Consider the following 72,089-nt stretch of genomic DNA (forward strand, 5'->3'; position numbering starts at 1 on the left):
GAAAACAAATCACCCTCAAAAACCCATCACCAAATCCCCTGCTGCTACGCTATCAGCACCATAGCGGCGAAGGCACCTGCCTGAATTCCCTCCCCTCCCTCTCTTCCCTCCCCCTCCCCTCCCCTCCCTCCCCTCCCCTCCCTCCACTCCCCCCTCCCCTCCTTCCCCTCCCCCCTCCCCTCTCCCCTCCCTCCCCTCCCCTCCCTCCCCTCCCCCCTCCCCTCCCTCCCCTCCCCCCTCCCCTCCCTCCCCTCTCCCCTCCCTCTCTCCTTTTTTTTTAAACGATCAGACGAGAAAGATGCTCAGTCTTTCGGCACTTTACTTCGTTCATCATGTCGTTTGTTTGTATTTTTTTTAATCAAAGATTTAATGCGAGTTTCCCGTGTAACATTAGTCCCATTATGTGTTACGGTGTTCATTGACACCAATAAGAAAACAATTCACCCTCAAAATACCCATCACCAGATCCCCCGCTGCTGCGCTAGCAGCACCATAGCGGCGAAGGCACCTGCCTGACCTCCCTCCCCTCTCCCCTCCCTCCCCTCCCCTCCCTCCCTCTCTCCCTCCCTCCCTCACCCACAATGACTATTGTATTAACAGAAGCAATCCGGGAGATTTAAACACGGCAATTATGTATCACGACCTGCGGGAAACTGACAGGACCCTACCGAAAGCTGGTGTCATGAGACTCTATACTACTAACACATTTTTTTGGTTTATTTTACCAGGCAAGGCCCTCTGAGATATATATATAACTGGGTTTTTGTTGTTCAGAGGCGATCTGGCTATCACAAATGATAGCTCAAGGAAGTGGCTTATCATCGCGTGGAAATGTATAGCAAGCAAGTACTCTAAACGCGTGATGTTGATTATAAATGTGGAGGGAAAGTCCCGCAGGACCCGGGGGAAAACGACGCAACCACAGGGACAGAGAGAGAGACACGGAGACTCCAAATATACAGCAGCAGGCGTCAGGGTCAGGATCGAATCCACGACCTCCTGTATACCAGGCGAGGCAGTTAACATCTCCTAGCCACCGTGATGATGATGATGATGAGAGAGAGAAAGAGACACGGAGACTCCGAATATACAGCAGCAGGCGTCAAGGTCGGGATCGAATCCACGACCTCCTGTATACCAGGCGAGGTAGTTAACATTTCCTAGCCACCGTGATGATGATGATGAGAGAGAGAGAGACACGCAAACTCCGAATATACAGCAGCAGGCGTCAGGGTCGGGATCGAATCCACGACCTCCTGTATACCAGGCGAGGTAGTTAACATCTCCTAGCCACCATGATGATGATGATGAGAGAGAGAGACACACAAACTCCAAATATACAGCAGGTGTCAGGGTCGGGATCGAATCCACGACATCCTGTATACCAGGCGAGGTAGTCAACATTTCTTAGCCACCGTGATGATGATGATGAGAGAGAGAGAGAGACACGCAAACTCCGAATATACAGCAGCAGGCGTCAGGGTCGGGATCGAATCCACGACCTCCTGTATACCAGGCGAGGTAGTTAACATCTCCTAGCCACCATGATGATGATGACGAGAGAGAGAGACACACAAACTCCGAATATACAGCAGCAGGCGTCAGGGTCGGGATCGAATCCACGACCTCCTGTATACCAGGCGAGGTAGTTAACATCTCCTAGCCACCATGATGATGATGACGAGAGAGAGAGACACACAAACTCCAAATATACAGCAGGTGTCAGGGTCGGGATCGAATCCACGACCTCCTGTACACCAGGCGAACCCCTCCCCACTCCATGCTCGCTGTGAAAACAGTCGCCGCTCCTCTGACTCGCTCCTTCCTTCTAGATTCTCTCCCCTCTCATCATCATCGTCATCACTGCTCTCTCATCATCATCATCACCACCCTCTCATCATCATCATCACCACCCTCTCATCATCATCACAATCACCCTCTCATCATCATCATCACCACCCTCTCATCACCACCACCACTACCACCCTCTCGTCCTCATCACCACTACCACCCTCTCATCATCATCACCACCACCCTCTCATCATCATCATCACCACCACCCTTTCATCATCGTCATCACCGCTCTCTCATCATCATCACCACCACCATCTCATCACCATCATCATCACCGCCCTTTCATCATCGTCATCACCACCACCCTCTCATCATCATCACCACCACCCTCTCATCATCACCACCATCACCCTCTCATCATCACCACCACAATCTCATCATCTTCTTGGTTCACGTAGAAGGGAAGTAATAAAATAAAAATCCCTGCAGTCACGAAAGCTTTAAATCAAAAAAAATCTCATCATCACCACCACAATCTCACCACCACCACCACCACCCTCTCACCACCACCACCACCACCCTCTCGTCATCATCCCCAGAATCTTGGCCCGGTCATTCCTTCTCCCCCTCCACCCCCCTCCTCCTCCTCCTCCCTTCTCCTTGTTGCTGCTGCTGCTCATCTGGAGGCTTGCCCTCCTTTTTGTCCGTCTCGGGGCCTTTCCTTCCCTTTGCTGCCCGCTCCTGCTAACCCGTACGCGTAACTTTCCTTTACAGAAAAATAACAAAAGCCACTCGCAACTTTGCACGGTACAGTATTTGTATATGCCCCTTTGCCTTAACTTCCACACTCCACACCACAGACAAAGCTCCCCCGTGTAGCCTCAACACAGGCTGTTGGGGCAAGTGCCGTTAGCGAGCACCTATTACGGCACACACGAGGGGGTGGGTGGCCAACATCCACGACCGCCCTGCGGCCTTTGTCTCCCAAAGTGGCGATGTTTATTACACACCGCACCAAGTACTCATTTGACGCTGAGTCGACCTAGGGGAGGCCCAGGACCAGTTTAGATATGATCATCATTGTTGTTGGCCGCGAGGGGGAATCATAACCCGGGTCGCCGGGGTTTGAAACGCAGCGCGCTAACCGCTGCACCACCACTCCCCGCACGCACACGCGCACACAAACTTTTTTTTGCGCGAACGATTCTAATAACTTACGATGATGCCGTGAACACTTTGCTGAGCAAGCCCGACTCCGCCGATGAGACCCCGAAAGTCGAAACTGCTACGGAGTTTGCTCTGCTCGCTCAAGCGAATGCTCGCTGAATAACATTGGTCTGGAGAAACAGGAGGTCTATGTACTAACACGTGTGTCAGTTTGATGTTTGCATGATTCTATCTCAAAGATAAAGAGCCCGGGGCAGCCTGTGAAGCTGACCAACACGACGCCCGGCCGCCTTTGTCTCCCCGGGTACTCATTTGAGGCTGAGTAGACGTAGGGGAGGCCCAGAACCGGTTCAGATAATCGCCACCGGTTTGTTGGCGGCGGCTCGCGAGGTGCCGGGAATCAAACTGCGTGGCCGGGTTAGCAGCGCAGCGCGCTAACCGTTGTCCCACCGCTCATCAAACATTAGCTCGCTCACACACACACTGGCACACACACTAACACACACACACTAACACACACACACTAACACACACTAGCACACTAACACACACTAACACACACACTAACACACACTAACACACACACTAGCACACACACACACACTAACACATACACACTAACACACACACACTAACACACACACACACTAACACACACACTAACACACACTAACACACACACACACTAACACATACACACTAACACACACACACTAACACACACTAACACACTAGCACACTAATACACACACACTAACACACACACACTAACACACAAACTAACACACACACTAACACACACACTAACACACACACACACACACTAACACACACACACACTAACACACTAACACACACACACACTAACACACACACACTAACACACACACACGTCAACACTCACTGTGTGGCCCAGAGAGACGGGGAAAGAGATTCATTATTTGGATACAATGGGCGCCCATTCACCGGGCTACTCGTTTAGCATCTCAATGCATCCGCAGGCGTCGAGATTCCCTTTGGCAGTCAGCAGGGGTTGAGAGTGTTTGTTGGGAGTGGTTGAGTGGGTGGTGTGGGTGGTAGTGGTGGTGGCTGTGTGGTGGTGGAGTGGGTGAGTGAGTGGGTGAGTGGGTGGTGGTGGAGTGGTTGAGAGTGTTTGTTGGGAGTGGTTGAGTGGGTGGTGTGGGTGGTAGTGGTGGTGGCTGGGTGGTGGTGGAGTGGGTGAGTGAGTGGGTGGGTGGTGGTGGAGTGGGTGGTAGTGGTGGTGGAGTGGTTAAGTGAGTGGATGGGTGGTGGAGTGGGTGAGTGAGTGGGTGGGTGGTGGTGGAGTGGACGGTTGGGTGGTAGTGGTGGTGGAGTGGTTAAGTGAGTGGATGGTTGAGTGGGTGGGTGGTGGTGAAGTGGGTGGTTGGTTGGTAGTGGTGGTGGAGTGGTTAAGTGAGTGGATGGGTGGTGGAGTGGGTGAGTGAGTGAGTGAGTGGGTGGGTGGTGGTGGAGTGGATGGTGTGGGTGGTAGTGGTGGTGGAGTGGTTAAGTGAGTGGATGGGTGGTGGAGTGGGTGAGTGAGTGGGTGGTGTGGTGGTGGAGTGCTTGAGTGAGTGGTGGAGTGCTTGAGTGAGTGGTGTGGTGGTGGAGTGGATTAGTGAGTGGTTGGGTGAGTGGGTGAGTAGGTGGTGGTGGAGTGGTTGAGTGGGTGGTGGTGGATTGTATGAGTGAGTGGGTGGGTGGTGTGGTGGTAGTAGTGGTGGAGTGTATGAGTGAGTGGGTGGGTGAGTGGGTGGTGTGGTGGTAGTGGTGGTGGAGTGTATGAGTGAGTGGGTGGATGAGTGAGTGGTGTGGTGTGGTGGTAGTGGTGGTGGAGTGGATGAGTGAGTGGATGATGGTGGTGGTGATGGAGGTTGTGGTTGAGTGGTGGTGGCCGGATGAGCAATTTGTGGTGGAGTCACTCGTGGCGACGATACGATGGTGGTGGTGATGATGGTGGTGGTGATGATGATGATGGTGGTGATGATGGTGATGATGATGGTGGTGATGATGATGGTGGTGGTGATGATGATGGTGGTGGTGGTGATGGTTGTGGTGGTGGTGATGATGATGGTGGTGATGATGGTGATGATGATGGTGGTTGTGATGATGATGGTGGTGGTGATGATGATGATGGTGGTGGTGGTGATGATGGTGGTGGTGATGATGGTGGTGGTGATGATGATGATGGTGGTGATGATGGCGATGATGATGGTAGTGATGGTGGTGGTGATGATGATGATGGTGGTGATGATGATGGTGGTAATGATGATGATGGTGGTGGTGATGGTGGTGGTGATGATGATGGTGGTGGTGATGATGATGGTGGTGGTGGTGGCTGTGTAGTCGCAGGGCGCTAATTCTCAGCAGGTGGCGCGGTGACTTTCAAGTGACCACAGCTGTAGTAGCGGACGCTCAACTTGATGTGGTGTTCCGTGTGGTGTTCCTAGCACAGGCGACGCATTCAGCCTCATGCCTACCCGGACAAGCCCGGCTGAAAGCCCTCCCTGTTTGGCGGTGGTTGTTGGTGGTACGTGGAGATTGTTGCAGACAAAGGCGAGATGCTGTTGGCGAGCGACTCTTAAGACAGACCCAACAGACAAAGTTCCCCCGTATAGCCTCAACATGCTGTTTGGGGCAAGTGCTGCTCGCGAGAACCACCCACGAGGGGTTGGGTGGCCAGCAGCACCACGCCAGGCCTGCGTCATCGTCTAACTCCTGCCAATGTTCGCACATCGCACCTGATTACTCATTTGAGGCTGAGTCGACCTAGGGGGAATCGAACTCGGGTGGACGGATTTCGTAGCGCGCTGCGCTCTCAACGCTACGCCGCCGTTCCCTCGCAACAGAGGCAATACAAAGATCCCCCGTGTAGCCTGAACAGACTTTAGGGGCAAATGCCTACTCACACAACGCACTCACACACTCACACACTCACTCACACACTCACACACTCACACACTCACTCACACACTCACTCACTCACTCCTCACTCACTCACACACTCACTCACACACTCACACAACGCACTCACACACTCACACACTCACTCACACACTCACACACTCACTCACTCACTCACACACTCACTCACTCACTCACACACTCACACACTCACACACTCACTCACACACTCACTCACACACTCACTCACTCACTCACACACTCACTCACTCACTCACACACTCACTCACTCACTCACACACTCACTCACACACTCACTCACACACTCACACACTCACTCACTCACTCACACACTCACTCACACACTCACACACTCACACACTCACACACTCACTCACACACTCACTCACACACTCACACAACGCACTCACACACTCACACACTCACTCACTCACTCCTCACTCACTCACTCACACACTCACTCACTCACTCCTCACTCACTCACACACTCACTCACACACTCACACAACGCACTCACACACTCACTCACACACTCACACACTCACTCACACACTCACTCACACACTCACACACTCACTCACACACTCACTCACACACTCACTCACACACTCACTCACTCACTCACACACTCACTCACTCACTCACACACTCACTCACTCACTCACACACTCACTCACACACTCACTCACACACTCACACACTCACTCACTCACTCACACACTCACTCACACACTCACACACTCACACACTCACACACTCACTCACACACTCACTCACACACTCACACAACGCACTCACACACTCACACACTCACTCACTCACTCCTCACTCACTCACTCACACACTCACTCACTCACTCCTCACTCACTCACACACTCACTCACACACTCACACAACGCACTCACACACTCACTCACACACTCACACACTCACTCACACACTCACTCACACACTCACACACTCACTCACACACTCACACACTCACTCACTCACTCCTCACTCACTCACTCACTCACACACTCACTCACACACTCACACAACGCACTCACACACTCACTCACACACTCACTCACACACTCACACACTCACACACTCACTCACACACTCACACAACGCACTCACACACTCACTCACACACTCACACACTCACTCACACACTCACTCACTCACACACTCACTCACTCACTCACACTCACTCACTCACTCCTACTCACACAACGCACTCACTCCTCACTCCTCACTCACTCACACTCACTCTTCACTCACTCCTCACTCACATAACGCACTGACACAAACACACACCAAGGCAAAGATCCCCCCCCCCCCAGATAGCCTTAGCACACTCTCGGGGCAAGTGCTGTTTGCGAGTAGCACCTATGAAGGCCGGCACGGCACACGAGGGGGAGGGTGGCCAGCACCACGCCCGGCCGCCTTTGTCTCCCAAGTGGCGATGTTTACACAGCGCAGCGGGTGCTCATTTGATGCTGAGTCGACCACACAGAGACACACACACACACACGACTATCCCAAGCCAACCAGACACACACACTCTCCCAATTCTCCCAAGACCCCACGCATTCCACTTTCCCTCCCATGGAGACGCTCCCTTGGTGGTGATTGTAGTGGTGGTGGTCGTTGTGGTGGTGGTGGTGGTGGTTGTGGTGGTGGTTGTGGTGGCTTCTTTAACACGTCCCATTTCGACCCCAGTCTCATCCTGACCCGGTGCACTCTCTCCACTCTCTCCACTCTCTCTCCACTCTCTCTCCACTCTCTCCACTCTCTCTCCACTCTCTCTCCTCTCTCTCCACTCTCTCTCCACTCTCTCCACTCTCTCTCCACTCTCTCTCCACTCTCTCAACTCTCTCTCCACTCTCTCAACTCTCTCCACTCTCTCCACTTTCTCCTCTCTCTCCACGAACTCCACACTCTCTTCTCTCTCCTCTCTCTCTCTCTGGCGGCTCCGTGAGAGGCGAGTTGGAGAGCGCGACTGAGAGCAACGGAAGAGTGGGTGACTAATGCCGACTTCGTGTCCTCTTCATTCCAGGGTCATCATCAGCATCGTCATGTTCGCCACCATCATCATCATCACGATCATCACCAGCAGTATCATCATCATTATCATCAGCAGTATCATCATGATCAGCAGCAGCATCAGCAGCATCACAGTGAAGTTTTTTGGACGAGATAGCAAAGGAGCGCGTGTGGGGTGTGTGAACGCGCTCCTGCGGCCGTCTGGAACGCTCTTTGCTTCCGATATCAGGAATCCACCGGGAGATATGCGCCTTTAGATCATCTCGATTGAGAACTCGTTTCTTTAGAACTGCGTTCTGTGTTTCATTTCTCGTCCTCCCCGCGTACCTCCGAGTAGCGCGGTTGGCTACGTACGGTAAGAAAGAAGTTGAACAATCCTGCGTGCATATGTGTGAAAATGCCAGCATCTACATCGGTGTAATTATCACGATCGTGTCAGCCAACAACGTAATCATCATCATCAGTGTATAATCGACGTTTCTCAATGCAATAGCTAATGTGCGTAAATCTGCGTGTACGTGTGTGCAGTGCTGTGTGCGCGTAGGTCGACTCAGCATCAAATGAGTACCCGGTGCGGTGTGGAAACATCGACACAGGGGAGACAAAGGCGGTCGGGCGTGGTGCTGGCCACCCACCCCCTCGTGTGCCGTGCCGGCCTTCAGAGGTGCACGCTAACAGCACTTGCCCCTACAGTCCGTTACGGTCTATACGGGGGATCTTTGTCTTTGAGTGTGGATGTGTGCCGGCATCTTCATCAGGGTAACATCATCTCCATCATCGTCATCATCGTGTTGAGTCAACATTGTCATCATCAGCATCACCGAGACGTGTGGACAGCAGATCTAAAGAGCGCCCGCGTGTGTAGAGTGCGGAGCGGTGGCGCAGTGGTTAGCACACTGCGCTACGAACCGGGCAACCCGAGTTCCATGCCCCGCTTACGACCAATGATAGTGACGAATATCCGAACCGGTCTTGGGCCTCCCCTAGATCGACTCAGCGTGCAAACGAGTACCTGGTGCGTTGTGTAAATATCAGAACCGGGGAGACAAAGGCGGCCGGGCGTGATATTGACCAAACACCCCCCTCGTGTGCCGTTCCTGCCTTCATAGGTGCTGCTCGCTGAACAGAAATTCGTCCAACAAAGGTTCATATGAACCACGTGTGCGTGTCTGTGTGTGTCATCGTCATCGGCATCATCAGCAACAGCAGCCATGGTCAACCCACTGCTGGATGAAGGCCTCCCCGAAGCGTCTTCCATGTCGTGTTTCCACGTGTCGCCTACGGGGAGAGACAAAGGCGGCCCGGCCACCCACCCCCCTTCTCCCGCAAGCCCCTTCGCAGGTGCCGCTACTCGCGAACGGCACTTGCCCCAACAGTCTGTCGAGGCCTCGCGGGGGACCTTTGTCTTTGGTACATTACATATGGCGGGCGGCAACGTGAGCGGGATTCGTCAGTGCCCTCGCTGTGCGGGGTTTTTTGTGTTTGAGCGACGCCGAGATTCCCACTCGCGGATTTCTCCGGAATCGCGTCGGACCCCGTTCGTTCTCGATTTGTGTCGTGCTCTTCTTCCTAGACCCCCGGAGGTAGCTTGGCAGGTGATGTCCCACTCACCCCCCCCCTGTCTCCTCTCTCTCTCTCCACCTCCTCATTGTCTGTGATTGTATCGCGTCGCGCGTGCCGCATTCACGAGTATTGCTATCTTATATATTGCCCCATCGAAGGATTGCGTTTGTGCGTCTGTGTGTCTGTGTGCGTGTGGAGCGGTGGTGCAGCGGTTAGCGCAACGCTGCGCTACGAAACTGGCGACACGGGTTCGATTCCCGCTCACGGCCAAAATCGGTGACGATTATCGGAGCTGGTCCTGGGCCTCCCCTAGGTCGACTCAGCCTCAAACGAGTAACTGGTTGCGGTGTGCGGTAAACGTCGTCACTGGGGAGACAAAGGCGGCCGGGCGTGGTTGCTGGCCACCCCAACCCCCTCGTGTGTCGTGCCGACCTTCACAGGTGCTCGCTGACAGCACTTGCCCCAACAGTCTGTTACAGGCTACACGGGGGTCCTTTGCCTTTTGCGTTGTATTCGATTCAATTCGTGGGGAGCGGTGGCGCAGTGGGTTAGCGCACCGCGGCTCCGAACACGAAGCACCCGAGTTCGATCCCACTCGCTCCCGCCCTCTCCCCCCCCCAACGCGCTCACCACCAACGGAGTTGTGGATATCATATGGACCGGCTCCTCCCTTCGGGTCGACTCAGCCTGAAATGAGTTTACCACCTGGCCGCGGTATGTAGGCATGCGCACTGGGGAGACAAAGGCGGCCCGGGCGTGATGTTCGCCTCCTCAGTGCCCTTCGTGTGTCGCGCCGGACCTTAATAGGCGCTCGCTAACAGCGCTTGGCCCAACGGCCATGTTAAAGGCTATCCGGGGGATCTTTGCCTTTGCTATGTTATCAATGGATTGTCTCTCAAATACTATTAATTGTGTGCGTGGTGTTGTGCATTCTCAATAGCTTAATTGCATGCGCCCTAAATGCAATGTGTGTAATTGTGAGATTGTGTTCGTGTATATATAGATCAACTGTGTCATCCACGGCTTGCGTCCGTATCAGACACAATGCAATGTGTATTGTGTGATTGTCTTACCGCATTGTGTTACACGCGTATTTGTGTCTACGGTATGTGTGTACTCGAGTATACGATGTGTGTGTACGCGTGCGTTTTGATGTGCGCGCGTGTGCGTGTGTGCATTCTGCAATTATTTCCGTGATTGTGCTTAGGTACATACGATGGGCAGTTACGTGTGTAACGTGCGTTTCTATGTTGAGCTATTCTGCATCATAATTATGTTATTTCCCTTGTGTGTGTTACCCCGAAGCCGGTTGTGTGCGGCTGGCTGTGATGATTGTGTGTGTGCTTAAGAATGTATGATCTCTTCTCTTCCTGTAATTACACATTGTATGCAATCGTGTGCCTTCTGTAATTATATATATGTCTGCGTGTGTCTCTTTGTATTTGCAATTCACGATCCACGGATAAATTTCAGCCGTCGCTTGCCGCCGTGAAATACTGATCGATCCCGGCACACCGCATCCATCATACGTCCACGAAATCGCCTCCCTCTCTAGGCCTCCTGTGTCAGTGGAGCAGCCACAGGCCCAAGCGACACGTTTCAGTGCGGAATCACGCCAACAATATAATCAGTGGTCTTCATGTCCGTGCTGCGATGTGTATGATGTGTGGGGAGCGGTGGTGCAGCGGTTAGCGCCGCGCCGCGCTACGAACCCGGCGACCCGAGTTCGATTCGCCGCTCGCGGCCAACACCCGGTGACGATTATCTGAACCGGGCCTCCCCTAGGTCGACTCGGCGTCAAATGAGTAACCGTCGCCGCTGGGGAGACAAAGGCGGTCGGGCGTAGTGCTGGCCACCCACCCCCTCGTGTACCGTTGCGGCCTTCATTGGTGCTCGCCAACAGCACTTGCCCCTACAGTCCGTTAAGGCTATACGGGGGATCTTTGTTTTTGTTACGTATACGCGCTTGTGTGTGTGTGTGTCTGTGTGTGTATATAACAATCCGAATATGAATTTATCCCGGAGAAATCCGTTGAGCTAAGGAGCACATTTTTTTGTTTCATAAATGTGCAGTGCGTAGAGCCATATACCCCGTGTGTTTTATGCGATGTGTGTGTGTGTATACTGTGTGTGTATACTGTGTGTGTGTATATATATTTGTGTCGTGGGGAATGGTGGCGCAGTGGTTAGCGCCCTGGGCAGCGAACCCCCAAAACATCCCGAGTTCGATTCCCGCTCGCAGCCAAACACAACACCGGCGACGAATATCGGAACCGGTCCTGGGCCTCCTCTCCTAGGTCGACTCAGCCTTAACAAAAACAATTATACCTGGTGCAGTGTGGGCAAGCGTCAGGTCTCAGCGAGACAAAGGCGACCGGGCGTGGATTTGGCCACATATCTTCTTCGTTTGTACGGCCTTCATAGGTGCTGCTACTCGCTAGCAGCACTTGCCCCAACAGTCTGTTAAGGCTAGACGGGGGATCTGTGTTTGTATATGTGTGTATGTATATATATATGTGTGTGCACTCTGTAATGTTTTGCGTTTTGTTGTGCCGATGTTTCGTACTGCATTTAAATCTTGCGTGTGTTGTAAATGCAATGCATGTTGTACTGCACGCAATTATGCAGTCTTGTGTTACGTACCAGCTGTTTTGCGTTTGCGCGTTATGATCAATGCGGGGCACGTGTTAATGTGTTCATGCCCACGTAAGTATACAAACGCATGCGTGCATTATGCACACGTTTTGGTCATTTTACTTTGAATATCAATGCGTTTATTGAGCAGTATAGTACAATACTCTGATTCATTATTTATGTTTTTATTTTATTTCGTACGTTGCTCAGGATCAAATGCCTCTTTACACAACAGGTCATTGGACAAAAACATAGTTACAATGTCTATGTTTAAAATGTGCGCATTGATGTATAATTTATGTGTTTGTTTATATTATGTACGTGTGTCGGTGTGTGGAAGGGGAATTGTAGTGCAGCGGACAGCGCGTTCCGCTACGATCCCGGCGACCCTGGGTTCGATTCCCGCTCACGGCGTCCCAGGTCTAAATCAGTGCGTGAACCACTGCACCACCGCTGGAGGGGCAACTGCCCAGTAGCACGAGCCCTCCTCCATAGAGCCCCCCCCACCCTCCTCCCGAACAGACAACCACTAAACCCTCGCTTGCTGACTCCACAGGATCGCAGGCGGCCACCCAACAACCATCGCGACGATTCTTCAAGTTGCCTGGAAGCGCACTTTGGGGGGGGGCGTCCCTCTGCTGATTGTCCAAACGCAATTCTTGTCGAGAGCACAGCACGTGCTCCAACCTCCCTCCCTCTGGGTGGCCGAGATCAAAACTTCAAGAGTTGCGCCTGGACATCGGCAGCGGGCGTCCGATTGCACCGCTCGCCGCCCGAGAATGCGCACGCGCCGCCGGTCCTCGCCACGAACAAAACGTGGACATGTCACCTTGAGCTGTCCACCACTTGCCAGGCGAGGGAAAGAGATGGGACTGAAGGGGGAGGGAGGGGTTGAGGTTTGCTTTTAAAAACGGACTCGTGCATTTGTGATTTATTTTATTTTTCTACCCACGTGACTTTACCGAAAGAACCACAGAGTATGGATTCCTGCAGTCACGAAAGCTTCAAATCAAGATCAAAGTATAAAAGTTCGGGATTTTGTGATTCCATTTCTCCCTTCTCTTCCTCTTCCCTCCCCACCCCACCCATGCACCCCTCTGCCGTGACCAACTCCCCTCCCCTACCCTTGCCCTATCCCCTACGCACCCCTCTTATTCCCTTGCTCCGCCGGTGCTATTTAAATAATGACTTTGTTTATTCCGCTTAAAAATATGTAAAAAGAAGTTATATGAGTGTAAAATGACACCAGGTGCATAAGATACGTGGTGGTACACGCAACCACCGAGAGAGAAAGATAATCGATTGTGATTGTTTGATGATTCATCGAAGCGGTTGGAGGATAATGATGTGAAATCTGTGTTACGCCGCTGGGTACATGGGGTGGCACGGTGGCTAGGAGATGTTAACTACCTCGCCTGGTGTGCAGGAGGTCGTGGGTTAGATCCCGACCCTGACGCCTGCTGCTGTATATTTGGTGTTTGCGTGTCTCTCTCTCTCATCATCATCACGGTGGCTAGGAGATGTTAACTACCTCGCCTGGTATGCAAGAGGTTGTGGGTTCGATCCTTACCCTGACGCCTGCTGCTGTATATTTGGAGTTTGCGTGTTCTCCCCGTGGTCGCGTGGATTTTTCTCGACGGTTCTCCGGTTTTCCCCCTCCAAAATTTGATTCGTCACGCGTCTAGAGTATTTGGCTCCTGTACATTTGCACGCGATGATGAGCCCACTTCGTTGAGCTATCATTTGCTGATCGCCAGGTCGCTTCTAAAAAAATAACTACATAGCGGCTCAGTGGGGCCCTTACCTGGTAAAAATAATTTAAAAAAATGATCCTGCGAAACCTGTGCCGTAGAGCCCTCCCACTCCACCAGCCGACGAGATGGCGATTTTCTTTTCTTCAAATTGCCACGTCCCGATTGCGGTCGTTTCCGCAGACTCGCCGTGCTTGTACATGTTTGTACGTTGAACTTCTTTCGCACCGTACTTAGCCAACCGTGGCTAATCGGGTGGGTGGTGTGGGTGGTGAGAACAGCAAACATTAGAGTCATGGGATAATGCTCAGAGGCTGGGATGACCGTCAGTGAATGCCTCTTAGGAGGCTCATAATGGCTGCGTCGAAGGCATAGTGCGCGTGTGTGCGTTCAACTTCTTTCCCACCGTACGTAGCCAACGGTGGCTAATCGGGAGGTGCGGGGAGGGGGGGTGAGGACGAGGTGAGTTGAAGGGCGACTCTTCAATGTCAACCGCCACGCGAGCTCAAACGACGGCGACAACGACCGTCAGCGGTGTCGTCACGACTTCAATCGCTCGGCTGCGTTGGGTGGCGGAGGGTCTCGCGACACAGGCTCGGTCAGATCATCGCAGAGTGGCCTCACCCCAGCAAACATCCATCATGAATCGGAATGTTGTGCAGCAAAAACATCAATCGTGTTGAGAATCGAAAGCAATGTACACTGTTGGCGCACACTTTTACAAATCGGACGCAGTTTGCAATGGAGAACTCGGAGGCGCAGAGCCAGAAGTCAAAGTCCTTCGTGCAGGAACCTGAACAGAGAGCCTGAACCAGGTGAGAGATTGAACAGGTGAGAATCTGGACCAGGTGAGTGACTGAACAGTCGAGAGACTGAACCAGGTGAGAGACTGAACCAGGTGAGTGCCTGAACCAGGTGAGAGACTGAACAGGTGAGAGACTGAACCAGGTGAGAGCCTGAACCAGGTGAGAGCCTGAACAGGTGAGAGACTGAACCAGGTGAGAGATTGAACAGGTGAGAGACTGAACCAGGTGAGAGACTGAACAGGTGAGAGATTGAACCAGGTGAGAGCCTGAACCAGGTGAGAGAATGAACCAGGTGAGAGACTGAACAGGTGAGAGACTGAACCAGGTGAGAGTCTGGACCAGGTGAGAGGCTGAACAGGTGAGAGACTGAACCAGGTGAGAGATTGAACAGGTGAGAGACTGAACCAGGTGAGAGCCTGAACCAGGTGAGAGCCTGAACCAGGCGAGAGACTGGAAAGGTGAGTGCCTTGAGCTGCTGCTACTTGCTGCCGTTAGTGAGAGAACGCCGCTCAGCGCGGGCGGCCCTGGTTTTGGGTACGACGAGAAACGTCGTCGTCGTCATTCTGGACGCGCTCCGGAGGACGCGGCGGGTTTGCTGTGGCCAGTGGAGCGAGACGCATGCAACTTGCCGTCCAAATAAAGCAACTATCTTCACTAGCAACCTGCTTCCACCGTGCCTCCTGTTAACACAACCCCAGTCTCTCGTCCCCTACCCCATCATCATCATGCTACTCCCTGCTCCCAGATACGACCAGGGCTACCCCTACCACGATCACTACCTCAACCCCTATCACTACCCCTATCACTACCCCTACCACGATCACTACCTCAACCCCTATCACTACCCCTATCACTACCCCTACCACGATCACTACCTCAACCCCTATCACTACCTCAACCCCTATCACTACCCCTACCCCTATCACTACCCCTACCCCTATCACTACCCCAACCCCTATCACTACCCCAACCCGATCACTACCCCAACCCCTATCACTACCCCAACCCGATCACTACCCCAACCCCTATCACTACCCCTACCTCTATCACTACCCCAACTCCTATCACTACCCCAACCCCTATCACTACCCCAACCCCTATCACTACCCCAACCCGATCACTACCCCAACCCCTATCACTACCCCAACCCCTATCACTACCCCAACCCCTATCACTACCCCAACCCGATCACTACCCCAACCCGATCACTACCCCAACCCCTATCACTACCCCAACCCCTATCACTACCCCAACCCCTATCACTACCCCTATCACTACCCCAACCCCTATCACTACCCCGACCCCTATCACTACCCCAACCCCTATCACTACCCAACCCCTATCACTACCCAACCCCTATCACTACCCCTATCACTACCCCCAACCACTATCACTACCCCAACCACTATCACTACCCCAACCCCTATCACTACCCCAACCCCTATCACTACCCCTATCACTACCCCAACCACTATCACTACCCCAACCACTATCACTACCACAACCTCCATCACTACCCCTATCACTACCCCAACCCCTATCACTACCCCAACCCCTATCACTACCCCAACCCCTATCACTACCCCTACCTCTATCACTACCCCAACTCCTATCACTACCCCAACCCCTATCACTACCCCAACCCCTATCACTACCCCAACCCGATCACTACCCCAACCCGATCACTACCCCAACCCCTATCACTACCCCAACCCCTATCACTACCCCAACCCCTATCACTACCCCTATCACTACCCCAACCCCTATCACTACCCCGACCCCTATCACTACCCCAACCCCTATCACTACCCAACCCCTATCACTACCCAACCCCTATCACTACCCCTATCACTACCCCCAACCACTATCACTACCCCAACCACTATCACTACCCCAACCCCTATCACTACCCCAACCCCTATCACTACCCCTATCACTACCCCAACCACTATCACTACCCCAACCACTATCACTACCACAACCTCCATCACTACCCCTATCACTACCCCAACCCCTATCACTACCCCAACCCCTATCACTACCCCAACCCCTATCACTACCCCAACCCCTATCACTACCCCAACCCCTATCACTACCCCAAGCCCTATCACTACCCCAACCCCTATCACTACCCCAACCACTATCACTACCCTAACCCCTATCACTACCCCAACCACTATCACTACCCCAACCACTATCACTACCACAACCTCCATCACTACCCCTATCACTACCCCAACCCCTATCACTACCCCAACCACTATCACTACCCCAACCCCTATCACTACCCCAACCACTATCACTACCCCAACCACTATCACTACCACAACCTCCATCACTACCCCTATCACTACCCCAACCCCTATCACTACCCCAACCCCTATCACTACCCCAACCCCTATCACTACCCCAACCCCTATCACTACCCCAACCCCTATCACTACCCCAACCACTATCACTACCCCAACCCCTATCACTACCCCAACCCCTATCACTACCCCAGCCCCTATCACTACCCCAACCCCTATCACTACCCCAACCCCTATCACTACCCCAACCCGATCACTACCCCAACCCCTATCACTACCCCTATTACTACCCCAACCCACATCACTACCCAACCCCTTTCACCCCTATCACTACCCCTATCACTACCCCAACCCATATCACTACCCCAACCCCTATCACTACCCCAACCCATATCACTACTTCTAGATTTGAAGCTTTTGTGACTGCAAGGATTCATATTCTTAGGATTTTTCGGTAAAGTCACATAGGTAAAATAAAGTTAAATTAATGAAAGTAAAATTAAATAAAAATAATTTTCATTAATTTTAATTCTTTTTTTACCTACGTGACTTTACCGAAAAAACCTAAGAATACCATATCACTACCCCCACCCCTTTCACTACCCCAGCCCCTCCTTAGCCCCGAGTCCCTGCTGTCAACATAACTGCATCACCACCACTCTGAATATCAACCCAACTCATTATTATCTGAACTACTATCATCTTACGGACAATTTGTAGAATTGTTGTAAAGCGCCTTGGAATAAGGTGCTATATATAAAGTAGAACCCCTCTTGACAACGGTAATTGGTTACACAAAACCGCTCGTTAAGTGATTTGGTCGTTAAGCGAGTATAGAAAATAGACGTTAAGGGCCTAATTCGTTATTATGGCATCGAAAGTTTCCCCTTTTCACCCAAAACAACGCACTTTATAATAGTTAAACAATGCATATGAATACATAACGATAATAACAACATAATAAACACGTAACGTTCAAATAAACATGGTTAATCAATGCGTTCATTAATATTTGCTGTACCTACAACAGCCAGTCGTCAACAGGGGAATGGTCAGTAAGCAAACACGGGCTCTATACACTATACACTACTATACACTATACACTACTATACACTACTATACACTATACACTACTATACACTATACACTACTATACACTACTATACACTATACACTACTATACACTATACTGTACACTATACACTACTATACACTATACACTACTATACACTATACACTACTATACACTATACACTACTATACACTATACACTACTATACACTATACTGTACACTATACACTACTATACACTATACACTACTATACACTATACACTACTATACACTACTATACACTATACACTACTATACACTATACACTACTATACACTATACAATACTATACACTATACAATACTATACACTACTATACACTACTATACACTATACACTACTATACACTATACACTACTATACACTATACACTACTATACACTATACACTACTATACACTATACACTACTATACACTATACACTACTATACACTATACACTACTATACACTATACACTACTATACACTATACAATACTATACACTATACACTACTATACACTATACACTACTATACACTATACAATACTATACATTATACACTACTATACACTATACTGTACACTACTATACACTACTATACACTATACACTACTATACACTATACACTACTATACACTACTTTACACTACTATACACTATACACTGCTATACACTATACACTACTATACACTATACAATACTATACACTATACACTACTATACACTATACATTACTATACACTATACACTACTATACACTATACACTACTATACACTATACACTACTATACACTATACACTACTATACACTATACAATACTATACACTATACACTACTATACACTATACAATACTATACATTATACACTACTATACACTATACTGTACACTACTATACACTACTATACACTATACACTACTATACACTATACACTACTATACACTACTTTACACTACTATACACTATACACTGCTATACACTATACACTACTATACACTATACAATACTATACACTATACACTACTATACACTATACATTACTATACACTATACACTACTATACACTATACACTACTATACACTATACACTACTATACACTATACACTACTATACACTATACACTACTATACACCATACACTACTATACACTACTATACACTAGACACTACTATACACTACTATATACACCACTATACACTACACTACTATACACTACACATTGGGCTCTATGAAGACACATCGTTAAGCGATTAGTCGTTAACAGGAATGATCGTTAAGAGGGTGTCTACTCTATATTCATCGATATAAGATAAGAGAGAGAACGATTCTGCACCGTTATATAATCCACGCTGCACAATTGTACGACATCACAAGCGTGGCCATTGTGACGTCACCCGCGCGAGCGTTTCGTCACCATCGCCCCGCCCCCCCAGGCTCCTCCCCTCGAGCGCCGGTTCCGTTTCCGTGGAGCTTATTTTAGAAAGTGGGTCATGTTGCGCAATCACTACCCCCCCCCCGTCCTTCTCTAACTTTGTTGTGGCAAGTTGTTGTGGCGAGTTGGCCTCGAAATGTGATGACTCGTCGCTGTTTTGGGGGTGTGAGCGATTGCGTGCGAGTCTTTTGAGGATAATGGTGGTGGGGGTGGGGGGATCTTTGGCTTTGTGAGTGTGCGTCGTGTGTGTGTGTTGAATTCATGGAAGTTAAACTTATTTTTAAATCCTTTATATTAAGTTCACTTGCTTGCTTGCTTGCGCGCTTACGACCGTGCAAATCTTTCGGTCGGGTTAATTTTTTCGCACCCCACGTAGCCCAACGTGCTCATGTGCGCACTGCGTTAGGAAGCCGGTCGATTCCCGCTCACGGGGAATCTGAACCCGGTGTCGTGCCTCCCCTAGGTCGATTCAGCCATAAATGAGCAGCTGGTGCGGTGCGTAGTAAAACCTCAGCACTGTGGGGAGGCAAAGGCGGCCGGGCACAGTGCTGGCCATCAACGCCCTCGTGTGCTGTGCCTGCCTTCATAGGTGCTCGCTAACAGCACTTGCACCCAATAGCCAGGTGAAGGCTTTCGGAGTCTCTCTGTCCTTGTTTTGTGAGTGTGTGGAGTTTGTATGTTTTTTGTGTAACATTGATTTATGTTTTAGGAGTCATTTTGCAATTCCTTTGTTGTTTTTTTGCTCGTGGTTTTGTTACGCTGTTACTTGTGTGCACCGATTTCTCCCTCCTTTCAATGTAATTAGTTGTTTTGCCGTTTGTGTGACCCAGGTAAAGTCTTGCAAAAGTGAGACTACTCATCCTCGTCTCTTCGAGTTCTCTCACCTGTCTTGGTTCTTTCGGTAAAGTCACGTAGAAGGGAAATAATAAAATAATACAAATAAAACATAATAAAATACAATTCTCACGACGTTTCGGCCACAACGCAAGCAGCCGTCGTGAGAATTGTATTTTATTATGTTATATTTTAATTATTTTATTAATTCCCTTCTAAGTGACTTTACCGAAAGAACCAAGAAGAGGAATCCCTGCAGTCACGAAAGCTTTAAATCGAAATTTTTCTCACCTGGTCAAACAAAGTAAACGTGAAACTTTGCCCGGCGTTCCGTCATTTGCGTCAGCCACCTATCGCTACCCTCGTCACAGCATGTCCTGCCCAAGCCTGCTGATAACTTTAGATAAGATTTGCATTCAAGTGCGTATGCTTGATTTAAACCACGTGCTCCCCCCCTCTTTCTCGGTAGGATTTCAATCACGGACCTCTTCCACATACGTTGCACACTTCTCACACTTTTGTTCCATTATCCTCACCGCGTGCCTGATCAGTATGTCATGGCATGTTGATATATCACGTACACCTTTACGTAATGCATACCCTTTGACATACATTTAAGTTTCCGACTAAGATTTATTTAAATATATTTTTGGAAAAGTGGAAATGTGTGTGTTATGTGATTCACCCACACTCACACTGTTGACCCCATCATTCCATGACATCACTTCCTTGCGTCTGCCATGTAGCTGTTGCACACCCGGCCCAGTCATCCATTAAAAAAAAAACAATTGTCACGTATTTTATGCAACCATTGTTACACAACCGACACGCACTCCAGCATCTTGAGTGCCGCTCCGGGTGCTTGGCAAGGCCCAGACGGAGTTCGTTCGCCACCTGCTGCAGAGGTTCACGGTTTGGAACGCAGTGGCCGCCCTGATTATTACTGCGCTTGTGTCTGTAATAACCGTAAAACAAAAACGAAGTACACTCCGTGCTGTCTGCTTCATCACATTGTCAGAATAAGAATGATTTATTTATACGGGAGGAATCCGATGAGATTTAAAGCTACTTTTCATAGATGTCCAGTAGCCCGGCGTCAGCATCCAACTCTGCACATTTGAAAATATATATAAGGGGCACCACAGTAACTATCTCGCCTGATACGCAGGAGGGCATAGGTTCGATCCCGACCCTGACGCCTGCTGTATATTTGAGTTTGCATGCCTCTCTCTTTCTCATCATCATCACGGTGGCTAGGAAATGTTAACTACCTCGCCTGATATAGAGGAGGTCGTGGATTCGATCCTGACCCTGACGCCTGCTGTATAATTGGAGTCTGCGTCTCTCTCTCATCATCATCACGGTGGCTAGGAAATGTTAACTACCTCGCCTGGTATAGAGGAGGTCGTGGATTCGATCCTGACCCTGACACCTGCTGCATAATTGGAGTCTGCGTCTCTCTCTCTCTCTCTCATCATCATCATCACGGTGGCTAAGAGATGTTAACTACCTCGCCTGGTGTACAGGAGTTTGCATGTCTCTCTCTCTCCGTGGTCGCGTGGATTTTTCTCTCTCTCCGTGGTTTGTCCCTCCAAATAATAAATCAACGTGCGTTTAGCTTACTTGACCGCTGTAAATTTCCACATGATAAGCCACTTCGTTGCACTATCATTTGTGACCAGGTCGCTTCTGAAGAAGAGCTACATAGCTCAGTGGGCCCTACCTGGTAACATAAACATCGTTTATCTTCTTGGTTCTTTCGGAAAAGTCACGTAGAAGGGAAATTTTATTTTTTGAAATAAAATATAATATTACGTTTTATTTTTATTCTTTTATTAAAAAAATAAAACGTAATATTACGTTTTATATTAATTATTTTATTTTAAAAATAAAACGTAATATTACGTTTTATTTTTATGATTTTATTTAAAAAATTAAACGTAATATTACGTTTTATTTGTATTACTTTATTTTTTAAAATAAAACGTAATATTACGTTTTATTCATATTATTTTATTATTTCCCTTCTACGTGACTTTACCGAAAGAACCAAGAAGATGAATCCCTGCAGACACGAAAGCTTTAAATCGAAATGAAAATCGTTTAGTTTAGTTTACATCGCAAATCACTGAATTGGGATCTCACACACACCAGTGATCATCGCCCCCCCCCCCACTTACTGGTAGACTGACTCCCCCCCCCCCCCCCAACGTCTCTCTTGCAAATGAGACTATGCTGTTTGTTTTTTTCGGTAAAGTTACGTGGGTATAAAATAAAATAAATTATTTAACGTTTTATTTTAATTATTTTATTTTAAAAATTAAACGTAATATTATTTGATTCTTTCGGTAAAGTCACGTAGGTATAAAATTATTTATTTGATACCTACGTGACTTTACCGAAAGAACCAGAGAGTAAGGATCCCTGCAGTCACGCAAACTTCCAATCGAGATTGAGACTATGCTGATCACTCGCGTTATCACGCGGTTAATTGAACTAATCTTGAAAAAACTCCAATGCCTGTCGATCCGTCTCCATTAACCTGCCCTCCTCCATCCGAGCGCGCGCGTGTTCCAAATCGCCAGGCTGCAAGCAATGCTCCCCATGAGCGAAACCCGTCACAATCTTCCGCTACGGATTACATCATCGACGCTTTCCTATGCCCACGCTCGCTTTCCTCTTCTGAACGTACGAGTCGGTGCTTGATCCGACCCCGCCGTGAGATTATCGACATCCTGCACGAGGCGTGAATGAAAGCCTTCAGAGATATCGTTTTCTCTTTGCGCGAAAGAAAGCTTTGCGGTGGAACGGTGACGCGGTGGTTTTCTCACCGCTGCGCTGTGAACACCGAATCCGGTCTCTTATTTCCAAACCCACGGCAAACATCAGTGGCAAGTGATATCTGAATCGGTCCTGCCCAAATTGGGCCCCTCCAATCAGCAACCTGCATTGACTGCCTTGGTGAAGTATGGTCGAATGTAACCACACGACTGGCACTGCTTTGGGAAGAAGGCCTCCTTCCAGCGATTCAGAAAATATTAATGTTTTTTTTATCTTCTTGGTTCTTTCGGTAAAGTCACGTAGAAGGGAAGTAATAAAATAATAAAAATAAAACATAATAAAAGAATATAATATTATTATATTATTTTTAGATTTAAAGCTTTCGTGACTGCAGGGATCCATCTTCTTGGTTCTTTCGGTAAAGTCACGTAGAAGGGAAGTAATAAAATGATAAAAATAAAACATAATAAAATAATAGAATATTATAATATTATTATATTATTTTATTATGTTTTATTTTAATAATATAATATAATTATATTATTATATTATTTTATTATTTTTATTTTTATTATTGTATTACTTCCCTTCTACGTGACTTTACCGAAAGAACCAAGAAGATGAATCCCTGCAGTCACGAAAGCTTTAAATCGAAATGTTTTTTTATTTTATTTTATTGACGTTAATAGGTAAGAAGGTGCAGCAGACCCAACAAAGTGCTTCCAATATTACTTTCTAAATGACAAACATCACACTATTCTTGGTTCTTTCGGTAAAGTCACGTAGAATGGAAATAATAAAAAATAAAACATAATAAAATAATTCTCACGACGTTTCGGCCACAACGCAAGCAGCCGTCCTCAGGCGAAGAACAGGTCGACAGACCGTGACTTTACCGAAAGAACCAAAAAGATGAATCCCTGCAGTCACGAAAGCTTTAAATCGAAACATCACACTGTCAGTCACAGCACTTGAGTAATATTGCCGAGTGGACTAATGACTCATTTTGATCAGATGGAGCCACAGCCGTACGATATTGATGCTGACGTGTGTACCTTTGACCTACATGATGGAAACTTGCGACCGTGGGCTGTGTGTTTTCAAAGTGTATCGCAGTCATCTAAAGTTCCTTGCCCAGGACGTCACTGGATGGCCCACAGGTCGGAGCGTAGAGCCAGCACCTGGTGAGATGCTTACTTTGCAATAACGTGGGCATCGATTCATGCAGGAAAGCGAAAACTCACTTGGAGGCTCATCAACCTAGAAACCCACGGACTTGCAAAGAGATCCACCGATTAACATAGACACCCATAGACACACACACACATTGAGTTGTGTTTAGAGTGAGAACTCAACTTTAGCGAGTTGGTGATCTCAGCCCACTCACCAATGAACCGACACATTACATGTTGGCTTTGTACTCGATTTCAGCTGTGCAGTGATTCAGTGATAGACTCTGCACCGGTTTCATCCTCGCTGGAACTCATGACCAAAGTAGCCAGCGAACGTGTAAATTGCGGTGGAGGAAACTACTGCTCAATGTATCGTGCCATCAACGACCGTAGCGGAAAGCCCTCCCCCGTGACATGACAGAGGGAATTTCCAACCGACATCAATACATTTGATTTGTAAAATAAACTTGCCCTGCTGTAGCGTTTGCTCTATTTACAAGTGATGAATTTGTGTATTGTGTACATTGCAGATGGAATCGATAGCCCAAGCCGAACCATCGTGTAAATCAGGGGTGGGGAACCTTTTTTCTGCCAAGGGCCATTTGGAGATTTATAACATCATTCGCGGGCCAAACAAAATTATCAACTTAAAAATTTGCCCGTTATATTTGGTCAAACATTAAATTAACTCGCTCCTAATGTGATGGGCTGGAACTGCTTATCTTTGGTGAGGCGTGTGTGATGTTCGCTGGTATTGATGATGTTGCTACTCGCAACTGCTTTTCCAGGTTTGCTCCTAGATTTATTGAATTTCGAGTCCCGCCTGCGGTTGCCTTGGCAGGGCCAGACCCAAATCATTTCGCGGGCCTCATACGGCCCACGGGCCGGACGTTCCCCACCCCTTTTGTAAATGGTGAAACCGCTCCACTTCTAGAAAAATTCAGAGCTGGCACTGCACTGACATATCCACAACAGCAACAATCGCCATTCGTCACCAATGTGCCAGGCTGGGTGCACATTATGGCTGCCACGTGAAGTGTGGAAAGGCTCCGCTGGCTGGCAGGAGGACACGGGAAGAGACCCGGACGCAGAGATAGACTGAACTGAACTCGGGTTGCAAATGCAGTGGCGTGACTAGCGTGGCTGGCAGGTGGTGGTGGTGCATCCGTCAGTCATCTCACTCAACCCATTGGCACCAGTGGCGAAGTGACGAGGAGGTTATCGGCTCGGTCAGGTGGTGCCCCCACCAATATTTGATTCGTGTCGCACGGTTGTGAGCGAGGCTACGTGTATGTCGCGGCTACTAAATTGCCCAAATCACATCATGAAGCATTATCACGGCAACATAAATTCAAACCGCGTTTCTAAATAATGTTGTGCGTTCTTAAATCTTGACTTAAAGCTTTCGTGACTGCAGGAATTCATATGCTTTGGGTCTTTCGGTAAAGTCACGTAGATAGAGATAATTAGAACAATACAATCATTAAATTTCGATTAAAAGCTTTAGTGACTGCAGGGATTCATCTTATTGGTTCTTTCTTCAGACTCTGTCTCCTCGACAGACCTGTTCTCCATCTGACGACGGCTACTTGCGTTGTGGCCGAAACGTCGTGAGAATTATTTTATTATGTTTTATTTGTATTATTTTATTATTTCCATTCTACGTGACTTTACCGAAAGAACCAAGAAAAAAATACAATCATTTTAAAAAAAGTGAATGAAAAATAATATTTTTTAAAATAAAATTGTTCTTCTTCGTCTTTCTTACGCTGTTGGGGAAAAAACATCTCACGGTGGGTTGTCAAGGGGGCGCCTACAACTCGTAGCTGCGGCCACAAGGTGGGGGGGGGGGCAAGGCACACCTGGCCTACCCCCCACGACTTTTCCGAGGAGTCCGCTGCCTTGCTGATCGTTTTGGTGTCAGATCGTTTCCAGGGCGGGCGAGCGAGCGGGCATTCACTATCATAGCTCCCCAGTCTAGATAACGATTCTGGTAAATAAATGTACAAAACATAAATGTTGCTGGTGTCCGCGTTAGTTCATTCAAACCACGTGTCCATCTCGGTTCGGTCATCCGGGGCAAATGATTCTCCATTTTCTGCACCATTCGTCTGAAGGGGCCATCAATTCAGTAGGTGCGCAAAAATCCGTCAAAATTTGGACCCCTCTCCGCCTCCCTGTACGCACGCGAACTTTTTACACCGCCCCCCCCCACCTGTGTACGTTCGCTTGACGAACTCCCCCCCCCCCCCGCCGAATCCTATAGAACGGTCGATATTTAATCCACGAAGAAACGATCAAGAATGAATAATATTCAGGTGTTTAAGCAAACGGATAGTCCACCGCCGGATTATCTAACTCATTTTAATGCCAATGTAGACAAATTATTATCGAGGCTTCAACCCCCCCCCCCCCCCCGTTTCCTATGCGTACATTGTCAGTCGACCCCCCCCCCCATACGCAAGCTACGCATTTGGGTTAATCCCTCCCCTCCCCCCTCCATGCGTACGTACTAAATGGATGGCCCCTAAAGAAGCGCGCTCTCCCAAACACCTCCGATGAGCGCGGTTGGCTACGCACAATGAAGAGCAAAGGGCGCCACGGTGGCTAGGAGATGTTAACTACCTCGCCTGGTGTGCAGGAGGTCGTGGGTTCAATCCCGACTCTGACGCCTGCTGCTGTATATTTGGAGTTCGCGGTGTCTCTCTCCCCGTGTTCGCCTGGATTTTTCTCCGGGTCCTCCCGGTTTTCCCTCCACATTTAGAATCAACGTCACGCGTTTAGAGTATTTGGCTGCTGCTGCTATGAATGTCCACACAAGAAGACACTTTCGATGCGCTATCAGTGGTGGCCAGGTCGCTTCTGAAAAAGAGCTACACAGCTCAGTGAGGCCATACCTGGTAAAATAAAAATAATTCAGTGAAAAAAAGTTGCATAGTTTAAAAAAATAAGTTATAACTTTTAATATATAGGTGGGTTACAAAAATAGTTGAGTTTAAAATAGTTTCGTTTTAACTTAAAAAAAATTGTTTAGTTAAAAAAAGTTTAATCTTGATTTGAAGCGTTCGTGACTGCAGGAATCCATACTTTTTGGTTCTTTACCGAAAAAAAAGTTTAGTTTGTTTAAAATATTTTCTAAGTTTTAACGTTTAAAAATCGTTCAGCAAAAAAGTTGTTTAATTAAAAAAAAATTGTTTAAACTTTCAAATAAGAGTTCAGTAAAAAAAACATTGCTTAGTTTTAACGTTTCAAAGTCATTCAGTAAAAAAAATATTGTTTGTTTAAATAAATGTTTAGTGTAAGCTTTTACAAAAAAATCACAAACAAATGTTGAGTTTTAACGTTTACAAATCGTTCAGTAATGAAATGGTTTAGTTTTAAAAACATTTTTTTGTTAAACTTAAAAAAAATTGTTAAGAAAAAAAGCTTAGTTTTAACGTTTAAAAATTGTTCAGTAAGAAAATTGTTGAGTTAAAAAAATTATTGTTTAGTTTAACAAAAATTGTTTAGTTTAAACTTTTAGAAAATTTCGATGCAAAGCTTTCGTGACTGCAGGGATTCATATTCTTCGTTCTTTCGGTAAAGTCACGTAGAAGGGAAATAATAAAATTATAAAAATAAAACAATAATTGTTTCGTTAAATGCTTTTCTTAGTTTTAACTTGAAAATATTTTTAGTAAAATGTTTTTTCTTAATTTTAACTTTAAAAAATGTTTATTAAACAAAATGTTAGTTTTAACTTTTATAAAAAAAAATAACTTCCAGCTTTCGTGGCTGCAGGAATTCAATTATTTGGGTCTTTTGCTAAAGCCACGGCTTTACCGAAATAATAAAAAAAATTGTTAGGTAAAAAAAATTGCTTAGTCTTAACTTTTACAAAATTAAACAGTAACAAAAAAAGCTTAGTTTAAACTTTTTTTAAATTATTAAGTAAAAAAAATTCTTAGTTTTTCCGTTTAAAAATCTTTAGTTGAAACCACGGCCTCGTGACGTCACTCCACAGCGCTCTGCCCATGAAACGCCGAGCGTCCGGGGGGCGCTCCGAGCGGATGACGTTACGCAAAGAGCTTCCGGGGTCAGAGTGCGGCGCGGTCGCGAGCTTCCGGGTGAGAGGTCGCGGAGGAGGCGGAGCCATGGCCGCCACCGCAGCAGCGGAGCTGAAGAGCGTGGAGGAGCGACGTCTTGGTCGGTGTCTCTCTGTCTCTGTCTCTCTGTGTGTGTGTCTGTGTGTCTGTCTCTCTGTCTCTGTGTGTGTCTCTCTGTGTGTGTCTGTCTGTGTGTGTCTGTGTGTGTCTCTCTGTCTCTGTGTGTGTCTCTCTGTCTCTGTGTGTGTCTGTCTGTGTGTGTCTGTGTGTGTCTGTGTGTGTCTGTCTGTGTGTCTATCTGTGTGTGTCTGTGTGTGTTTCTGTCTCTCTGTGTCTGTGTGTGTCTGTCTGTGTGTGTCTCTTTGTCTCTGTGTGTGTCTGTCTGTCTCTGTCTGTGTGTGTCTGCCTGTGTTTGTGTGTGTCTGTCTGTGTCTGTCTCTCTGTGTGTGTCTGTCTGTGTCTCTGTGTGTGTCTGTCTGTATGTCTGTGTGTGTCTGCCTGTGTCTGTGTGTGTCTGCCTGTGTCTGTGTGTGTCTGTCTGTCTGTGTGTGTCTGTCTGTGTGTGTCTGTCTGTGTGTGTCTGTCTGTGTCTCTGTCTCTCTGTGTGTCTGTGTGTGTGTGTGTCTGTCTGTGTGTGTCTGTCTGTATGTGTGTGTCTCTGTGTGTCTCTCTGTGTGTCTGTGTGTGTCTGTCTCTCTGTGTGTGTCTGTGTGTGTGTCTCTGTCTCTCTGTCTCTGTGTCTGTCTCTGTGTCTGTCTCTGTGTGTCTGTGTCTCTCTGTCTGTCTCCCTCTGTCTCTTCCCCTTTGTGTGTCTCTCTGTTTCCTTCTGACCCTCTCATCACGACATTGGGATGTCCATTGATCGATCTCTGCATTGCACATTGCATTGACCAAAGCATTGAGATTTCCACTGATCCATAAATTGATATCTGCGCATTGCATTCATCTGCACTTTGAGCGATCTCTGCATTGATCCGCGCGTTGTGTGCTCTGCACCGATCCGTCCTCAGACCTCGCCCCGGCGTCCCTCCCGGAGGAGCTCTCATTCTCCGTGCTCCAGACGGGATGCGCGGGGGAGTTCCGCGCGGTGCTCGCAGCCCACAGTCCGGCTCCCGCTCAGCTGGGACCTCCGCTCTCCACCGTACGACCGCCCCCCCTCCCCTCCTCACTCCTCACTCCCCTCCTCACTCAGTGTCGCACTGATCCGTGGGTCCCGATTGTGTATCCTCGCCCCGTGCGTCTTCGTCTTCCCCCCCGCCACCAACCCCACCGTGCATATCCACGCCTCTGATCTGTTCCTCCGGTGTGTACGTCACTTGTTCCTCCGAATGCGATCATCGCCATCTGGCGTTCCTCCACTCCGTTCCGCCCCCCGTGTGTCTCCGTTCTTCAGTTTCGTTCCTATGTTTCGTTCCTCCGTTTCATTCCTCCGTTTCATTCCTCCGAGCGTGCATCCCCCCAGTTCCTCCACTTCATTCCGCCCCCCGTATGTCTCCGTTCTTCCGTTTCATTCCTCCGTTTCATTCCTCCGTTTCATTCCTCCGTTTCATTCCTCCGGGCGTACATCCCCCCAGTTCCTCTACTCCGTTCCGTTCCCCACGTGTCTCCGTTCCTCCACTCCATTCCGCCCCCCGTGTGTCTCCGTTTTTTCGTTTCATTCGTTTGTTTCGTTCCTCCGTTTCGTTCCTCCGTTTCATTCCTCCGGGCGTGCATCCCCCCAGTTCCTCTACTCCCTTCCGCCCCCCGCGTGTCTCCAGTCCTCCACTCCGTTCCTCCGTACCTCCTCGCTGTGCATCCCCCAAACCCTCCGCGCAGCGCTTCACCGCCTGCCCCTCCCGCCGCCCCCCGACCCCCGCTCTCCCGAGAGTTGTAGCAAATCACTCCCCATGCTTCACCGTCTTCTGCCCCCCCCACCGCTCCCCGTGTCTCTCAGCTCCCCCATGGCGTTCCACCCCACGCGGAGGACCTGCGGGAGCTGCTGCAGAGGGAGCTGCTGTCGGCGGAGCACCTGCCCATCCACGACTTCCAGCGCCTGCAGCAGTGAGCAGCGCACGCGCCGTGACGGGATCGAGATGTTGACGACCTCGCCTGGTGTGCAGGAGGTCGTGGGTCCGATCCCGACCCTGACGCCTGCTGCTGTATATTTGGAGTTTGCGCGTCTCTCTCTCTCATCATCATCGCGGTGGCTAGGAGATGTTAACTACCTCGCCTGGTATACAGGAGGTCGTGGGTTCGATCCCGACCCTGACGCCTGCTGCTGTATATTTGGATATAACAATTTGTTTTACCATTTCTGGCAATAAAACAGGTGTCAAGATGTTAAAACACCAAACAGCATCCGTATTCAAGGAATCCTGTCTGCATTAACCACACTTTCTTGTGGTCAACATGCAAAAAAAAACATGCTCTGATAATAAATGCATTGTCTTTGAAACTCATTGGTCCAGGTCTGACGGATAATGTTGGAAGCAGCCGGATAATCGCGCACCGGATAATAGCGCAGTGCCGGCTAATGGATGATCGGCCGTACGTACGTACGAGTGACCGTGCGCGCGCCTGTTCTCCCACCAGCTTCTGGCCGCGTGTGGGGCAAGCCGACTCGCTCTACCACGTGGACACGGGCCCCGCCCCGACCACCGTCCGCGTGGAGCGCAACCCCACCACGGGGGAGCTGCTGGCCTACACCGAGGTACGCGCGCGACGATAAGCCACTTCGTCACGTGATGAGAAGCCACTACGTCACGTGATGAGAAGCCACTTCGTCACGTGATGAGAAACCACTACGTCACGTGATGATAGGGCACTACGTCACGTGATGAGAAGCCACTTTGTCGCGTGATGATAAGCCACTTTGTCACATGATGATAGGGCACTACGTCACGTGATGAGAAGCCACTTTGTCACATGATGATAGGGCACTACGTCACGTGATGAGAAGCCACTTTGTCGCGTGATGATAAGCCACTTTGTCACATGATGATAGGGCACTACGTCACGTGATGAGAAGCCACTTTGTCACGTGATGATAGGGCACTACGTCACGTGATGAGAAGCCACTTTGTCACGTGATCATGAGCCACTTCGTCGCGTGATGATAAGCCTTCATCCAGCAGTGGATAGAACCCGGCTCACGCTTGTGTGACAAGCTGGTCTGTGTGTGTGTGTGTCCAGGTGCTAGTGGAGGACACGGGGCTGTCGTCCAAGAATTCGCTGTCCTTCCGTCGTCCACCCGGACCCCCGTCGGAGGCTCTCAGGGGCAGCAACACCAACTTCCCGTTCTGGCCCGGTACGCACCGATGCACAAAACCAAAGATCCCCCATGTAGCTTTCACGGACTCTTGGGGCAAGTACTGTTAGTAGCGAGTAGCATCTATGAAGGCCGGCACGGTGCTCGGCCGCCTTTGTGTCCCTTGTGGTGATGTTTACACACCACCACAGAGGTACTCATTTGAGGGCAGACCAAAGATCGTTTTGGATAATCGTCACTAGTGTCGGCCGTGAGTGGGAATCGAACTCGTGTCGCCGGGTTCATAGCGCGGCGTGCTAACTGCTGCACCGTTAATGGCTATCTGGGTGATGTTTGTCTTTGGATCTCCCAGTGGAAAGCTTCGAACCCGGCGACCCAAGTTCGATTCCCGCTCACGGCCAACAACAATGGCGAATATCTGAAACCGGTCCTGGCCCTCCCCTAGGTTGACAAAACCTTAAATCATGACCTAATGTGTTTTTAATCGATATCAGCAATGGGGAGACAAAGGCGGCCGGGCATGGTGCTGGCCACCCCACCCGCTCGTGCTCCCTGCCGGCCTTGATCGGTGCTACTCGCTAACAGCACTAGCCCGATCATTCAGAATGAGAATCTTTTTTTATTCAAACTGGAGGAATCTGATGAGCTCATGAGGCTCGTTTTCACAGTCTGTTAAAGGCTATAGTGAGGGGGGGGGGACCTTTGCCACATGACCTGGTCACGCTGATTGGATCTAGCTAAAAGGGCAGCCCTGCAAGTGCTTTCCTCAGGCCACTGTTAGCGAAGAGTGCCTCTCCACTAGAGGGAGCTCTACTGCAACCGTCTGCATTGCTTGACTTTATTTCGTAGTAACACTCCGTTGAAGGCTTTCCGGGGGAACTTTGTCTTTTTGTTTTTTGTTTTTGCATCGCGCAGGAGGGATGGATGAGCCGACGGTGGAGGCCATGAGCGAGCGAAGCGCAGCGGAGGAGGAGCTCGACTTTGAGAACGGTGCATTGCACGACGCCATGTGACAGACACGTCACGTGACGCACACCTTGTCACGTGACCCACGCGCGTCACAACGAACCCCGTGCATTCGCCCGCGGATGCTGCGGCCGATACCGCCGTTTTGTCCGTGGCGCAAGGATAGAGTTCAAAAAAGTTTCCTTAAAAAAAATATAGATTTTTCGCCAATTTTATCCTGATCTCCGAGTTCACCACCTCACGACGATGTTGAACTCGGTTGTGAGAGGTGCGAGCCGGAGCTTTCCCAGTCAGAGTTTGATCAATTTGTTGGTCGCATCGATACAATATCCTCGTGATCGCGGCGGCCTTGTCGGATCGGGTCAATCCCGGCCGTGCTGCCGATGTCGCGTAGCGCGATCAAGAATCCGCCCGGAAATCCCTCGCAAAGCAGTGCAACCGCCGGTTGCATAGAGAGCGTCCAGCGGATATTAGAGCCACCTCTTGAGAACCCTTTAAAGTGATGTCCATTCTACCTGCAGTACCACTGACGGCAATGTCCATCGCATGACATTCAAGTGACCTCTGCACGACCCAGTAAAGGGCATCATTCTCGCACCCGCTCTGCTTAATAAACTAAAAAACGGTTAAACTATTTTTTATTTATTTTAAACCTAAACTGTAAACTATTATTATTTTACCAGGTAAGGCCCACTGAGCTTTATAGCTCTCTTTCAGAAGTGACCCAGAAAAGATAGCCCAAAGAAGTGGCTTATCAAGTGGAAATTAAGACAAATACTAAAACCGCACGTTGGTTCTAAACGTGGAGGGAAAAACCGGAGGACCGGCAGAAAAATCTACGCCACCACGGTGAGACAGACGTGCCAACTCCAAATATACAGCAGCAGGCGTCAGGGTCGAGATCGAACCCACGACCTCCTGCATACCAGGCGAGGTAGTTAACATCTCCTATCCACCGTGATGATGATGAGAGAGAGAGACACGCAAACTCCAAATATACAGCAGCAGGCGTCAGGGTTGGGATCGAACCCACAACCTCCTGTATACCAGGCGAGGTAGTTAACATCTTGTCACCACGGCGACCGTGAAAGTGGTAGAGCTGTGAAACAGAGGGAAGCCGGACGGGAGCGGCGATGGAGACTGGAAGAGCGGCCCTTGAAGATCCGGGGTGCTGACTTCACGAACGCCACGTGATCTTGCAGAAGGGAGGCAAGCGATCGACCTCTTGACCCCGTGCAATGTTGTGCTCGCAGACCTCCTCACGGTGCCACCCGGGTTGAAGAGAGGCATGGAGTTCAACAAACCAGGTGATGCCATTGAGTTGCAAGCTTCATATTGTTTGACCAGATTGAAATGGTGAACCTGTGCGACAAGCGGTAGGCTGGCTGCCGTTAGGCCGCACCGCCGCCCCCCGTATTCATCAGTTGTGATTATCGGTTAGTGTCGATGGTGTTGGTGGTGATGACAATGATGATGCTTTGTAGTTGTTGACGAAGTTGGTGATGACGCTGCACTACGAACCCGGCGACTCGAGTTCGATTGCCGCTCGCTGCCACCAACACCGGTGACGATTATCCGAAACGGACTTGGGCCTCCCCTAGATCTACTCAGCCTCAAAGGTGTAGCTGGCGTGCTGTGTAAACAACGCCACCGGGATGCTGGCCACCCGCCCTCTCGTGTACGTGTTCCGTACCGGCCATATCATCGGTGCTGCTTACTAACAGCACTTGCCCCAACGGTCTGTTAAGGCTCCACGGGGGATCTTTGGTGATGACGGTAATTTCCATGGTTTCGATGTCACAGTGGAATTTACGACGTCGCTTTGTGGTGGTGACGATGGTGCTCTCACCGCCGATGTGGCCGATGTAACTGACGATGTCGTCAATGACCTTGTCGATAACGAAGACCTTGTCGATGACCTTGTCGATGACCTTTTCGATGACCTTTTCGATGACCTTCTCGACGACCTTGCCGACGACGCCTTCAGATCGCCCCGTCCCGCGCGGCATCGTGAGCCTCGCCGCCATCCAGCAGGGCCTCGACGAGTTCGACCTGGGAGGCCCCAGCGACAACGACGACGACGACAAGGAGGAGGAGGAAGAAAACGCGTCGACCAAGAAGAAGCAGGAGGAACGGAGGGACCCGACGAAGGGCGGCGTGGCCGGCAAGAGGAGAGAGCACCCACCCCGGGTGGGAGAGAAGAAACGACAGCAGCGGACGCCGCAGTCGTCCAAGCCGGCCTTCAAGCGCTCCAACAGCCTCGAGGGCCTAGGAGTTCAGGTGCGGTTGAGTGCCGCGATGTCACAGAGACACAACTACGTGGGCGTGTTTGTGTCAAGCAAAAGGTTTTTGTTCGACCGGATAGTGGGAGCTAGACAGGTGTAGGCACGGGCTAGAGAAGAGATGGAGTGATGTGGTACAAGAGGAAGTGGAGTTTGAGTGGACTTGCCGATGACCGGTACCAGCGGTGTCAAGATCGGCCTCTGTGGAGGAGGAGGCTCGTGAAGGACGCTACTGGGCAGTTGGAGGCAGTCGCCCTCCAGCAACAACGGAGGGCGGAGGAGCGACGCTCACAACATAGAGGGGAGCGCCGGGCGGAGAGTTGTCTCAGCGGGGAGCACGGGTGGTGGTGCATCGGCCAGTCATCTCAGTCGGTCAACCCATGGCAACTCGGTCTGTCCCGTGACCTCTTGGCTGCGGGCGTTCGACACTTTACGTGGCCTTAAAGTGCACATAGCCTGGCACAAGCGCCGTAGTGACGTCACCGCCACTTAAGTGGAAAAAGCAACAAAACAGTTGGCAAAAATCGTGCCTACGCCAATATTTGTCCTCGGTGGTGTTGAACCGGCAACGCTAACGCAACGTTCCAAGCCCCGTGACGAGATAAACTAAACGTAACTTTTTATTTAACCAAGTAAGGTCCACTGAGCTATATAGATTTTTTTCAGAAGTGACTCGGCCCAATAAAAATCGGCTTGTCATCGCGTGGAAATGTAAAGCAGCCAAATACTCCAAACGCGTGACGTTGATTCTAAATGTGAAGGGAAAAGCCGGAGGACCCCAATAAAAACCCAGGTGACCACGGGGAGAGAGAGAGATACGCAAACTCCAAATATACAGCAGGCGTCAGGGTCGGGATCGAACCCACGACCTCCTGTAGACCAAGCAAGGTAGTCAACATCTCCTAGCCACCGTGATGATGATGAGAGAGAGAGACACGCCAACTCCAAATATACAGCAGCAGGCGTCAGTGTTGGGATCGAACCCATGTCCCTCTGGCATGTGAGGCGAAGTAGCCACCGTGGCGGTCCCTTTATGACGAATAAAGCCACCACGGCAAACCACGCATGTGCACGATTCTTCTTCCCCTGTTGGCGTTTGTCTTTAAAGGAGTCCGTGCCTGAGGCAAAGGCCGGGGCTGCGGGGGCCCCCAAGGCTGTACCACCCTCACCCCTGGGGGCAGGGGGGGGGAAGGAAGAGGAGGAGCGCTGGGCCATCCCCTTGGACGTGAGCACGCCCGTGCCCGACTTCCACAAGCGGGTGCCCAACCCGGCGTTCAAGGTGAGAGGCGGGCGGGCACTGTTCGTCTAACGTTCGTCTCACGACAACGCTAACGCGAGCTCGAGCACTAGCTAGGGCGATAGACAAGTCTGAAGGTGAATCGGTGTGTGGAGTACCTTTGCATACGCCATGTGCATGATTGGGTAAGAGACCACAAGGGGGCAGCAACACTAACAAAGCGACTGTGGCCCCTCACTCCACTCCCTCCCACCCTCCATCAACTCTCTCCATTCCCTCCCCTCCCTCCACTCCCTCCACTCCCTCCCACCCTCACCTCCCTCCACTCTCTCTCTCCACTCCCTCCACTCCCTACCTTCCCTCCCTCGCTCCCTCCCACCCTCCCTCCACTCCCTCCATCTACTCCCTCCACTCCCTCCACTCACTCCACTCCCTCCCCTCCCTCCCTCCACTCCCTTCACTCCCTCCACTCCCTCTCTCCATTCTCTCTCTCCACTCCCTCCACTCCCTCGACTCCCTCCCCTCCCTCCCACCCTCACCTCCCTCCCTCTCTCTCTCCCACCCTCCCTCCCTCCACTCCCTCTCTCCACTCTCTCCACTCTCTCCACTTCCTCTCTCTACTCCCTCCACTCCCTCCCTCCATCTACTCCCTCCACTCCCTCCCTCCACTCTCTCCCTCCACTCCCTCTACTCCCTCCCTCCCTCCACTCCCTCCCTCCCTCCACTCCCTCCCCCCGTCAGTGGCCCTTTGAGCTGGACACGTTTCAGAAGCAGGCGATCCTGCGGCTGGAGAACCACGAGTCGGTGTTCGTAGCGGCGCACACGTCGGCCGGCAAGACGGTGGTGGCCGAGTACGCCATCGCGCTGTCGCAGCGCAACATGACGCGGTACGGGCGGCGGCGGCGCTGGCGGCGCCGTAGTGGTAGCACCAGTGGGGGGTGGGGGGGGGGGTGGCACGTGCCCCTCAATGATCCGATCGAAATCCGGTTCATTAGTAATAAATCAGCATTTTGCGACCCCCACTGCCGCTGTGTAGCATATTATTACGTGGCCAGGGACTCTATGTGATGATAGGACAATAGTCTGAGTCCATAATTGGCAATAACTAACGTGAAAGCAGTTATAAGTGACTCGCATAATTGTGCGCAGTTGCGTATACAGTACACTACTTCCCTGAAGACATCAACACCTTCAGCGAGCGCGATGCCGATCACACGACGTGGTTCGAATTCGATCCTCGATCGATGGCTGCGCCATCGCTGCACACGCGTCGAATAAAAAGCAAGGAACAAGCCCTTACTTACTAACAACTCTTCTATCATTTTTCATTGCTGGAGCAGCACCCGCTCCATGCGGGAAACAACAAGGGACCCCTGGGTTCGATTCCCGATTCGGGCGATGAGCTGTGCGGAATTTTGTCTGTTTGTCTGTGCTCCCCCCCCTCTCCCCGCCCTGTTCTGCAGAGGGTGTTGAGTGGGTAAGTGTGTGCGAGCGGATGAATGTGTGAAGTTGGTGGTGAGCGGGTGAGCGTGTGAGTGGACGAGTGTGCGAAGTGAGTGAGTGTGTGAAGTGGGTGAGTGTGTTTGGGTGTGCGAGTGGGTATGAGGGTGAGTGTGTGTGCTATGTCTGGGGAGCGGTAGTGTAGCGGTTAGCGCGCTAACCGCTAACCCGAGTTCGATTCCCGCTCAAGGCCAACCAACACCAGTGAAGATTATCTGAGCCGGTTCTGGGCCTCCCCTAGGTCGACTCGGCCTCAAATGAGTACCTTGTGCAGTGTGTTAACACCGCTACTGGGGAGACAATGGCGGCCAGGCGTGGTGCTGGCCACCCACCCTCTCGTGTGCCGTGCCAGCCTTCATAGGTGGTCGCTAACAGCACTTGCCCCAAAAGTCTGTTCAGGCTATACGGGGGATCTTTGTCTTTCTTTTTTGTGCTGTGTGGGCCTTGTGATCCACGTGCATTGAAGAAGGACTTTTTCTCTATCTTGCGCTCAAGCGTCATTGGGTTTGTTTGCTGATGTAACTCACTAACCCCGCGCCTCCGATTCGCATAGTTGGCTACGTACGGTGCGGAAGAAGTTCATTATACATCCATACATACAACTCCCGTGCCCCAGGATTGGTAAAGAAACTGATTCCGAATAGGCCCCGGAAAAGCGCTCGCTGGTGTCCACGTCACGCGTTGTTTCTGTCCCCGCCCGTCCCTCGGTCTCGCAGGACCATCTACACGTCGCCAATCAAGGCGCTGTCCAACCAGAAGTTCCGCGACTTCAAGGCGACGTTCAAGGACGTGGGGCTCCTCACGGGAGACGTGCAGCTACACCCCGAGGCCTCCTGCCTCATCATGACCACCGAGATCCTGCGGTGCGACCCCCTCGACCGCCCGCCCGCCCGCTCGCGCGAATCGCTCGCTCACTCGCTCATGCGGTTACTCACGAGACGATTCGCTCGCTCGCCCGCCGCTCCGTCGTTCACTCGCTTGCCCTTTCATTCAGTTACTGACTCATTCGCTCACATTTTCGCACGCTCATCCGTTCGCTCGCTGCATCCGTTGACTCTTTCATTCGCACACCGACTCATTCGCTCACGTGGTCGCACGCTCGCTCACTTCATCGTTCACTCTCCCACCCGCTCGCCCTTTCATGCGCTCACCGACTCATTTGCTCAACAGGCTCGCATGCACGCTCGCCCACTTGCTTGCTCGCCCACTCGAACACTCACATTGAGAGTGCAGGAAAGCTCCCTTTTAGCCGTATTGATGTGGGAAGGGCGTGGGGCACGGTTTGCGGATCCTATTATCCGGGAACAATGGCTCCTGGATATAGGAAGATAAAACGCGCATTACAGGGTGAATTTGACTTTGCCACCACTTGTCATTTTTTACTCCTCTGCTCCGCGAAGGAGGGTGCGGATAAGAGGATGGATTTCGGAATCTCATCAGATCACTTGTGCCATCTGTTGTCACAAGTGGCGAGATGTTAGCTACCTCACCTGGTATACAGGAAGTCGTGGGTTCGATCCCGACCCTGATGTCTGTATATTAGGAGTTTGCACATCTCTCTCTTTTCGAATCTTCCGGTTTTACACCCAACATTTAGAATCAACATCACGCGTTTAGAGCATTTGGCTGCTATCAATTTCCACGCAATAATCCACTCAGTTGAGCTGTCATCTGTGGCCAGGTCACTCATGAAAGAGAGCTACACAGATTTAAAGCTTTCGTGACTGCAGGGATTCATCTTCCTGGTTCTTTCGGTAAAGTCACGTAGAAGAGAAATAATAAAATAATGAAAATAAAACATACAATTCTCACGACGTTTTGGCCACAACGCAAGCAGCCGTCCTCACGTGAAGAACAGGGCTGTCATTCGGACGCTGTCTTTCCGACAGCCCTGTTCTTCACCTGAGGACGGCTGTTTGCGTTGTGGCCGAAACGTCATGAGAATTGTATTTTATTATGTTGTATTTTTATTGTTTTATTATTTCCCTTCTACGTGACTTTACCGAAAGAACCAAGAAGAAGAGCTACACAGCTCAGTGGGCCTTACCTGGTAAAATAAAAAAGTTTGCTTGAAAGTTTTGCCAGTGCCAGCTGCAACTGCTGTTGCTGCTTCGTTCGCTACAGTTGCTTCTCTTTATTGTTGCTGCTGCTTCTTCTGTTGCTGTTCTCAATTGCTGCTGCTGCTGTTGCCGTTACAGCTCCATGCTGTACAATGGCTCGGACGTGATCCGAGACCTGGAGTGGGTGATCTTTGATGAGGTTCACTACGTTAACGACGCGGAGGTGAGTGGCTGATGGATGTTAACGATAGTGATGACGGCGATGATGGTGGTGACGATGGTGATAACGGTGGTGATGACGGTGGTGATGGTGGTGATGGTGATGTCGGCGGTAATGGCGGTGATGGTGGTGATGATGGTGGTGACGATGGTGATAACGGTGTTGATGATGATGGTGATGATGACGGTGGTGATGACGGTGGTGATGGCGGTGGTGATGGCGGTGATGGTAGTGATGATGGTGATAACAATGTTGATGACGATGATGGTGTTGATGACGGTGATGATGTTGGTGACGTTGGTGACGATGGTGATGACGGTGATGATGATGATGGTGGTGATGATGATGACGGTGATGACAGTGATGATGATGGTGATGATGATCGCGATGGCGATGGAGATGACGATGTAGAGCGACATTACGATGCCGCCGGTTGACGACGTTGAAGATGTCAACGTTAACGACGACGTTGACGACGACCTTGGACGTTAACGTCGACGTTAACGACGGCGGCGTTAACGACGGCGGCGTTAACGATGTGCGCAGAGAGGCGTGGTGTGGGAGGAAGTGCTCATCATGCTGCCGGAACACGTCAACCTCATCCTGCTGAGCGCCACCGTCCCCAACACCCTGGAGTTTGCCGATTGGATCGGGTGAGGAGTGACTTGACGCTCGCAATCCGAATCGGTTGGCCTTCTCTGTGGCAGCAATCATCGCTGCTTTCCTCCCACCCACCCCCCCCCCCCATTGGCTTCAGACTGATACTCTTAGCTTTTTCGGTAAAGTCACATAGGTAAATAATGAAATTAAAATTAATAAAAGTAATAATAGAAATAAAATAATAATAAATCACGACGTTTCGGAGGCAACACAAGTCTCCGTCATCAGGTGGGACCGTCACAGCAAATCTAGCTGTGACTTGTGTTGCCTCCGAAATGTGATTTTTTATTTTTTTATTTCTATTATTACTTTTATTAATTTCATTTTTTACCTACGTGACTTTACCGAAAAAGCTAAGAGTATGAATCCTTGCAAGTCACGAAAGCTTCAAATCTAGAATTAAGACTGATACTGTCACTGCCTTCGCTGTGCCACTGCTCTCTCTCCCACCGCTCTACCACTGCTGTGCCATCGCTGCCTCTGCCACCACCGTCTCCACCACCGCCGCTGTCTCTCCTGCCATCGCTGCCTCTGCCACTTCTGCCTTCGCCATCTCCGCCACCGCTGCTGTCTCCGCCGTCTCTGCTGCAATCGCTGCCTCTGCCGCCGTGCAGACGCACCAAGCGCAAGAAGGTTTACGTGGTGAGCACGGCCAAGCGGCCGGTGCCCCTGGAGCACTTCCTGTACACGGGGAACAGCCAGAAGACGCAGGGGGAGCTCTTCCTGCTGCTCAACTCGGCGGGGACGTTCGCGACGCGGGCCCACGCGGACGCCGTCGAGGCGAAGCGCGAGCGCACGAGCAAGCACGCGCAGAGCTTCGGGGCCAAGCAGCCCGTGCAGGGCGGCGGGCCCAAGCAGGTGCGCGGACGTCCGTGGCGGTAGTGGTGATGGTTGTGATGACGATAGTGGCGATGATTGTGATGACGATGATGATTATGGTGATGTCGATTGTGATGACGATGATGACGATTATGTTGATGATGATTATGATGACAATGGCGATGATGATTGTGATGATGACGACGATGGTGATAAAGATTGTGATGATGACGGTGATTTTGATGATGGCGATGATGACGCCAATGGCGATGATGATTGTGATGATGATGACGGCAATGGTGATGTCGATTGTGATGATGGTGATGACGATGACGATAGTGACGATGATGATAATGGTGATAATGATGACTGTGATGACGATAATGGCGATGATGATTGTGATGATGACGGTGATTATGATGATGGCGATGATGATTGTGATGACAACGACGATGGTGATGTCGATTGTGATGATGGTGATGACGATGATGATTATGGTGATGATGATGACTATGATGACGATGATGGCGATGATGATTGTGATGATGACGACGATGGTGATGGAGATTGTGATGATGACGGTGATTATGATGATGGCGATGATGACGCCGATGGCGATGATGATTGTGATGACAACGACGATGGTGATGTCGATTGTGATGATGGTGATGACGATGATGACGATTATGGCGATGGTGATGATGGCAACGACGATGGTGATGATGATTATGATGATGACGATTATGGTGATGATGACGGCGATTCGAGGCCGGCTCCGTTGAATTTAGAGTTCATGTCGCAGTGGTAACTAACGGCCGTGCCTCACAGCAGCGAGAATCACCTGGGTTCGATTCCAGCCCCGATCACCTTTTGCTGTGTGGGAGTTTGTATATGATGCCCCCACTTCTTGCATGGGTTTCCTCCGGCTTCACCAGTTTCATCACACTGCCACCACCACCACCACCACCATCGTTTCTACCACGACCACCTCTACCACCACCACCACCACCCGCTCTACTACAACCACCTCTACCACCACCACCACCACCCGCTCTACCACGACCACCACCACCACCACTGTCTCTGCTACCACCACCTCCACTACCACCAGCACCGCTGCGACCACTGTCTCCATCACCACCACAAAGAGACAGACAAAGATGCCCCGTATACCCTCCACAGACTGTTGGGGCAAGTGCTGTTAGCGAGTCGCACCTATGAAGGGGTCACCACCACCACTGCACCGATCGCCACCTCCGCCCGCGCGCTGTTCCCGCAGGACAAGGGCGTGTGGCTGTCGCTGCTGGACAGCCTGCGGCGGCGGGACCAGCTGCCCGTGGTGGCGTTCACGTTCTCGCGCAACCGCTGCGACGAGACGGCGTCGGGCCTCACCACGCTGGCGCTCACCACGGCCGCCGAGCAGAGCGAGATCCACGTCTTCTTCCGCAAGTGCATCTCCCGCCTCAAGGGCACCGACCGCAGCCTGCCGCAGGTGGGGGCATGCTGCGGGGAACCTCACCCCGGAGTGGAACTGCTGCTGCATATTCGCTGTTGCAGGGCGACTGTGCAGCAGCAGCACAGGGACGACGACGACGACAACGACGACGACAACGATGACAATGACGACGTACCAGACGGCGAGTCCCCCCGCGAGTAATGTGGTGCAACCACCCCCACCCATCCCACTCCCCCCACCACCACCACCACCGCGCTTGCAGGTGCTGCAGATGGAGATGCTGCTGAAGAGAGGCGTCGGAGTGCATCACAGCGGCATCCTGCCCATCCTCAAGGAGGTGGTGGAGATGCTGTTCTCGCGGGGCCTCGTCAAGGTACCGTGACGACGGGGCGGGCGATGTGAGATGATGGGAGGGCGGTTTCAGTTTTGTTGCCAGAAAAAATGGGTAAACCCCTATTATTATATTTTGGTTCTGGCAGAGGAGGTCTAATGATGTAGATGCTCACCCCGAGCCCTCATTACTTTGATAGCGGCATTGTCTTTGAGCTGTGGACGCCTTTTGGCGTCCTCTGGTCGAGCACCAATTGGGTCGAGGCTCAAAAGAAAGCCGTCCCTTGGTGTGGACCAATCAGTTTCAAGGACAATGCATATATTATCATAGTGTGTTATTTTGTTTGCATTTTTACTGCAAGTATTGTGGTTAATGCAGACATGAATCCTCGTAAAAAGGTTTCAGTTTTGTTGCCAGAATAAAGGGGAAAAACCCTTTTATTAGGGCAGGTGATGTGAGACGATGGGGAGGGCGATGTGATATGAAGACGGGGAGGGCGATGTGATATGATGGGAGGGCGATGTGATATGACGACGGGGCGGGCGATGTGATATGACGAGAGGGCGATGTGAGATGATGGGGAGGGCGATGTGAGATGACGACGGGGAGGGCGATGTGATATGACGTCGGGGCGGGCGCTTGTGTGGTTTGCCGCGCAGGTGCTGTTCGCCACGGAGACGTTTGCGATGGGCGTGAACATGCCGGCCCGCACCGTGGTCTTCGACTCGATCCGCAAGCACGACGGCACCAACTTCCGAGACCTCTCCCCGGGTACCGGCACGCGGTTCATGCGCTTGGCCGGGCAGGCGGTGGTGGTGGCGGTGGCGGTCGTGGTGGCGGTGGCGGTCGTGGTGGCGGTGGCGGTGGTGGCGGTGGCCGCTTGTAATCCTGAAGCGGTGTGGAGGCAGCGGTGGCGAGGGTTGGTGGATGATTGCACGGGGATGTTGTGTGAAATTCCCTTCCCCCCCCCTCCGCCGTGGGCGTCAAGGAGGGTCCGTTACCCCGGCTCGCCTGGCAGAAGGCGGCACAGCAAGAGACGTGGACTCTCCGCCTGCGCCGTCTACATAGCCTAAGCATTATGGGACACTTGGAGTACACAAAACTCCACGTGTGCGAGGGGGCAACACTCGATGCTGTAGCCGACCGTGCTCATCAGAGGTGCGGGAGTTCGGGATTGACTAGGCCTATCATCCCTGTTTGAGGCACCACGGTGGCTAGGAGATGTTATCTCCCTCGCCTGGTATACGGATGGTCGTGGGTTCGATCCCAACCCTGACGCCTATATATATTCAGAGTTTTGCACGTTCTCCCCTTGGTCGCGTGGATTAGAATCTAGCGTTTCAGAGTATTTGACCGCTATAGATTTGCACGTGATTAGCAGCCAACTTCATTGAGCTATCAGTTGTGACCGGGTCGCTTCTGAAAAAGAGCTACAAAGCTCAGTGGGGATTACCTGGTCAAATAAAACATAGCGAGCTAAAATAGTTATTACTGAAGTTATAGGGATTCGTGAACACCTGAGTGGCGAAACTAAACGTGACACGGTGGAGGATGTCTTTTTCTGGTGCGGTCATTTGTTGGCCGGGACTCAGAGCGCCAAATCCTCTCGACTTGGGAATCAGAATCAGAATATTTATAACTGGAGGAATCCGATGAGCTATGAAGCTCTTTTTCACAGATGTCCAGTCGGGGCGGTTAACAACGTTACAACAACAGAATGTACAAGAACACGAGTGCAGAGTACGAGAAAGGTGAACAAATCGCCCAAACGCACACAAATCAAACGAAACCATCCCCATCCTACCACGCAGAGCCCACTGAGGTACGAGCGAATTGTTCACAAGCGACCTGGCCACAAATGATAGCTCAACAAAGTGGCTTATCGTTTGGACATTTATAGCAGCAAATTAATCTCAATAGTCTTAAACGCATGTTTGCAAATGTGGAGGGAAAAAACCGGAGTGCAGTTTCACCACAGCCGGGCGGGCGGTTAAGACCCCAGATCTCGACCCAGCGTTCCAACGGTGTCTGCCATGCGCACCTCCCACAAACCATCCGGCCGCCCGTAACATACGTATGTCGTACGCGTGTGTGCGTGTGAACTTCTTTCGCGCCGTACGTTGACGACCGTGCTAATCGGAGGTGCGGGAGTGTGGGATTAACTCGGCCTGTCTTCCCTCTGTGTTGAAGAGAATGGCAACCACGTTTGTGGAAGGTCAACGGTGCTGTCTCTTCACGGACACATTCACCCCCAGCTGTGTGAATCTGGGATTTCCAGCTCTGGCACGGATTTGAGAGAGGAGATCAGCGCCCCTCTCTCTTGATCTTGAATTAAATGGTTTCGGGAATGTCGAGGGGAGCAGCGGGGGTCTGGACGCGCTGCCTCATCACGTCCTGACCCCCACTGCTCCGTATTTGCCCCTTCCCCACCCCACAACTTGCCAGCCCTTTCACCTGTGGCTGCCCTCCTTGGTCTGTGTCGTTACCCTTTGACCCCGTTTATATATATGTTAAAATTAATCCTCGAGCCCGTGCCCGCCCTGCCTCCCTCCCCCAGGAGAGTACATCCAGATGGCGGGGCGCGCGGGCAGACGCGGACTCGACACCACGGGCATGGTGATCATCCTGTGCAAGATGGGCGTGCCGGAGATGTCCGACCTGCACAAGATGATGCTGGTGAGCGCTGGCGCTGCCACCGCCCCCCTCTGCTGTAGGTGGGCGCTGCGGTGGCTAGGAGATGTTGACTACCTCGCCTGGTGTACAGGAGGTTGTGGGTTCGATCCCGACCCTGACGCCTGCTGCTGTATATTTGGAGTTTGCGTGTCTCTCTCTCATCATCATCACGGTGGCTAGGAGATGTTAATTACCTCACCTGGTATACAGGAGGTTGTGGGTTCGATCCCGACCCTGACGCCTGCTGCTGTATATTTGGAGTTTGTGTGTCTCTCTCTCTCTCATCATCATCATCATGGTGGCTAGGAGATGTTAACTTCCTCGCCTGGTATACAGGAGGTTGTGGGTTCGATCCCGACCCTGACGCCTGCTGCTGTATATTTGGAGTTTGCGTGTCTCTCTCTCTCCCTGTGGTTGCGTGGATTTTTCTCTGGGTCCTCCGTTTTTTTTCGTGATAAGGCGCTTCGTTGAGCTATCATTTGTGATGTCAAGGTCGCTTGTGGTGAAATAAAAAATAAATAGTTTTATAATAGTTTGCGCACGTTTTTTGTGTCTATTTGTACAGGGCAAGCCCACGAAGCTGGAGTCTCAGTTCCGCCTCACGTACACCATGATCCTGAACCTGCTGCGCGTGGAGGCAATCCGCGTAGAGGACATGATGAAGAGGAGCTTCTCCGAGTTCCACACGCGCAAGGACGCGAAGGTTCAACAACCCCCACAACAATAACCGCCATGCGCTACCGAATGGCGGTGACGTCACCGCAGCGCTTGTGCCAGGCTATGTGCACTTTAAGGCCACGTGAGGTGTCGAACGCCCGCTGGCAGGAGGTCACGGGACAGACCCAGGTGCCGTGGGTTGACTGATTCACAGGCACACATGCACACACCTCCGATTTGCACGGTTGGCTACGTACGATGCGAATAAGTTCAACATACATACATACATGAGAAGAGAAAGATCGCCCCTATAGCCTTATTAGCGAGTAGCACCTATGAAGGCTGAACGGCACACGGAGGGGTGGGTGGCCAGCACCACCCCCGGCCGCCTTTGTCTCGCAAATGGCGATGTGTTATCACATTTAAGGTCTGAGTCGACCTAGGGGAGGCCCAGGAACGGTTCAGATAATCGTCACCGGTGTTGGTCGTGAGCAGGAATCGAACTCGGGTCGCCGGGTTCGTAGCGCCGTGTGGAGCACGTATGTGGAGTTACATGTGGAGCATGTGTAGGGCACGTGTGTGGGGTACGTATGGAGCACGTGTGTGGATAACGCGCGTATAGTACGTGTAGACTACGTGTGCATGTCTCATGTGAATGATTATCAAGAGACCACAAGGTGGCAGCGACACTCACAAAGCGACTGTGACCATCCCTCTCTCTACTCCCCTCCATTCCCTGCCCCCCCACGCCCCCTCCACCCCCTCCACCCCCTCCACCCCCCCCCCCCCGCCGCCGCACACAGGAGCACGAGCACAGGGTGCGGCACCTCTCCGCGCGGCTCTCTGGGATGGCGGAGGCCGACTGCTCGGGCCAGCTGTCGGACCTGCCCGAGTACCACGCTTGCGCCCGCCAGTTCGTGGAGCTGCGCGGCGAGGCGCTGCGTGGCGCCGCCGCCACCCCCGCCGGCGCCCGCGCCCTCTCGCCGGGTCGCGTGGTGGTCGCCAACTCGTCCCGCGCGCCCAACTCGCTCGCCGTGCTGCTGCAGGTGCCGCCCTGGGGGGGTCGGGGTTGGGGGCAGAGGTCGCAAACGGGTTTTGATTCCTTACCCGTACCCGGCCGCACCAAGGTCGCAAACGGGTACCCGTACCCGATTGCGACCTCTGGGATGAAGCCATGTTGCAGGCGCGGGTGGGTTGATTCTAGGAACTTGAATTGTGAGAAGAGACAAGACGTTGGGAAATGAGTGACAAACGGTGACTCACCAGTGACTCACGGCCTACCCGTACTCTTACCCGGCCGCACCAGGGTCGCAAATGGGTACCCGTACCCGGCTGGGTACGGGTAGCCGGGTATCGGGTAGGGTACGGGTATCGGGTACCCGGTTGCGACCTCTGGTTTGGGGGGTGGTGCAGGCGGTAGGTCGCTGGGTTTGTAGCGCGGTGCGCTAACCGCTGCGCCACCGATCCCCACTGTGGACCGAGCTGACCGCGCAGAATATTTATTTCTACTGGAGGGATCCTCAATAAATCCGATAGTCCGGCTCTAATAATCGTTGTCATTGTAATGATGTACGTACGTTGAACTTCTTTCGCACCGTACGTCGCCAGCCGTGCTGCTCGGACAACAAACTAAACCCTGAAAAGCAGTTCTAAAGAAATTCGTTTTCAATCTCGATTATTTAAGAAGTGCATCGTTCAAGCGGGCTTCCTAATATCGGAAGACGGCCACAGAAACGCACCTGAAAGCGCACGACGCAGTGACCTCCTCTGTTCGACGGCCAGCCAAAAGCCGCTGCTGCGAGAACGGCCGGAGTTTGCGTGATGGTTTTTGCTCCTTGATGGGACCGGCAAGCTTTTGTGGTTCATTTTGTGGCGTGCACTTTTGTGTACGTAATGAAAGCGACCTGTAATGCGTTCGTACGGCAACCAATGCAGCTGTACGAGCAGCGGGACTGCGTATGTACTGTGTTGAGTTTCGATTTAAAGCTTTCGTGACTGCAGGGATTCATCTTCTTGGTTTTTTCGGTAAAGTCACGTAGAAGGGAAATAATACAATAAAAATAAAACATAATAAATTACAATTCTCACGACGTTTCGGCCACAACGCAAGCAGCCGTCCTCAGGTGAAGAACAGGTCTTAATTCAGACGCTGTCTTTCCGACAGACCTGTTCTTCCCCTTAGGACGGCCGCTTGCGTTGTGGCCGAAACGTCGTGAGAATTATTTTATTACGTTTTATTTTTATTATTTTATTATTTCCCTTCTACGTGACTTTACCGAAATAACCAAGAAGATACTGTGTTGAACTTCTTTCGCACCGTACGTAGCCCACCGTGCTAACCGCGCGTGCGTTCCGGCGACTCCGTGCCGTTTTTTTTATTATTATTTTTTTTCTCCTCTCTCTCCCCCAGGTGTCCACGGAGGCCGGCGGGTCGCGGTCGTACACGGCGCTCGTGCTCTGTGAGCAGAAGCTGGCGGCCGAGGGAGGGGGGGCAGCCCCCCTCCGCCCTCCTCCGCCCCCTCCGGCGCCAACTCCGGACCACCTGCTGGCCACCAAAGTGTTCGTGCCCGAAGGTACGAGAGCCTCCCTCCCTCCGTCCCTCCCGTAGTCGTCGTCATCGTAATCAGGCGTGGTCTGTCCTGCGGCTGGATGAAGGCCTCGCCCAAGCCATCGCCATCTCTCGCGGTCTCCTGATGTTGCGACGATGCTTCCAGCTGTCTCCATCATGATCGTGGTCATCGTCGTTGTCGTCGTGATCATCACCACCACCCCCCACCACCCCCCCCCCCCACCTGCCCCGTACCCGGCGTACAGGGGCGTGCGGTCACTCGGTGGAGAAGCTGCGAATCGACGACATCGTCGTGATTGCGGACCGCGCGCTCAAGATCAGCCCCGAGAAAATCATCGACGACTTCAACAAGAGGCAGATCCCGCGATTCAGGTGGGCCCTGTGTGAGTGGGGCGGCTGCTGCGATGACGTTACCGTGCGACGATTCGAATGATTGCCACGATTCAGGATCGCGATTCGACTCGTGGTTCGATTAATTTTATTCGTAATAATAACAACAGCCTGGTGTCAAGTACAGTCAAATCAGAATCTAAATATTTGTTTATACTGGAGGAATCCGATGAGCTATAAAGTTATTTTTCACAGAAGGTGACATCAACAAGTAATAGAAAAACACAATAGGAGTGCAAAGTATAGGAAAGATTAACACATCACTGAAAAGAATATTCAAATAAAACTAAACTAATTTTTTTTTATCTCACAAGGTAAGGCCCATTGAGGTATTAGCTTACTTTTCAGAAGTGCCTGGCCACAAATTGTAGCTCAACGTAGTGGCTTATCGTGTGAACATTTACAGCGGCACAATAATCAAAACGCACGCGTCTAAATGTAGAGGGGAAAAACCGGAGCACCCGGAGAAAACAAATCCATGACCGCTTCCCCCTAACTTACACGGGATGGGGAGGCCTTCATCCAGCAGTGGATTGACTAAGGGCTGCAGATGTACACGTGGCAGAGGTCGCAACCGGGTACCCGATACCCGTACTCTACCCAATACCCGGCTACCCGGCCGGGTACGGGTACCCGTTTGCGACCCTGGTGCGGCCGGGTACGGGTAGACCGTGAGTCACTGGTGAGTAACCGTTTGTCACTCATTTCCTAACGTCTTGTCTCTTCTCACAATTCAAGTTCCTAGAATCAACCCACCCGCGCCTGCAACATGCCTTCATCCCAGAGGTCGCAATCGGGTACCCTACCCGATACCCGGCCGGGTACGGGTAGCCGGGTATCGGGTAGGGTACGGGTACCCGTTTGCGACCCTGGTGCGGCCGGGTACGGGTAAGGAATCAAAACCCGTTTGCGACCTCTGACACGCGGTGATGTGGGACGATTGTTGGTGGCTATTTTGGACGGGCTGTGAAATGTCGTTTTATCCATCGGGTTCATGTATACTTTTGAGACTAATATGTCTTATCGTTTTGCGTTAGTTCCGTCCATCTAACACGCGGTCACGATGACTGGTAAAGGCGATCCGACACGAACGACACTTTTAGTGCAAAGCCACTTTGCAATTAAGCACTCGGCCTGCGTGTTAGTTTTGTCCGTCTGTCACGCTGGGCCACGGTAATTCTCATATATGTATATTTGTCCAACTTCTGTCGCACGAGTACGCAGCCACCCGTGCTAATCGGAGCTGCGTAAAGTTGATTTTGTACGAACTATTCTTTATTGTGATGCCCCATTGCTGTTAGGGACTCGCTCTACTCGTTCTGTCCATCTGCAACAGTGGGCTAAAGATGACTCTCGTAACAGTGATCCGATACGAACGATACTTTCGTGTAAAGCCCCGTTGCTGTTTGGGACTTGCCCTACGCGTTAGTGCTGTCCGTCTGTAGCACTGGGCCACGATGGCTCTCGTAACGGTGATCCGATACGAACGATACGTTTGTGCAAAAGCCGCGGCGCTGCCGGGGACTCGCGCACGACAGAAAACCCTGGTCGTGGCGTCGATCGCGACGTTTACCCCCCCGCCCCCACTACACCCCACCCCCACCCCCCAAAAACGTGGAGACGCACGCGTTGACTCGCGTCGCCCTTCCAGGAGCGACCCGCCCGGCCAGTCGGTAACCACGGCGACACAGGAGCTGATGCGTCTGGCTGAGGCGGCGGCCGCCGGTGGCGGCGGCGGCAGTGGGGCCCTGAGGCCCCTGGACCCCGTGAACGACCTCCACGCCAAGGAGGCCGACGCGGTGGAGGCGAGCATGCGGGCACGCGTCCTCGCTGAGAGGATCCCACGCTTCACCTGCACGGCCAGCCCCAAGTTCCAGTCGCAGGTGAGAGAAACGGAGAGAGCGGGAGAGAGTGGGAGGGAGTGAGAGAGAGGGGGAGTGAGTGGGAGGGAGTGAGAGAGAGTGGGAAGGAGTGAGAGAGAGGGAGTGCAGACTCAGAGATATGGAACTGAGACCCCCAGCGGCTCGCTTACCCGCTCACTCACACGCTCACCCACTCACTCACCCTCTCACTCACATGCTCACCTACTCACTCACTCACCCGCTCACCCCCTCGCCCACCCGCTCGCTCGCACGCTCACCCACTCGCACGCTCACCCACTCACACGCTCACCCACTCGCACGATCACCCACTCACACGCTCACCCACTCACTCACACGCTCACTCACACGCTCACCTACTCACTCACCTACTCACTCACACCCAGCCGCTCACCCAGTTGCTCACCCAGACGCTCACCCAGACGCTCACCCTTTGATGTTCGTGCTGTAAGATCCCGGTGTAGTTCAATAAACCTGGAGCAAAAAACAAAAGAGGGGGAGAGAGAGGGGGAGTGAGAGGGAGGGAGAGAGAGGGAGGGAGAAGGAGGGGGGAGAGAGATGGAGCGAGAGGGAGGGAGAGAGCGGAAGGGAGGGAAAGTGAGCGCAAGAGTGAGTGAGAGAAGGTCGAAGAGACAGAGAGTGAGAGAGGGAAAGACTCTTCCCTCTCGAGAAATCGACTCGCTCCGAGAAGGTCCGTTTCATTTTCCGCTTGCATCCCCTCCTCTGTAACGGCTGCTCGCTAATGGCACCGGGCCGTACTTTACCGCGTGTCTCTGCAGTACGCTCGCATGGAGGAGCGGTCGCGCGTTGAGAGGGAGCTCTCGCATGTCAAGTTCCTCATGTCCGACCAGAGCCTGCACCTCCTGCCCGAGTACCACCAGCGCATCCAGGTGCCTGTGCCGTGCGTCTCCCTGTCCGTCACACAAATGTGCGTGTGTGTGCGCCTCTACTCCTATGGGGAACGGCGGTGGAGTGGTTATCACGCGGCGTTACGGACCCGGCGACCCGCGTTCGATTCCCGCTCGCTGCCGACACCGGTGACGATTATCTCAACGGGTCCTCGGTCTCCCCTAGGTCGACTCAGACCTTAAATGAGTACCTGGAGCGGTGTGTAAAAATCGTCACTAGGGAGACAAAGGTGGTCGGGCGTGGTACTGGCCACCCCACCCCCCGTGTGTGTCATGTCAGCCTTCATCGGTGCTCGTGAACGGTACTTGCCCCAACGGTCTATTTCAGAATATACTAGGGTTCTTTGTCTGTGGGCCTTGGCTGGAGGGCCATTCATGGGGGGGGGGTGTGGGGCCCGGGGCAAATCCCACCGTGTCAGTCCCCCCGACGCCTTCAAGCTGCACCGGAAGTATGACATCCGTAACAGCGAAGCGCGGGACTCAGGGCGGTCGCCCCGATTCTCCGTACCCTCAGCGACCGCTCTGGTCGTAGCCGCCACCTTTAAACGTCGCCACTGCCGCCCCCCCTCTCGTTGACACCTCCCCCCGCCGACCCTCCGCTGCAGGTGCTCAAGCAGCTGGGCTACCTGGACGAGTCGTGCGCCGTGCAGCTCAAGGGCCGCGTGGCGTGCGAGGTGAGCAGCCACGAGCTGCTCGTCACCGAGCTCGTGTTCGAGAACGCGCTCTCCGAGCTGGCGCCGGAGGAGATTGCCGCGCTGCTCTCCTGCCTCGTGTTCCAGCAGAAGACGCGCACGGAGCCCACGCTCACGCCCACACTCAAGCAGGTGCCCGCCCGCCCGCTCGGTCACCCGCTCGCTCGTCCCTCCCCCTATTGGCCCGCTCGTTCCTACTCGGCTCGTTGGGTTGATCCCGCTCTGAAGCTTTCGTGACTGCAAGGATTCATACATCTTAATGACTTTCATTTTGAAATCCTTTATATTAAGTTCGCTTGCTTGCTTAGGACCGTGCAAATCTTTCGGTCGTTTTTTAACCCACTTCCTGTGATCCAATCGAGCTGACATTTTGCACACAGACTCGTTGTGCGTGGCAATTAATGTTCGTGAAAATTTTTTTCCAAACTTTTACACTTTTTAGGACAAAAATATTATATTTAATTACCAATTGCTTAATGGTGCAATGCAATCATCTGACCCATAGGTGGCAGCCATCTCAAGCCAGAGGACGAGAGGACTCTAGTCGCCACGCATGTAAAGGATTTATAGTGAAAAACTTTGTTTTTACTGGTTATACTTATTACCTGTTATGTCTCCACTCGGTAGTTGCACTCTCAATTAAAATGTTGCGAGGTTACTTAATACTGTGAGGTGGTCAGCATAGTGCATAAATGGATTCTTCAATCCGTATGTGCGAAGCTGTTGTATAAATTCCACATTCCTATGACAGGGGCAAAACCATCCACACAGCAACAGCAACCAATGTTGCTTCATAGTTATAATTAAGATAATAGTTAAGTAACTCTAGATTTGAAGTTTTCGTGACTGCAAGGGTCCATACTCTTTGGCTATTTCGGTAAAGTCACGTAGGTAAAAAATGAAATTAAAATGAATAATAACAGCAAATCTGGCTGTGACGGTCCCACCTGATGACGGAGACTTGTGTTGCCTCCGAAACGTCGTGATTTTTGATTATTTAATTTTTATTAATTTTTATTTCATTTTTTCCTACGTGACTTTACCGAAAAAAACTAAGAGTATTGATCCCGCTCGCTCGCCCACGGCGCCAGCCTCCGGCCCGTCTCCCTTGATCACTCGCCCATTTGCTCGCCTGCTTGTCCAATCGCCTCTCGCCCAATCCCTCGCTTGCTTGTAAGAATCACTCGCTCTCTGAGTTGTTCACCCGCTTGTCCAATCAATCACTCACTCACTCGCGGTCTCGACCTTGACGCCTCTATACAGTATTTGGAGCTTGCATGTTCTCCCCGTGTGTCGTGTGGATTTTTTTACGGGTCCTCTGGTTTTTCCGTCCACATTTCGAATCAACATCACGCGTTTAGAGTAATTGGTTGCTATATATTTCCACGTCATGATAAGCCACTTGGTTGAGCTATCATTTGTGGCCAGGTCGCTTCTGAATAAGAGCTACATAGCTCAGCAGGGCCTTACCTGGTAAATAAAAATAGTTGATAGTTTAGTTTACAGTATCTGCGTTTGCGTGCGTGCGTTTGCGTGCGTGCGATTGACAGGGCGTGGAGCGAATCCGCGGCGTGGCGGAACGCATCGCCCTGCTGCAGCGTGAGTGTGGAATCTCAGAGTCGGTGGAGGATTTTGTGGATCAGTACAAGTTCGGCCTGGTCGAGGTCGTGTACGAGTGGGCCCGTGGCATGGTGAGAGACGCGGTGAAACAAATATACAGTTTGTGCCCACAAAATGTTAGGGGTGTGTTTATCCCGATCCTGACGATGTATTTGAAGTTTGCATGTTCTACCCACGGTCGCGTGGAGGTTTTCTCCGGATCCTCCACATTTAGAAACATGCGTTTAGAGTATTTGGCTGCTATAAACAGTCCACATCAGCAACTTCATTGGGCTCCTGAAAAAATCTGTATAACTCAATGTGCCTTACCTGGTAAAACCAAAATACTTTATAGTACATTTTTTTTTTTACGAATGTTCAAACCGACTTCCACTAACATAAATGCATGATGCACGAATTCTCTTTTGAAATTAATTTAGGACTTTTTTTTTGCTGGCGTGTGCAAGCTGTTGGGCATTTATCAGTTATGTTTTGCTGTATGTATGCGTGTTGAACTTATTTCGCATCGTACCGTTTGCAGCCAACCATGCTGATCGGAGGTGCGGATTGTTGTCCCAATTCTCATTCGGAGTTCTTGTTCGAGTTTTGTAAAAACGACAGATTTGATGCGAACCCCCACTGGGAGAAAAAAAAAATAGATATTGAGAATAATCATAATAGATCAAATATTAACTTAACAAATTAATTATTCAAACAAAAATCATGCCAGTGTTAGAATAAAATAAATCACCCTGTGTGTCCTGACGTTTGGGCCACCATGTACAAATTTCATTCTATTGTTTTGTATGGCAGAGCATTGCCAAAGAAATGAGACACCACCACTACCAATGCAGTCCATAATTGTTGTTGTTAGGGGCCAGAGTTGGGCACAGCGAGTTTGTCGCGTGAGCACATCTCTGTGGCCTCCTCATCCTGGAGCCACAAGACCACGCTGATGGGAAGACCGTGTCAAAGACTTAGGGCCGTAACAGAAAAGTCCCCTTTTTCATGCCAATACTGTCTCTTTCCCCTGTCTGTGATACCACCACCACTCAACTCACTCACCGCTACCGCCACCATCTTCCCCACCATCATCACCACCGCCAACACCATCACCACCACCATCATCCCCATCACCATCTTGACCACTGCTGCCTCAACTACCGCCACTACCATCACCACCGGCAACACCATCACTGCCACCACACTCATCATCATCATTACTACCACTGTGACCACTGACACCATCACCGCTGCTGCCTCTGCGACCGCCATCACCACCGCCACCTCCGCTATTATCCCCATCACCACCTTGATCCCCGCCACCAACACTGCTGTCTCCACTACCGCCACCACGACCACCGCCATCATCATCACCGCCATCATAATGATCACCACCACCATCATCACAACTGCCACCACCATGACCACCACAACCACTGCCACGACCATCACCACCACCACCATGAACCGTCACCATTACCATTACCGCTACCACCGCCATCATCATCACCACCATCATCATCACCGCCATCATCATCACCGCCATCATAATGATCACCACCACCATCATCACAACTGTCACCACCATGACCACCACAACCACCACAACCACCATCACCACCACCACTATGAACCGTCACCATTACCGCCACCGCCACCCACCGCCACCCAACGCCACCCACCGCCACCCACCGCCACTCACCGCCACTCACCGCCACCCACCGCCACCCACCGCCACCCACCGCCCTAGCCGTTTGCGGAGATTGCGCGGCTCACGGACGTACAGGAGGGGGTGGTGGTGCGCTGCGTCCAGCGGCTGCACGAGGCGTGCCGGGACGTGCGGGGAGCGGCGCGCGTCATCGGGGACCCCATCCTGCGCGACAAGATGGAGCGGGCGTCGGACGCCATCAAGCGCGATATCGTGTTCGCCGCCAGCCTCTACACGCAGTGACCCTGCGTTGCTGCTGCTGCTGCTGCCGCCATTGCATCATGTACCATATTCCCCCAACCACACATCCCACTTTCTCCAACTTTGAATTAGTTTTGCCCTTATCCTTTCCAGATGATGCGATGGTGTGGACGCCGCGCTTATTGTCTTGAGATATTGTCCACATTTGGAAAAATGTAATTGTCTGTAAATGTTCGTCGCCCCTTCTGCCCCCCCCCCACCTCTTGCGGCTTTGCTATTTTTGACTGCCGCCATCATCGCCCGTCCCCTCTGAGGGCCGCCGGGCCTGTACGTACACAGATGCCCCCCCCCCCGACCTGCCTGTGTATGCCAGTGGCGTAGCGTGGGTTGGCACGGCCCCTGGTGCAAAGGAATGAAAATGTGCCTCTCGTGTCTAACGCGGTAAACATGTGGTTGGAACGTCTGGCCCAACGTTCTGCGTTCCATGGTGGGGCTCCTCGGTGGCGAGATGTTAACTACCTCACCTGGTATACAGGCATAGGCGGAGCCAGTGGTGATCGAAATCTCTAATTTCGATCGAATCATTGGGGTTTATTAGTAATAAATCGGCATTTTGCGACCCTCACTGCCACTGTGTAGCATATTACGTGCCAGGGATGATAGGACAATAATCTGAGTCCGTAATTGGCAATAAGTAACGGCAAAGCGGTTATAAATGACTCAGAATTGTGCGCAGTTGCGTATACAGTACACGACTTCCCTGAAGGCATCAACACCTTCAGCAATCACGATGCCGATCACACAACGCGGTTCGAAATCGACCCTCGATCGATGGTTGCGCCATCGCCGCACACGTGTCGAATGAAAAGCAAGGGACAAGTCCTTACTAACAACTCACTTACTAACAACTCCTATAATTTTTCATTGCTGGAGGGGTTTCCCCCTCCTACCTGAAAATCCTGGCTCCGCCATTGTATACAGGAGGTCGTGGGTTCAATCCCGACCTTGATGCCTGTGTATGTGGCGTTTGCATGTTCTCCCCGTGGTCGCGTGGATTTTTCTCCGGTTCCTCCGTTGTTTTTTTTTTCCCCTCCACATTTTTAGAATGAACACGCGTCTCGAGTATTTGGCTGCTAAACATTTCCACGCGACAAGCCACTTCGTTGAGCTGTCATTTGTGGCCAGGACACTTCTGAAAAAGAACTAGAAGGCTCAGTGGGCCTTACCTGGTAAAAGAAAAAATAGTTTAGTGTTTACTGCGTCATTTCTCTCCCCCCCCCCCTCTCTGCATAGGCCGGTGTCTGGGCCTCTCCCGCCTGTGGGGGGGCCCTAGTGTAGATGCACAGCCTGGCACACTCGATAGCTACGCCACTCATGTACTTACTGCACCCTGACAGCACTTGGTATGCGCAGTGTGCCTTATTGTATTTGCAGTCGAGGCTTGCTGAAGAAGGTAATAAACCACACTGCAAATGGGTGACAGAGTTTGTCATTATTTTGAGCGGTGCGAGTGGTTTACATCAAAACGTAGATGGTTAATAATGTGTAAGAATTGAAACGGTTACTTAACTCTTTGGTTTTTGCGGTAAAGTCACGTAGGTAAAAAATAAAATTTAAATAAATTAAATCACGACGTTTCGGAGGCAACACAAGCTTCCGTCTTCAGGTGGCACCGTCACAGCAAAATTACTGTCACTTGATACGGCAATTTTTATTTTATTTTTTACCTACGCGACTCTACCGAAAAAGCCAAATAAGAGTATGGACCCTTGTAGTCACGAAAACTTCAAATCTAGAGTTACTTAACTAATATCTTAATTATAATTATGAAGCAACATTGGTTGCTGTGTGGATGGTCTTGCCCCTGTCATAGGAATGTGGAATTTATACAACAGCTTCGCACATATGGATTCAAGAATCCATTTATGCACTGCTAGCCACCGCAGTATTAAGCAACCTCGCAACATTTTAATTTTGAGTGCAACTACCGAGTGGAGACATAACAGGTAAAAATGAAAGTCATTAAGACGAAAAATTTAAATATGAAAAAGCGAATAAAGTCCTGCAAACATTTGTGATCGTTAGAACATTGTACTTGCAATACAGTGATCATCAGTTCAATCTCCCGGAAAGGAAGTTTTGGGGGAAAAAAAGTTCAACCATCCCCACCTCTGTCCACCCAGCAGGGTACATGGGTACAGGGCAGTCAGTCGGCAGGTCACGTGTGGTGGGGTCAGGGGCCGTCCATAAATGACGTCACGCACCCTGGGGTGGGGGGGGGGGTTGAGAAATGTGACGTTACATCAAAATGCGCAACTTTAAATAAATATAGACAACACGTTCTACTTGATTAAATAGAGTTTTTAATAATTGTTTTCTACAGCAGAGTGCAGCGCCACATTAAATACGCACTACAATGACAACAGTTTAAAGCGATTTGAAGCATGTTTTATTTTTTGTAGGGGGGGGGGGCAGAGCTTTGTGACGTCATATTTGAGGGGGGGGGTCTAACTTTTTGTGACGTTGTGTGACGAAGGGGGGGGGGGTCAAAAATCGTCCAAAATCGCGTGACGTCATTTATGGACGGCCCCTAAAACGTGGGCAGCCAAATACTTTACATCTCCATTCTGCCATCTGTCCGCGGTGAAACTGACGATTAAAATCACAAAAGTTTAAGCGTGAATGTAATTTTACAATTGTTGTTACATCATGGGACCTTTGTTAGTGCCAAAATATGAGAAGAGGTTTTCCCCTTTTTTCTGGCAATAAAACAGTTGTGTTGAGATATATATTCTTAGTTCTTTCGGTAAAGTCACGTAGAAGGGAAATAATAAAATAATATAAATATAATATATAATAATATAAATATAATATCTATAACATTTATTTTATTTTATTATTTCCCTTCTAATGTAAATATATTATATATATAATATTTATATTATTATATATTAAATTTATATTAATTTATTATTTCCCTTCTACATGACTTTACCGAAAGAACCAAGAATATGAATCCCTGCAGTCACGAAAGCTTTAAATCGAAATTTAGGTGTTGAGATGTTTAAACACCAAACTGAAACCTTTTACAAGGAAGCATGTCTGCATTAACCACAATACTTGTGGTCAGAATGCAAAAAAAACATACTTTGAAAATCTTGATTTGAAGCTTTCATGACTGCAGGAATCCATACTGTTTGGTTCTTTCGGTAAAGTCACGTGGGTATAAAAATAAAATAAATGACGACGTTTCGGGCGCAACACAAGCGGCCGTCATCAGGTGAGAAAGCGTGGTCTGCTGATGAGGCAGACTGTTTTAAAAGGTTTGAAATGGGTGTAACCCAAGGGTCATAAAGAAGTGGGCGGGGCTAGTAATGTTAATGTGAGAAATTAGCATGATATTAATGTGCTTTTAATGTTTAAAATAAATAAATAAAATCCCTCTGGTTTGACATCGAGTTCCGGGCGGTAACGGCGCGGTCGCCATGGCAGCGGCGTGCCGTGTGACGTCACGCATGCCGGGGGCCACTGATATGTTTTTTTCGTCTTTGCTTCTTTCTCTTCGCCTCTCTCTTTTTTTTCTCTTCACTTCTTTCTCTCTTTTTTCTTCGCTTATTTCTCTTTTTTATCTTCGCTTATTTCTTTTCGTCGCATGTGGTTTTAATATTTAAAATAAAATAAATCCCTCTGTTTTGACATAAAGCTCTTGGCGTTAACGGCCCGGTCGCCAAGGCAGCGGCTTGCAGGCTGACGTCACGCATTCCGGGGGGCCCACATGTTTTTTTTCGTCTTCGCTTCTTTCTCTTTTTTTTATCTTCGCTTCTTTCTCTTCGCTTTTTAAAAAACTTCGCTTATTTCTCTTCGTCGCCTGAGGTTTTAATATTTAAAAGAAAAAAAATCCCTCTGGTTTGACATCGAGTTCCGGGCGGTAACGGCGCGGTCGCCATGGCAGCGGCGTGCCGAGTGACGTCACGCATGCCGGGGGGCCACTGATATTTTTTTTCGCCTTTGCTTCTTTTTCTTCGCGTCTCTCTCTTTTTTCTCTTCACGTCTTTCTCTCTTTTTTCTTCGCTTTTTTTTCTTTTTTTTTATCTTCGCTTCTTTCTTTTCGTCGCATGTGGTTTTAATATTTAAAAGAAAAAAAAATCCCTCTGGTTTGACATCGATCTCCGGGCGGTAACGGCGCGGTCGCCATGGCAGCGGCGTGCCGGGTGACGTCACGCACCCCGGGGGCGGGGCCTCCCTCTGGCTTCTCGCTGCCTTTTTGCCGTCTCCGTTCGCCGTCTCAGCGGATCGGGCCTCAAGGTTCGTCGCGTTCTCGCGCAAATCCTCGCAAGGCTCGACACGACAAGGGGCGAAGCGACCAACAGCGTCGCCCTTCCTGCGAGTAGTCGTCGTCCAAAGTTTGGAGTTTAAAACTTTAAACTAATTAAGAAAAAGCGCGCGGAGGAGGCGGCGGCCTGAGGCAACCGGGACGCGTCCCGCCCGTAACCAGCAAACTTGAGGTGAAACATTTACCTCGAGATGTTAAATGTTTGTTGTAATGAATTGTTTTTGTTGTTAAGCCTATAGCGGCGTCTTAGTTTGGCGATTGCAAAGTCAACTGAGGCGAAATAAAACTTTTTTTGTCTTTACCTCACGATTTTAAATGTTGTAGTAACTAACGGATTTGTAATTGTTAAGCATTTCGGTGGTGTTTTGCAGCGTCTTAGTTTGGCGATTGCAAAGTCAACTGATGCGAAATAAAACTATTTTGTTAGTATTTATCTTACCTCACTGTGTTAAATGTTGTAGTAACGAATTGTTATTGTTGTTAAGCCTATAGCGACGTCTTAGTTTGTCGATTGCAACGTCAACTGAGGCGAAACTAAACGTTTTTTTTTGTGTTTCCTTTACCTCACGATGTTGATTGTTGTTGTGATTTATAATTGTTGTTAAGCGTTTCGGCGTCTTCATTTGACGATTGCAAAGTAAACTTGAGGCGAAACTAAACATTTTTTGTCTTTACCTCACGATTTTAAATGTTGTTGTAATTAATTGTTTGTCATAATAGGTTTTTACCCTTTCAACTGGTACAAAAACTGACACCTTTATACGAGGCATCATGTTTGCAATAACCACAACACAAGCAGTCAAAATGCAAACAAAAATTAACAACTCTGATGATGATAATGATATGCACTGTCCTTGCATATCAGTGCATATCATTATCATCATCAGAGTTGTTCTTTTTGTTTGCATTTTGACTGCTTGTATTGTGGTTATTGCAAACATGATGCCTTGTATAAAGGTGTCAGTTTTTGTACCAGTTGAAAGGGTAAAAACCCACTACAGTACTATATTTTGCCACTGGTAAAGGAGGTCTCATAGTGTAATTAATTGTTATTGTTGTCAAGCGTTTCGGTGGTGTTTTGCAGCGTCTTAGTTTGGCGATTGCAAAGTAAACTTGAGGCGAAACTAAAGTTTTTTTGTGTTTATCTTACCTCAAGATGTTGAATGTTGTGGTCGTGATTTGTAATTGTTGTTAAGCGTTTCGGTGTCTTAGTTTGACGATTGCAACGTAAACTTGAGGCGAAATAAAACTATTTTGTTAGTCTTTACCTTACCACAAGATGTTCTGGGTTCATATTATTGGTTCTTTCGGTAAAGTCACGTAGAAGGGCAATAATAAAATAATACAAATATAAAACAATAAAAAGCTTTAAATCAAAATATTCTGGGTTCTTCGGGTAAAGTCGCGTAGAAGGGAAACAATAAAATGCAGTCGAAACGTCGTGATAATTTTATTGTTTTTATTGTTTCCCTTCTACGTGACTTTATCGAAATAACCAAGAATATGAATCCCTGCAGTCACGAAAGCTTTAAATAAAAATTTACCGCAAGATGTTAAATGTTGTAGTAGTGATTTGTAATTGTTATTAGGCGTTTCGGTGGTCTTTTGCAGCGTTTTAGTTTGGAGTTTGCAAAGTAAACTTGATGCGAAATACAAATTTTTGTTATTCTTTACCGCAAGATGTTACATGTTGTAATGATTTGTATTTGTTATGAAGTGTTTGGATGATGTTTTGCAGCGTCTTAGTTTGGAGTTTGCAAAGTAAGTAAACTTGAGGTGAAACAAAAAAGATTTGTCTTAAATTTACCTCAATATTTAAAATGTAATTTGGTTGAAGTTGTTGTAGTAGAAGTAATGATTGTGAACGTTATTTCACGTTTCGGTGGTGTTTTTTGCAGCGTTTTAGTTTGGTGATGGGAAAGTCTGGCAGTAAGTTAAGGCAAGATCAACTCGAAGATATAACGAGGAGGACTTACTGTAAGTGTTTAGCATCGTTTACATCTCGATTTAAAGCTTTCGTGACTGCAGGGAGATTCATATTCTTGGTTATTTCGGTAAAGTCACGTCGAAGGGAAACAATTAAATTATAAAAAAACAATAAAATTCTCACGACGTTTCGATTGCAACACAAGCAATCATCATCATCAGGTGAGAAAACCACAGCAATTTTTTTTTATTGTTTTCTATTTTATTGTTTTATATTTTTAATTTTATTGTGTCCCCTACGTGACTTTACCGAAAGAACCAAGAATATATTCTTTGTTCTTTCGGTAAAGTCACGTAGAAGGGAAATAAAAAAATAAAAAAATATTAAACAATACAAATTCTCACGACGTTTCGACTGCAACACAAGTAATCATCATCAGGTGTGAAATCCACAGCAATAAAATTTGAATAATCGTTATTGCTATCATCGTGAACATCACTGGCATTGTTCATGTTATACTCAGCATTTAATATCGTTAACCTAATTGTCATAATGATGGCAATGCGTTCTCTTCAAGCATCATTAACATAATCATCAGCAGCATCTTGCAATTTCATGAACATTGTCAGCAACACTAACGTCCAGTTCATAGTGTGTATAATCAACAACATCATCAGCAGTATGATTTTCATTAAAGTTATCCGTGTTTTTTAGAAAACTAACTCAAAGTGATTGACTGATTGTAAGAAATGTCTGACTTATTATCACTCAGGTATCTAATTATCGCAGATTCATGAATTTCGGTTGATTGTATCGGCATCATCATCAGCAGCAGCAGCATTGATAACATTGACAGCGGTAGCAATGTTAACATCAGATTCATTATCATTGTCATCAATATCATTAACATCGTCATCATCATCAATCGTGTAATATCATTAACATTATGATGCATCACCAGAATAACTTTCTGTGAATAGGGACAGCATCATCATTAACATCACATTTAAAATATTGTGTATATCATTGACAACCCCATCATAATTAGCGTACCGTAATTCTAGATTTGAAGTTTTCGTTTTGGTTCTTTTGGTAAAGTCACGTAGATGAAAAATAAAAATTATAAAATGAAAATAACTAAATTAAATCACGACGTTTCGGAGGCAGCACAAGCTTCCGTCATCAGGTGGAACAGCCACAGCAACATTTTGCAAAATGTATTTTTCATCTACGTGACTTTACCGAAAGAACCATAGAGTATAGCGAGCGTACCGTAATTTTTATTAATGTAACTACTATCATACATCACTAGGGGGCGACCAGTTAGTGGTGTCAATAATATCATGCTCATTATAATCATTACCGTAATTTCATCATCTTCTGACTTGTCACCAGTATTAAATAATTGTCACACGAATAGCCCACTTCGACATAATAGCTCTTTTCAGCATCTTGATTATGACGATCGTCGTTATATTCACTGTCAGCGTGTAATCAGGAGCACAGCCTTGCTGAAAGCTAATGGAACCTTTTCACTCTGCTTGTCGTTACAGTCACTGAGAAAGAAGTCCAACAATGGTGAGGTCACTAAACTAAACTCTGTTTTATTTCACCAGGAAAGGGGACATCCATTTTGTACGTACGCATGGAGGGGGGGAGGGGGGTTAACCCAAATGTGTACGCTTGCGTATGGGGGGGGGTCTACTGACAATGTACGTACGCATAGGAAACGGGGGGTGGGGGGGGTGAAACCTCGATAATAATTTGTCTATATTGGCCTTCAAATGAGCCACAGTTCAGTTTCTTCAGCTGTCTGACAAGTACTACCGGGAGAGGTAGGACTGTGGGAGAGGTGTCAATTGTATGCCCTGACTGCAGCTGTCACGCAGTGAGTCTGACATAGTCTGGCGGCTTGACCCATTGATTACACATCCTTCAATCTGGCCTCACTGCAGACTGCCGCTGGCTCAAGATTTTAGCTGCCGCGGTGTTCTCTGTTCGTGCTGCTGCTGCCTGGACTTCAGTACTAACACTCGTCTGTACATCGGTCTACTGTTATAGCAGACGTTCAGTCGACGCACTTTATATAGACTAGTTCACCGAGTTTTAATTGTGTTTTAAGATCATAATAGACGTGTTTTTGAATAACCAGTCAGGGTGGATAACACGGTCAAGTATAACTTTGTTCAAAGCTGCGTGTAAAGTTAGGCCGCAAGCTAGTAAACAAGAACAACAAAAATAATTCTGGGGGGGGGGGGGGGGTGCATCAAGCGTACGTACGCAGGTGGGGGAGGGGGAGTGTAAAAAGTACGCGTGCGTACAGGGAGGGGGGAGGGGTCAAGTTTAGACAGATTTTTGCGTACGTACTAAATGGATGGCCCCTAAGGCCCACTGAGCTATATTGCTCTCTTTCTCTTCTCTCTAGCCCACGATGGAGAAGAGATGGGGGTTGTTTTAAGGGAGGAATGGAAGCAGGTTAGTGAAGATGATTGTTTTATGTGCAGTCTTGCAGGGCTGATGGAGTGAGTGGCTGCCAGTTCACCATATCTCCTTGCTGACCATCGCAGATATTTGGTAGCATTAAGAGAGGTAGAGTGAACTCACAAAACTAAACCGTAGCCTTATAAATATTGTAGTTGTTGGGGCTGTACGGCACATACGGCAACGTTGAGTGGTTACAATAAATCGCGTGCGTTGCAGGTACCGTGGCTTCATGAAGGATTGTCCTAACGGGCAGCTCGACTCTGCCGCCTTCCAGACGATTTATCGGCAGTTCTTCCCGTTCGGGGACGCCTCCAAGTTTGCGTCGTTCGTCTTCAACGTGTTCGACGAGAACAAGGTTCGTGGGACACCCGCGTTCATTCCCGGTGATGGGCCTGGTGTGTTAGGCGCTGTCCTTGTACGCGACCTGGGTGGCGCTTGGTGAGAAGAGAACCTTCAGAATGGCAGATCATTATGAGTACGAGTAAGATGACTTTAGCTGTAACGTTGCCTAATTTCTGTAACCGCCCATGTCTGTGTTTGTCTCCTTGTCGACATGTGTGTGGTGGCCAGGACGGGCGCATTGAGTTTGGCGAGTTTATCCAAGCGCTGTCGGTTACGTCGCGTGGCACCATGGATGAGAAGCTCAAATGTGAGTCACGGACGGATGCCCCAAGTGAGCGGGAGAAGCAATCGGGGCCCCACCTATGGCTTGAATGAAGATGGGTGGCCAGTAGACATCCCCTTCTCCCCCCAAAGACTGAATACATATTCACCCTTTCTGCACTCCGTATAAAGATGTGGTCGTCTTTATATTTAAACTCTTTTTATTTGACCAGGTATGGCCCACTGAGTTATAAAGCTCTTTTACAGAAGTGACCTGGCCACAAATAATGGCTCAACGAAGTGGATAATCACGTGGGAATTTATAGCGCTAAACAGTCTAAACACATGTCTCCTAATGTGGAGGGAAAACCGGAGGACCTGAAGGAAATTCCACGCGACCACAGGGTTGAACACACAAACTCCAAATATACAGGTGTCAGGCTTGGGATCGAACCCACGACATCTTGTATACTAGGCGAGGTAGTTAACATATCGCCACCGCGGTACTGTAGATATGCTATATACATCGAAATTGTATTGAATGGCATGACAGTTTCACAAATTAGCCACCAGAACCAAATCAGTCCCTTATTTGTTTGTGAGGAGCTGGAGTTGGAGCCAGTGAGTGAGATAGCTTTATAACGGCGACACTCGTATGACCTATTAAGCTGACTCTAGCCTGACTCCATCACCCCGTCGCCCACTATCTTGTCACCTTTCCCTATCCCCCAGGGGCGTTTAAGTTGTATGACCTGGACAGCGATGGCTACATTACGCGGCAGGAGATGCTGCACATCGTAGACGCCATCTACAAGATGATGGTGAGTGCCGTGGAATCGCAGCCATTAATTTTTCCACGCAGACATGCGATTCCTTTGATACACAGGCTCGAAGTGCACACATCAGTACAACCTAACAGATCTGCTAATGAGCTCGTAAGAGGTGCACGTTATACTGGTAGGAACCACCTGGTTCCACCAGCCCACGGGATTATTGTGTCCGTCCGTCATGCATCCAAAAATGGGAGGGGTGGAGAGGGGAGGGTGGGGAGGGGAGGGTGGGGAGGGGCTGGGTGGGGAAGGGCTGGGTGGGGAGGGGCTGGGTGGGGAGGGGCTGGGTGGGGGGTGGGAGGGGTGGCGCTGGGTGGGGAGGGGCTGGTCACCCCGTGGTGCCCTTATAAAACTCAACGTTTAACCTACTCACGCCGGCTTGTGCCCGCCCTCATAGTCTGGCATATTTGCGGAATACACCACGCTGCCGTTGACCCTGGCCATTGACCGAGCAACCCAACGTTCCTACCAGCTCCCTCCGCAGGAATGTATTAAACAATTGTTCTGTTTTTGGATGACTTGTAATCGTCGATTTTCCTCGCAAAGCTGTTGGCATCACACAATGTCATGCAATGGATCAATCCATCTAGCACCTGCACCCGAGCTGATTTCATCATCTCCACCGCCGCAGTGGATGCACCGTCACGGCCATAGAGCATTGTCCCTCCTTGCGACGTGTCCTACACAAGCCCACTTTTGTCAATCATGTCTACAGCTCGTATTGACCAATCCTAGTGTTTCTCTTTTTTATCTCAGTATAATGCCAAGCATACATCTACAGATTCTTTATGTGCTTTTTATTTATTCTTTCATTTCTAAAATTGTATTTCTCCGTTGCTGATCCACATGTTAAAACAGAGGGAATGGGCGCTGATAAAAAAAACTAATCAGCATGTTGAAATATGGTGAAATAACTCCCACGACCCATACGATTTGGTGAAGCCTTCATCCAGCAGTGGAGTGACAACAGGGTTGTACTTTTACATGTGAAGTCCACGTGTAGAGTACGTGTGCAGAGTAAGTGCATGTCTAATGTGAATGATTTACCAAGAGACCACAAGGGGGCAGCTACACTCTGCTGACAAAAAACTAACGTGGTTCCATCTTCACACCCGACCACAACTCCCTCTCTTCCCACCCTCCCAACTCCTCCATCTCCTCTCTTCTTACCTCCCAGGGCAACACGGTGGAGCTCCCGGAGGAGGAAAGCACGCCAGAGAAACGCGTCGACCGGATCTTCGCCCTCATGGACAAGGTGAGTGAGCAACGGATGATGCAAGGTTGGCACAACCTATACAAACCTCGCTGCACGATGGGGGGTTCCAGTGGAATTATGAGTCATCTCTACATCCCGAAGTCAAACCTCGGACTGCAAAGGTTTGGGGTTGTGCGTCTATGGCCCGTCAAAGCAGTGCCGATCGTGGTCATGTGTAAAGCATGCTTGTGCTGCCATGCTTTGTCCACCAGATGGAGCTTTAGCAGTAGGGTATGGGGTTACACATGGAATGATGCATTTAATATGATTTTTTTTACTTACATCTGTAGCTCAACAAAGCTTGTGCACTTTGGAGCGGAGAGGAAATGTACGAGGATTGAACAAACACGGGCATTGTCGCTTGGTTGTTTTTGTAGAATTGTCCAAGGCTTTGTTTTTTTTAAACTACAGGCGGCGTTTCGAATAAATTTATTGTTTCCTCAAAGGACACGTTAGGACGCGTTATTATTATTGTTATTGCACAAGGTGAGTTATGACTTCCCTCTCGAGCCACTTTCTCTCTCTCTCTCTCTGGCCTACTGATCTCTGTTTTATTATTCTTGCAAATTCCAACTGCGTCATGAGCGTCATGCCACGAGACGGAGGCATTCCAATTTTAAGCTCGAGTTCAAAGCAAGGTAACTTCACCCCTTGTTAGAGAGCGGCCTCTAAAAGGAGGTGACATCACAAAATGTTTTGTTATTTAAATGTATAAGCTGTTATTGGTGTATTTATTTAGCGTATTATTGATGCTATATCATTTTGTTTGAATATGTTTGTGTCCTGATGTGGTTGAGTAGCTGGGTGGCTCAGAGGTCAAGAGTGTTGAGGTAGGCCCGCTGAGATCCTGTGTTCAAATCCTAACAGTTGCCTGTGATTTAACTTGGTTCTGGTGTGTGCAATGAGTTTATAGTCTCATCACGTTCACAAATCAGTTTGTTATGCAGTGAACATCACTGTCAGAGGAAGTCAGAAAGTGTTGCCCCCTTACTGTGTGGAACCATCCTTTGACTGCCACTCAGGACTGTGAGGGATATAAATGGATTGTGGAGACCTTAATCCAGCCGTGATTGACCGTGGCTGATGATGTTGAATTTATGTATATTTACGTGCTTAAGCTTTATCCCACTGAATCACCCACACCCCTGTGCGTTGTAGTGATGAATGCTAATCACCTGCCCACCTCTACCCTCTTCCCTTTTCACATCCAACACTTCCACTCCTTGTTCCCTCCCCGCGCCCTTGTGTCGCCCGCCAGAATGAGGACGGACGCCTGTCTCTGCAGGAGTTTGCCGAGGGCTCCAAGGCCGACCCGTCCATTGTGCAGGCGCTGTCTCTGTATGATGGCCTCGTGTAGCGTGACACGGCATCGTACGGCAGCAGCGTGCTGTGGTGGTGCCAGTGCAAGGGCGCGCTGGTGCTTATCAAAGGGACGGTGTTGCACGGGTGCTAGCTGCCCTCATGTTGACGGACGGTGCCCTAGTGCTGGCGCATGGTGCCCTGTGTAAATGAAGAATGCTACGATGGGTACGGCATGGCGTCCAAGTTGTGTAGTGCAGGGTATCATTGCTCTTGCACGGCAGCCTAATGGCAATGCAGGTTGCCCTTCTGTTATCGCAGGGTGCCTAGTGTTAATATAGGGTGCCTAGTATTAATGTATAGTGCCCAAGTGTTAACACAGTGTGTCCTTGCGCAAATGAGGAGTTTTCTAGTGTTCATGTAGATAGCCTTATGTTAATGCAGGGTGCCCTAGTATTGATGCTGGGAGTCCTCTGTGTATGGAGGGTGTCGGGAGAACAGCCCTGGAAGATGATATCAGAACTACTGCTGCATAGGTAGGTAGCTATATCCACACTAGGAGCACACCTTTTACAATTTTTTTTACAATTTTTTCAAACTATTTTTTTTTAACCAGGTAAGGCCCACTGAGCTATTTTTTTTCTCAGAAGCGACCTGACCACAAATGATGGCTCAATGAAGTGGCTTATCACGTGGAAATGTACAGCAGCCAAATACTCCTAAACACACATGCAAGCCCTGCACAGAACGCTCATCACATGTAAATCATGTTAAAAACATTTTTGATTCTCAGAGCTGAAATGTTGCCAAATGTAGGTGAAAAACAATATTTGATACGATGGATGTTGTGTGCTCAGTCACGAGTGCGATTGGGCTGTGTCCCTCAACTTTCTACACTTGAAAAATTAATTTTAAGCACGGTCGGTGGCTAAAAGCTTGGAACTGAACCCAGGTTCTCAGCAGCGCCAGCTCAGTGCTCTGACCCCCTGAGCTAGCCGGCTATCTCGCAGTGAACCCTGGAATTAATGCCGGGTTGCTGTTTTACAAATCGGTGCCGCACCTTGAATGGGTTAAATTTGATGCTTCCAAGTGCGCATGTATGTTGAACTTCTTTCGCACCGCACGTAGTCAACCGTGCTAATTGGAGGTGCGGGGGAAGGACAGCAAACTAAACAAAACCTATGGTACTGGCGGTAATGCATGTAATGTGGCCCCTGGGGCATTTTATTGATTTGGTCACCACCCCCACAGATTTTACAGTTTGTCATAATTCGGGGTCATGAATTTATTCAATCGATTATTTTTTTTCGTCTCATTACCATCTCGTTAGCGTTGGCTCTCTCTCGCTTGAACTCTCGTTTGCTTCTTCAGCAGAGACGGACAACTTTGCATGTAATCTGCACGAATCACAGAATGATTGATTCTCAAGCGCACTATTCAATGCATGTACTGAGAGCAAAAGAATCCATTTTAATCGGACTTGTTAAATTCCTCGTGGCTACGCTTCAGGTGGCCCCTGGTGAATTGATTGCTGCTGCTGCTGTGATTGTGCGGGTGTAAGAGCTTCTGCTATATTTTTGTATATAAGCGCGTGATAATACCTGGTACGGTTATATATATTTTATATTCGAAAAAGCATGTGAAAATTGTAAGCAAAGCCAGAGGTGGATTAGTGGTGCAGTGGTTAGCGTGCTACGTTCTGAACCCTCACGCTAAGTTGAATTCCAGGCCACGGCTAATATCAGTAGCGAGTGATCGCTAAATTGGTTCCAGGTACCTGCTTTCAATGTACGAATACTGCGCACTCGTCACAACCTAGGTTATAAAAGTTGCGCGTTTATAAATGTACTTTCACGTCACTCCCACGCATTTTAAACGTCAGTGCAGTAATGTCACTAGAGCAAGCTGTGGTGGCATGCTTGACTAACTTTAAAGTGGTTTTTTTTGTCATGAAACTTGGAACTTGTGTCACATAGGACCATGACACAGCCCAGGTACGTTTCTGCAAGATAAGCCCTATGTGTTTATTGGGAGTGCGTTGTTAACACGCTGCACACACCTGATTATTGGCAAATGCATCTCACGAGATGCAGAGAACGTCGGTTTGAAGTAAGATGAAGACCTTGCGCACGTATTGCATACGGCTTCATTTAAAGGAATGCTCTCCCTTTCACAGAGGACGTTTACTAATCATCAGGTGTGTGCAGCATGTGGTGAATGGATCTGTATTTGGTAAATGCGGTGGTGAACAATAACTCCAGTTTGACAAGACCGTGTTTTGAGGCTTAACACTGGAGCCTCACTGTGTATTACCTCTCCAATTAAAACACGCCAGCTCCAATCGGCCATCCCAATGAGCAACAATCGGCAATTCTAGATAACAAAGGCTCACCCTCTTAAGCCTCACCTTACCATATGAATAAAAAGTGTGCCGTACTTGGCCCTTCCCCCCTCTCCAACCATTATATATACGGAGTGGTAGCTCTTGCAATCTCTCATTTACTTGATACAGCTGTCGTGGCTGTGACGGTTCCACCTGAAGACGGAAGCTTGTGTTGCCTCCGAAACGTCGTGATTTTTATTTTATTTTACTTTTATTAATTTTGATGTTTTACCTACGTGACTTTACCGAAAAAACCTAATAATAACAATCAGCAAGTCACGGTGTATAAGGAGTGGTCGTCATATCCTCTGTAAAGTGCCTTCTACATTACAAAGTCCCACGGCCCCGATCGTCGGCTTCTTCCAAAACGTGAATTTCTTAGGAGCAGTGTTTAGTGTTGTGAGGAAAAATATGCACCCCCCACCCACCCACCCAAATATAGATGGGATAAGTTTGCTCCCAACTCTGGGTAGCTGGTGGTAATACTGCTTTGAGATGTTGTTCGACAAAAAAGCGA

The 72,089-nt window shown here is 49.6% G+C and overlaps 2 protein-coding genes and 1 long non-coding RNA gene across 7 annotated transcripts; all 3 read left to right on the top strand.

Annotated features, from left to right (window-relative positions):
* Positions 1-7,562: 7,562 nt before the first annotated feature.
* Positions 7,563-15,417, top strand: LOC144948487 (uncharacterized). 5 transcript variants are annotated; one of them, XR_013640163.1, is made up of 4 exons: positions 7,563-7,911; positions 8,467-9,279; positions 12,476-12,565; positions 12,692-15,417. It is a non-coding gene; the product is annotated as an uncharacterized LOC144948487 (long non-coding RNA). The 5 variants fall into 5 exon arrangements; XR_013640165.1 differs by having other exon boundaries at positions 8,467-8,602; positions 9,048-9,279; positions 12,476-15,417; XR_013640166.1 differs by having other exon boundaries at positions 8,467-8,602; positions 9,066-9,279; positions 12,476-15,417.
* Positions 15,418-28,405: 12,988 nt separating this feature from the next.
* SKIC2 (SKI2 subunit of superkiller complex) lies at positions 28,406-57,923 on the top strand. The gene is made up of 27 exons (XM_078877981.1): positions 28,406-28,500; positions 29,411-29,541; positions 30,334-30,440; positions 30,972-31,089; positions 31,572-31,686; positions 32,563-32,637; positions 33,867-33,920; positions 34,601-34,893; positions 36,004-36,174; positions 36,874-37,019; positions 38,349-38,495; positions 39,831-39,915; positions 40,459-40,565; positions 41,187-41,430; positions 42,671-42,883; positions 43,110-43,220; positions 43,838-43,949; positions 45,736-45,854; positions 46,417-46,554; positions 47,312-47,554; positions 48,919-49,081; positions 49,323-49,449; positions 51,119-51,350; positions 52,127-52,237; positions 52,861-53,079; positions 54,498-54,638; positions 56,300-57,923. Exons 1-27 carry the CDS (start codon positions 28,449-28,451, stop codon positions 56,498-56,500), a joined length of 3,975 nt encoding a protein of 1,324 aa, XP_078734107.1. The 5' UTR covers positions 28,406-28,448; the 3' UTR covers positions 56,501-57,923.
* A 2,783-nt stretch (positions 57,924-60,706) lies between these two features.
* Positions 60,707-72,009, top strand: NCS1 (neuronal calcium sensor 1). The gene is made up of 8 exons (XM_078877994.1): positions 60,707-60,963; positions 62,690-62,768; positions 64,272-64,296; positions 65,419-65,557; positions 65,773-65,851; positions 66,538-66,626; positions 67,813-67,890; positions 69,149-72,009. Exons 2-8 carry the CDS (start codon positions 62,705-62,707, stop codon positions 69,245-69,247), a joined length of 573 nt encoding a protein of 190 aa, XP_078734120.1. The 5' UTR covers positions 60,707-60,963; positions 62,690-62,704; the 3' UTR covers positions 69,248-72,009.
* The last annotated feature ends 80 nt before the right edge of the window (positions 72,010-72,089 follow it).

The sequence above is a fragment of the Lampetra fluviatilis genome, chromosome 49 (assembly GCF_964198595.1).
Source record: "Lampetra fluviatilis chromosome 49, kcLamFluv1.1, whole genome shotgun sequence".
Classification (NCBI taxonomy): Eukaryota; Metazoa; Chordata; class Hyperoartia; order Petromyzontiformes; family Petromyzontidae; genus Lampetra; species Lampetra fluviatilis.

Bases quoted from the DNA above. Each gene is read 5' to 3' on its own strand.
- SKIC2 (XM_078877981.1), top strand. From the start codon at position 28,449: ATGGCCGCCACCGCAGCAGCGGAGCTGAAGAGCGTGGAGGAGCGACGT. The intron at 42,884-43,109 runs GTGGGGGCATGC...CCGCGCTTGCAG, and splicing joins CCGACCGCAGCCTGCCGCAG to GTGCTGCAGATGGAGATGCT. The intron at 53,080-54,497 runs GTGCCCGCCCGC...TGCGATTGACAG, and splicing joins TCACGCCCACACTCAAGCAG to GGCGTGGAGCGAATCCGCGG.
- NCS1 (XM_078877994.1), top strand. From the start codon at position 62,705: ATGGGAAAGTCTGGCAGTAAGTTAAGGCAAGATCAACTCGAAGATATA. The intron at 62,769-64,271 runs GTAAGTGTTTAG...TTGTCGTTACAG, and splicing joins TATAACGAGGAGGACTTACT to TCACTGAGAAAGAAGTCCAA. The intron at 64,297-65,418 runs GTGAGGTCACTA...CGTGCGTTGCAG, and splicing joins GAGAAAGAAGTCCAACAATG to GTACCGTGGCTTCATGAAGG.